This window comes from Lolium perenne, chromosome 7 (assembly GCF_019359855.2).
Source record: "Lolium perenne isolate Kyuss_39 chromosome 7, Kyuss_2.0, whole genome shotgun sequence".
Classification (NCBI taxonomy): Eukaryota; Viridiplantae; Streptophyta; class Magnoliopsida; order Poales; family Poaceae; genus Lolium; species Lolium perenne.
Window position 1 is genome coordinate 30,477,761 of NC_067250.2, and position 72,089 is coordinate 30,549,849.

General features: G+C 44.5%; 1 protein-coding gene across 1 annotated transcript; it reads left to right on the top strand.

Moving 5' to 3' along the window:
• The first annotated feature begins 14,690 nt into the window (after window positions 1–14,690).
• On the top strand, window positions 14,691–58,039 carry LOC139833550 (uncharacterized). The gene is made up of 4 exons (XM_071823851.1): window positions 14,691–15,659; window positions 15,761–16,080; window positions 16,165–16,402; window positions 57,818–58,039. The coding sequence occupies exons 1-4, from the start codon at window positions 14,730–14,732 to the stop codon at window positions 58,037–58,039; spliced, it is 1,710 nt and encodes a 569-aa protein (XP_071679952.1). The 5' UTR covers window positions 14,691–14,729.
• Window positions 58,040–72,089: the final 14,050 nt, after the last annotated feature.

Genomic DNA, 72,089 nt, shown 5'->3' on the forward strand with positions numbered 1-72,089 from the left:
CATCGACTACATGACACTTCACCTTTATGGGCCTAGGGGAATGCATCTTGTACTCGTTTGCCAATTGCGGAGTTGCCGGAGTGACAGAAACCTGAGCCCCCGTTGGTATATCGATGCAAGAGGGATAGCAGGATCTCAGAGTTTAAGGCTGTGGTTAGATTTATCTTAATTACTTTCTTGTAGTTGCGGATGCTTGCAAGGGGTATAATCACAAGTATGTATTAGTCCTAGGAAGGGCGGTACATTAGCATAGGTTCACCCACACAACACTTATCAAAACAATGAAGATTAATTAGCCGTATGTAGCGAAAGCACTAGACTAAAATCCCGTGTGTCCTCGAGAATGTTTGGTCATTATAAGTAAACAAACCGGCTTGTCCTTTGTGCTAAAAAGGATTGGGCCACTCGCTGCAATTATTACTCTCGCACTTTACTTACTCGTACTTTATTCATCTGTTACATCAAAACTCCCTGAATACTTGTTTGTGAGCATTTACAGTGAATCCTTCATCGAAACTGCTTGTCAACACCTTCTGCTCCTCATTGGGATCGACATTCTTACTTATCGAAGATACTACGATACACCCCCTATACTTGTGGGTCATCAAGACTATTTTCTGGCGCCGTTGCCGGGGAGTGAAGCGCTATTGGTAAGTGGAATTGGTAAGGGAAACTTCTACTGTTTATGCTGATTTTATTTCTGCCTGCTGCTATAATTCATTATGGAGAGATCTTCTCTTGAGTTTTTATTTGGGAAATCTACTACTACTGCAAATGTAGTGGATGAGGCGCCAGGTGAGGAAGAAATACCATACAAAATACCTATGAAAATTATTGAACGTGTAGTGGGTAACCGTTATACAGGGGATGGAACTGTCCACCCTGGAGATCATTTACTGTTCTTACATGAATTATGCGGTTTATTCAAGTGTGCAGGTATTGCTATGGATGAAGTGAGGAAGAAACTATTCTCTATATCGCTGTCTGGTAAAGCGGCGCATTGGTATATATTACTGGATAATGGGGATTCTCTTGAATGGAATGATATTGTGCCCCGGTTTTATTCTAAGTTATATCCTCCAAGTGAAATTCACAAAGATCGGAATCGCATATATAATTTTTGGCCTCATGATGGAGAGAGTATTGCCCAAGCGTGGGGGAGATTGAAGTCTTTAATGCTCAAATGCCCCATTCATGAGCTTCCTGGTAATGTTATTATTGATAATTTCTATGCAAGACTTTCTTTTGAAGACAAGACCTTGCTGGATACTTCTTGTTCTGGATCATTCACGCGCAACAAGGAAGAGTTTAAAAGGGACCTTCTTAATCGGATCCAGGAGAATACCGAAGGATGGGAGAACAACAAAGATAGAGAATCAGGTATAAATTATGATTATAAATGCATTGAAGCTTTTATGGATACTGATAAATTTCGTAATATGAGTGCTACTTATGGTCTTGATTCTCAAGTTGCTGCAAATCTTTATAAAGCTTTTGCTTCTCATTATGAATTGCCTAAGAAGAACTTTGATAAGTATCATGAACCGTATAAAGATAAAATTGATTCATCTATAAATAAATGTGTTGTAGTTGAAACTGTTGATCATGTTATTCCTGAAGCTTATATTGAAAAAACTCCTTTCCCTGCTAAAATGAAGGAGTACTCTGTTATAAATAGTGCGGTTCATAAAAGTGAAAAGAAACCTATAGAACCTGAAGAACAAATAAAAGTTGAACCTGCTGTTGCAATAGTTAAAGATCTTGTGACTGAAAATGTGGAGGATGGTCATATTATTTTCTGTGAAGATGCCTCTAATATTGTTTCACATCCTAATAAGTCCAAGCAAGCTAGTGTTCCTATGCTATCTATTAGAATTGGTGATCATTGTTATTATGGTTTATGTGATATTGGTGCAAGTATTAGTGCTATTCCTTATGAGCTTTACACGGAGATTATGCACGAAATTGGTTCTTGTGAACTTGAAGATATTGATGTGGTTATTCGGCTGGCTATTAGAGAAACTATCTCTCCAATTGGTATTGTTCGAGATGTGGAAGTTCTATGTGGTAAGATTAAATATCCTGCTGACTTTTTGGTACTTGGTTCTGCTGCTAGTAAATATTGTCCTATCATTTTTGGTAGGCCTTTTCTAAATACTTGTGGAGCTATTATAGATTGCAAGAAAGAGAAAATTTTGACTAAATTTTCTGGTGAATCTTATGAATTTAACTTCTCTAAATTTGCCAAAACTCCTTATAAAATTGATTCACGTAATAATGATTTTAAAGTTGAACAGTGTGCATCTATTGCTCTTGCACCTGATAATCCTTTGCAGCAACATTTGGAGAATAGTGAGAGTGAAGTTTTTAGGGAAGAAAGATATGAGCTTGATGAAATTTTCCTTCGTCAACCTATTCTTAAGCATGATTTACCGGTGGAAGATCTCGGTACAACACCACCACCAAAGGAAGATCCTGTCTTTGATTTAAAACCATTGCCTGATAATCTTAAATATGCTCATATTGATGATAAGAAAATATATCCTGTTATTATTAGTTCTAAGCTTTCAGAGTTTGAAGAAGAAAGGTTATTGGAAATACTGAAGAAACACCGAGGTGCTATTGGCTACACTCTTGATGACTTGAAGGGGATTTCTCCCTCTATTTGCCAACACGCCATTAATATGGAAGATGATGCGAAGCCTGTTGTTGAACCTCAACGTCGTCTAATTCCTAAGATGAAGGATGTGGTAAGAAATGAGGTATTAAGACTCCTTGAAGCTGGTATTATATATCCTATTGCTGATAGTAGATGGGTTAGTCCTGTGCATTGTGTTCCTAAGAAAGGAGGAATGACTGTTGTGCCTAATGATAATGATGAGCTCATACCTCAAAGAGTAGTTGTAGGGTATAGAATGTGCATTGATTATCGAAAAGTTAATAAAGTTACTAAGAAAGATCATTACCCTTTGCCTTTTATTGATCAAATGTTAGAAAGGTTATCTAAAAATACTCATTTTTTGCTTTCTTGATGGTTATTCTGGGTTTTCACAAATTGCTGTTAAAACTAAGGATCAAGAGAAAACCACTTTCACTTGTCCCTATATGGAACTTATGCTTATAGACGTATGCCTTTTGGTTTATGTAATGCTCCTTCTACTTTTCAAAGATGCATGTCTGCTATTTTTCATGGCTTTTGTGAGAGTATTGTAGAGGTATTCATGGACGATTTTTCCGTTTATGGGAATTCTTTTGATACTTGCTTGCGGAACCTTGATAAAGTTTTGCAGAGATGTGAAGAAACTAACCTTATTCTTAATTGGGAGAAATGCCACTTTATGGTTAATGAAGGAATTGTATTGGGACATAAAATTTCCGAGAGAGGTATTGAAGTTGATAGAGCTAAAGTTGAAGCAATTGAGAAGATGCCCTATCCCAGGGATGTTAAAGGTATTCGTAGTGTTCTTGGTCATGCTGGGTTTTATAGGAGGTTTATTAAAGACTTCTCCAAGATTTCAAAGCCTCTTACTAATCTTCTTCAAAAAGATGTACCTTTTGTTTTTTATGATGATTGTAAGGAAGCTTTTGAAACTCTAAAGAGAGCCTTAACAACTGCTCCTATAGTTGAACCTCCTGATTGAAACTTACCTTTTGAAATTATGTGTGATGCTAGTGATTTTGCTGTAGGCGCTGTTCTTGGACAGCGAGTAAATAAAAAATTGAATGTTATTCATTATGCTAGTAAAACTCTTGATATTGCTCAAAGAAATTATGCTACTACTGAAAAAGAATTGTTAGCCGTAGTCTTTGCTTGTGATAAGTTTAGATCCTATATTGTTGATTCAAAAGTTACTATTCATACTGATCACGCTGCAATCAGATACCTTATGCAAAAGAAAGATGCTAAGCCAAGGCTTATTAGATGGGTACTTCTGTTGCAAGAATTTGATTTACATATTGTAGATAGGAAAGGTGTTGATAATCCTGTTGCTGATAATTTGTCTAGATTGGAAAATATTGCTTATGATCCTATTCCTGTTAATGATAGTTTTCCAAATGAACAATTGGCTGTAATAAAGGTGAGCTCGTGAGATAGCCCTTGGTATGCTGATTATGCTAACTTTATTGTTTCCAAGTACTTGCCTCCAACCTTTTCAGCTCAGCAAAGGAGGAAATTCTTTTATGACTTGAGGCATTATTTTTGGGATGACCCACACTTATATAAAGAAGGAGTGGATGGTATTCTGCGAAGATGTGTTCCCGAATATGAACAGCAAGAGATACTAAGTAAATGTCATGGTAGTGCTTATGGAGGACATCACGCCGGAGATAGAACCGCGCAAAAGGTTCTACAATCAGGTTTTTATTGGCCGACTCTTTTCAAAGATGCAAGGAAGTTTATTTTATCTTGTGATGAAGGTCAAAGGGTTGGTAATATCTCCAGACGCAATGAAATGCCTATGAATTATACTCTTGTTATTGAACCATTCGATTGTTGGGGATTTGACTTCATGGGACCTTTTCCCTCTTCGGAAGGTAACACTCATATACTTGTTGCTGTTGATTATGTTACTAAATGGGTGGAAGCCATACCTACAAAAAGTGCTGATGGTGAGACTTCTTTAAGAATGCTTTTAGATATTATTTTTCCTCGATTTGGAGTTCCTAGATATATTATGACTGATGGAGGTTCTCATTTTATTCATGGTGGTTTTAGAAAAACTCTTGCTAAATATGGTATTAATCATAGAATTGCTTCCGCTTATCATCCTCAAACTAGTGGGCAAGTAGAACTATAAAATAGAGAAATTAAATCTATCTTGCAAAAGACTGTTAATAAAACTAGAAAGAATTGGGCTAGTAAATTGAAGGATGCACTATGGGCTTATAGAACTACTTATAAAAATCCCATGGGAATGTCACCTTATAAAATGGTTTATGGAAAAGCTTGTCATTTACCTTTAGAACTAGAGCACAAAGCTTATTGGGCTGTTAGAGAATTAAATAAAGATCCTAAACTTGCCGGTAATAAGAGGTTGTTGCAATTGAGTTCTCTAGATGAATGGAGAAGTGAAGCTTATGAAAATGCTAAGCTCTTTAAAGAGAAAGTTAAGAAATGGCATGATAGAAGGATTATCAAAAGAGAATTTAATATTGGGGATAAAGTCCTATTGTATCGGTCTCGTCTCAGATTCTTTGCAGGGAAATTACTCTCGAAATGGGAAGGACCATATGTTGTTGAGGAGGTGTATCGTTCAGGAGCAATTAAAATTAGCTCTCTCCAAGGCAATGCCACGCAAGTGGTGAATGGACAAAGACTCAAGCATTATATCTCAGGTGATTCTTATAATGTAGATGTTGATATTATTCGAGTGGAAACACCGGAGGCTTTCATCAAAGGTCAAATCGACAGTCCACCAGAACTCGACTTTGAATAGGTAACAGTACATGTAATAAAAAGTTCGCGATTTACTTTCCGAACAATATTTTTGCTGTTTTTGGAAAAAATGAAAAATTACGAGATCGAAACGGAGTGGAGGAGACGCACGAGGGCGTGCCCCCATAGGCTGGCGCGGGCCCCAGCCAGGCTGCGCCGCCCTATGAGCTGGCCGCCTCGTCGCCTCTTTCCGACTCTGGTTCGACCTGGTACTTTCCTTATGACATAAAAATTCCTGCTATATAATCCCCCGGACCCCTGGAGGTCCGTATATCGTTTTCTCGACGTGTTTTGTTTCGAGTTGTTTCTGCCAGGATCTATTTTCAATCTAGAAGCACCATGGCCTCCAACAACAAGGGCAAGGGGCTTTCGGAAGAAGAAGTGAAAAGGGTGTCGTCAAAACAAGAGCAACAAGCCGTTGGGAGTAAGCAAATCTTGGTGGGATCTGTTGACACTCGACGTTCTTTTTCTCATAACTTGCAGGGACCCTTACCACCTGCTCTTAGCCTCGACTCTTTCCCTGTGTTGGAAGAAGCTCTACGAATTACCGATGAGTTTTGTGATCAATATCGGGCTCTGAGGAGAGAAGTGGAGATACTCCAGGAGGAGAATTACCGACTCCGTAGAATGCTGGAATATTACTCGATTCCCATCACAAGGTCGTCATCCCCAACTTCAGATAACAATGAATCTCTTCGAGTCTTAGTGCAGAATTGCCAAGCTGAGAAGCTGAAGCTGAAGGAGATCTGTAAGAAGCGCGGGAGGAGTTCATCACCGCCATCGCCGAAAGTGTAATTCATCATCGGTATTGGCATCCCCTTGGTTTGTTCCAAGCTTGGGGGAGTGCCGCGGTATCACATCATCACTATCTTTTACTTTTTACTATCAAGTAGTGTCATATCATGAGTAGGGAAGTTATCATATAAGATGGGTTGCAGTGTGGAAGTATCTCTCCTTTAGTTGGTTGTCTATGTATCCCTTGGTGTGAGTTATCGTTATGGAATATTAATGAGAAGTCTTATCATTTACATATTGCACATCTTATTTTAGTTTGCAATCTCTATTATATGATTGATCTTGTTATTAGTATTGGTATCACTTTGGGAGCATTGAATAAATCTATTTGGTTTTGGCAAACTTAGCATTGGTCAATAGCAACAACACTTTGAGGTTTAAGTAGAAAAGAGAAATACATGTAGTTGTTTCATTGTCTTCCTTTCTTGTTAGCTCATAGCTTATTATTCTGAAGTTAAAATTGTTTGTGCTTACAAGAAAGATGCATGATTGTTTATATCACATGTATATTTGTTTGTCTCCCTCGACTCTTATGCTTGCTAATTAACCTTGCTAGCCAAAGACTTGTACTGAGAGGGAATGCTTCTCGTGCATCCAAACCTCAACTCAAACCTATGCCATTTGTGTCCACCATATCTACCTATTACATGGTATTTCCTGCCATTCCAAGTAAATACTTCATGTGCTACCTTTAAATAATTCAAAATTTACTATCTCTTATTTGTGTCAATGTTTTATAGCTCATGAGGAAGTATGTGGTGTTTTATCTTTCAATCTTGTTGGGCAACTTTCACCAATGGACTAGTGGCTTCATCCACCTATCCAATAATTTTGCAAAAAAAGCTGGCAATGGGATTCCCAGTCCCAAATTAATTAACCTAAATAGACACTCCTCCATGGTATGTGATTGTTGGACGGCACCCGAAGGATTCGGTTAGCCATGGCTTGAGAAAGCTAAGGAGGGGAGGAGTGTCATCATAATAAAACTAAAATAAATAGGCACTCCTTCATGGTATGAGATTGTTGGCAGGCACCCGAGGATTCGGTTAGCCATGGTTTGTGAAAGCAAGGTTGGAAGGAGTGCCAAACCAAAGTAAAACTTTATGGGAGCCGCTCTTCGAGAGTTTGTCTGGCAAGAGGGTTAGAGTACCCGCTACCAGTCGTTGACAACAACAAACACCTCTCAAACTGTTACTTTTATTCTCTTTATATGATTTCAAAACTGAAAAAGCTCTAGCACATGATTTAATCCCTGCTTCCCTCTGCGAAGGGCATGTCTTTTACTTTATGTTAAGTCAGTAAACCTACTCCCCTCCATCTTAAGCAAGCATTTGAGTTGTTGTGATCAAACCATCTATATTGTGATTTACTTCATCATGTCTTTTACTCTTCCTTGTTTAGTATAAGTTTTATCTGAATGAATATAGCTTTGAAAGTTATCAATGATCATGAGGAGATTATTATGATTGAGTATGCAAGTTGGGCCATATAAACTTTAACATGAGAGCGCTGCTCGGTAAGATAAATATAACCTGTTAATAGTTCTCTGACCAAGAACAAAGTTTGCCATCACCAATTATGATTTCTTATGCACCTTCATTTGTGATTACCTTATACTTGTTTCAAGTTGAATTATATGAGGAAGATGTTTACTAGAATGTCTTGTGTGAATGAATATGATGCTTCTTGTCCGTATTTGATTTATCGACTCTTCACTCTATAAACATGTGGTCCTGTTTACCGAGTTCAGTTTCGCTTGGGGACAAGCGAAGTCTAAGCTTGGGGGGAGTTGATACGTCCAATTTGCATCACTATTTTATATCATAATTTGTTGTTATTCATTGATATATTTCATATTTGGAGATAATACTTATGTTATTTCATCTATTTTGCATGTTTCATGATTATTGGAGGATCGCGCACCGGAGCCAGGATTCTGCTGGAAAAAGCGCCGTCAGAATGCAATATTTCGGAAGATCAACAGTTGACGGAAATTATACGAAAAATCCTATTTTTCCAGAAGACGAAGTGAGCCAGAAGGGGGAGCCGAGGGGACCCGAGGTGGGCCCACCCCATAGGCCGGCGCGGCCCAAGGCCTGGCCGCGCCGCCCTGTGAGGAGGGGGGCCACAGCCCCCTCTCGCATCCTTTTCTTCGCGTACGCCTTCGTCCCGAAAACCTAAGCTCTAGAGGTACATCGCGAGGAGTCACAGCCGCCTCTGCGGGGCGGAGAACACCAGAGAGAAAAGAGCTCTCCGGCAGGCTGAGATCCGCCGGGGAAATTCCCTCCCGGAGGGGGAAATCGACGCCATCGTCATCGTCATCGAGCTGGACATCATCTCCATCACCATCATCATCATCATCTTCATCATCATCACCGCCGTCTCCACCGCTGCACATCGCCACCGCTGTAGCAATTTGGGTTTGATCTTGATTGTTTGATAGGGGAAACTCTCCCGGTATTGATTTCTACTAGTTATTGATGCTATTGAGTGAAACCGTTGAACCAAGGTTTATGTTCAGATTGTTATTCATTATCATATCACCTCTGATCATGTTCCATATGATGTCTCGTGAGTAGTTCGTTTAGTTCTTGAGGACATGGGTGAAGTCTAAATGCTAGTAGTGAAGTATGGTTGAGTAATATTCAATGTTATGATATTTAAGTTGTGGTGTTATTCTTCTAGTGGTGTCGTGTGAACGTCGACTACACGACACTTCACCTTTATGGGCCTAGGGGAATGCATCTTGTACTCGTTTGCCAATTGCGGGGTTGCCGGAGTGAAAGAAACCTGAGCCCCCGTTGGTATATCGATGCAAGAGGGATAGCAGGATCTCAGAGTTTAAGGCTGTGGTTAGATTTATCTTAATTACTTTCTTGTAGTTGCGGATGCTTGCAAGGGGTATAATCACAAGTATGTATTAGTCCTAGGAAGGGCGGTACATTAGCATAGGTTCACCCACACAACACTTATCAAAACAATGAAGATTAATTAGCCGTATGTAGCGAAAGCACTAGACTAAAATCCCGCGTGTCCTCGAGAACGTTTGGTTGTTATAAGTAAACAAACCGGCTTGTCCTTTGTGCTAAAAAGGATTGGGCCACTCGCTGCAATTATTACTCTCGCACTTTACTTACTCGTACTTTATTCATCTGTTACATCAAAACTCCCTGAATACTTGTTTGTGAGCATTTATAGTGAATCCTTCATCGAAACTACTTGTCAACACCTTCTGCTCCTCGTTGGGATCGACATTCTTACTTATCGAAGATACTACGATACACCCCCTATACTTGTGGGTCATCATTTATCATCCGAACCCCTTCCAGTATTAAGTTGCAAACAACAGACAATTGCATTAAGTATGGTGCGTAATGTAATCAACAAATACATCCTTAGACATAGCATTGATGTTTTATCCCTAGTGGCAACAGCACATCCACAACCTTAGAACTTTCTGTCACTGTCCCAGATTTAATGGAGGCATGAACCCACTATCGAGCATAAATACTCCCTCTTGGAGTTACAAGTAACGACTTGGCCAGAGCCTCTACAAATAACGAAGAGCATGCAAGATCATAAACAACACATAGATGATAGATTGATAATCAACATAACATAGCATTCAATATTCATCGGATCCCAACAAACGCAACATGTAGCATTACAAATAGATGATCTTGATCATGTTAGGCAGCTCACAAGATCCGACAATGATAGCACAATGAGGAGAAGACAACCATCTAGCTACTGCTATGGACCCATAGTCCAGGGGTGGATTACTCACACATCACTCCGGAGGCGACCATGGCGGTGAAGAGTCCTCCGGGAGATGATTCCCCTCTCCGGCAGGGTGCCGGAGGTGATCTCCTGAATCCCCCGAGATGGGATTGGCGGTGGCGGCGTCTCTAGAAGGTTTTCCGTATCGTGGCTCTCGGTACTGGACTTATTATCGACGAAGGCTTATGTAGGCGGAAGGGTAGGTCAGGGGGCGCCACGAGGGGCCCACACGCTAGGGCCGCGCGGCCCAAGCCTTGGCCGCGCCGCCCTACTGTGGCGTCGCCTCGTCGCCCCACTTCGTTTCCCTTTCGGACTTCTGGAAGCTTCGTGGAAAAATAAGATCCTGGGCGTTGATTTCGTCCAATTCCGAGAATATTTCCTTACTAGGATTTCTGAAACCAAAAAACAGCAGAAAACAACAACTGGATCTTCGGCATCTCGTTAATAGGTTAGTGCCGGAAAATGCATAAATATGACATAAAGTATGTATAAAACTTGTGTGTATCATCATAAAACAAGCATGGAACATAAGAAATTATCGATACGTTGGAGACGTATCAGCCATCACCAATTATGATTTCCTATGTACCTTTATTTGTGATTTCCTTCTACTTGTTTCAAGTTGAATTATATGAGGAAGTTGTTCAGTAGAATGCTTTGTGTGAATTAATTTGATGCTTCTTGTCCGCATTTTATTTATCGACTCTTCACTCCATAAACATGTGGTCTTGTTTACTGAGTTAAGTTTCGCTTGGGGACAAGCGAAGTCTAAGCTTGGGGGGGGGGGTTGATACATCCATTTTGCATCACTATTTGATATCATAATTTACTGTTATTCATTGATATATTTCATATTTAGAGGTGATACTTATGTTATTTCATCTATTTTGCATGTTTCATGATTATTGGAGAGTCCTCCACCGGATCAGGATTCTGCTGGAAAAAGCACCGTCAGAATACAATATTTCTGGAGATCAACAATTGACGGAAATTACACCGAAGATCTTATTTTCCCAGAATAATGAGCCAGCCAAAAGGAGGAGCCGAGGAGGGCCGCCATGGCCCCCCATAGGCCGGCACGGGCCCTGCCCTGGCCGCGCCGCCTTGTGGGGAGGGGGCCCATAGCCCCTCTCGGCCTCCTCTCTTTCGTGTACTTCATCTACCCGAAAACCTAAGGTGCTGAGAATAATCGCGAGGAGACACAGCCGCCTCTGCGGGGCGGAAAACACCAGAGAGAAAAGAGCTCTCCGGCAGGCTGAAATCCGCCGGGGAAATTCCCTCCCGGAGGGGGAAATCGACGCCATCGTCACCGTCATCGAGCTGTACTTCATTGGGATCATCATCACCATCATCTCCACCACCATCACCGTCATCTCCACCGCTGCACCTCGTCACCGCTGTAACATCTAGGGTTGAATCTTGATTGTTTGATAGGGGAAACTCTCCCGGTATTGATTACTCTTTGTTATTGATGCTATTGAGTGAAACCATTGAACCAAGGTTTATGTTCAGATTGTTTTTCATCATCATATCACCTCTGATCATGTTCCATATGATGTCTCGTGAGTAGCTCGTTTAGTTCTTGAGGACATGGGTGAAGTCTAAATGTTAGTAGTGAACTATGTTGGGTAATATTCAATGGTTTGATATTTAAGTTGTGGTGTTATTCTTCTAGTGGTGTCATGTGAACGTCGACTACATGATACTTCACCTTTATGGGCCTAGGGGAATACATCTTGTATTCGTTTGCTAATTGTGGGGTTACCGGAGTGACAGCAACCTGAACCCCCGTTGGTATATCGATGCAGGAGGGATAGCAGGATCTCAGAGTTTAAGGCCGTGGTTAGATTTATCTTAATTACTTTCTTGTATTTGCGGATGCTTGGAAGGGGTATAATCACAAGTATGTATTAGTCCTAGGAAGGGCGGTGCATTAGCATAGGTTCACCCACACAACACTTATCAAAACAATGAAGATTAATCAACTATATGAAGCGAAAGCACTAGACTAAATCCCCGTGTGTCCTCAAGAACGTTTGGTCATTATAAGCAAACAAACCGGCTTGTCCTTTGTGCTAAAAAGGATTGGGCCACTCGCTGCAATTATTACTCTCGCACTTTACTTACATGTACTTTATTCATCTGCTATATAAAAACCCCCTGAATACTTGTCTGTGAGCATTTACAGTGAATCCTTCATCGAAACTGCTTGTCAACACCTTATGCTCCTCGTTGGGTTCGACACTCTTATTTATCGAAAGTACTACGATACACCCCCTATACTTGTTGGTCATCAAGAAGGCGATGAAGCTGGTCGAGTACGTCCTTGCACGAAGGTCCGAACTCGAGACGGAGAAGTAGCCCTAGAAGACGTCGGGGGGAGAAGCAAACAGGTGAGGCGACTACGAACTAGCTCTCGCCACAATCTCCCGACCTCTGTCTGTCATCGGTGAGTGGTTGAATGGGGTCAAAGCCACCTGAGCAACCGGCACCGCTGTGCCACCAGAAGTGTGCGTAGGAGGGTGTCCATCGACATCCATATTAGCTGCCTCCAGTGCAGCGTCCGCTGTACTATCATCAAACCTCTCCTCCTCAAAGCCGTAGGAGCCATCATCATCACCTCCATCCTTCCAGAAAAAAGGACGAAACCGAGGGTCTGGCTTGTATCCAACCGCCTCTCGCCAAAAACGAAACCTGTAGCCATTAAGATGTAACAGAGCAACCACCTCCAAGCAACCTTTATCTTTCTCCAGAGCTGTTGGGTCACGCATAGCCACAAGAACACGAACAATCCCCAGGCTCCATAGGGAATACGAATCTACATCAAGAGTAGAACCAATAAGAGAGCCCACAATCCAGAGACCTAGAAAGTGTCGCACAGAATCAGGTACGCCGTCGACATGCACCCAAATCGGCTCCATAACAAACTCTGGAATTACATTCTGATGCGTGACAAGGTATCAACTTGTCAATGCCTATGGATTGTAGGCTAGGGTTTAGTTGGAAGTAGAGGGTAAGTAGATCTCGAAGGTTTCAGCCGGAAAGTACTCGACGAATATGAAAACTAGGGTTTGCAGACAATGATTCGATTGATTCTTCGTCCCTCGACTCCCCCTTTATATAGGAGGTGGAGCCGAGGGATTCGTGCTATACAAGTTCTACGTAGTCCGGGACGGTTTCTAACTCATCCCGCCAGATTACAAACAACACTTCCTATTACAACTCTATCTTTCCTTAGTAAATCTTGGACTCCCGAATCTTCTTATTCTTCGGGTATTGGGCCTCCAGTAAACCCCGGGTACCATCTTCGGCAGGCCCATTTGGGATGCCTATGTCAGTAGCCCCCGAGATTTTGCTTGAATCGTAGAATCAGGGAAAATCTCCACTGTTTATTTTTATTCGGAAGCTTTAACTTTTTTATACTTCTTCACATAAAATTCTATATTGTACAGGGATAATGGTAGTTGGGGCTAGTTCATCTGACGGATCAGGTACTAGTTAACTGCTCTAGTGGCAATCCGCAAAAACCTACTTCAAAATCACGTCCCTGGACATGATCTCGGGATACTGGTGTAAACTTCGACAGGTGCCGCTTAAGGTCTTACCATTCTGTCGAGTCCCAGTCGAATTTATCGGGTACCTAACGCGTCCGTTAGGATTTTTCTTCGTATCTGTTGATACGGATAAAAGTAGCAGAGCGCAGTCTTTGGCGATGCCACGCCCAGCAGAACGGATCTGGGGTCTTACCTTCGCAAATTTGCGGCATTCAGAAATTGATCGCAACTTCGGCGTTCTGAGAATATATTGTCGAGTGCTTTTCCGGCTGTTGGAATGGCACATTTTATCGAGTCAAATATGACTTATACTGCTCTCCCGATGGGAGTATATGTAGAGTTAATTATAACTCGAAATATACTCTCTTGCTTTTCTATTTTTCCTTTGTTAATTTCATCGGGCACGCGAACAGCGTTCCCGATGGGAGTAGCCCCCGAGGCTACAGCCAAGAACTTGTGCTTGGTTGTAGGCTCAACATTTTAATCCACCTTGTCACTATATTTTCATTATTTCCCAATACGATTTCTTTCTTCTTGTCTCTCTCTTTTTTTTTATCTCTCGGGTGCGCGAACAGCGCTCCCGATGGGAGTAGCCCCCGAGGCTACAGCCAAGAACTTGTGCTTGGTTGTAGGCTCCCGCAATTTCTATATTGCCATAGTCGAAATTTTACTTTTTGTCGAAGTAGCCCCCGAGCATTTGGGGAAAAACTTGTTTTTGATCAAAGGCTCCCGAAGTATTGAATAATTCTTCCTGTCGCCAATCTTTTTTAACCTTTCTCGTCGACATGCTTCCCTTAACCAAATTTACTTCATCCTTCTCGAATAGTCGTGATCTTTCTGCCCTGTGGGTCCATTGCTTCCACCATGTTGACACGTCGTGCAAGTGGGGGACACACGTCCTCCGCTTTTTCTGGCGCACGTACAGTAACGCCTATCTCAGTAAAAATACCTTTTTACCCTTGTATCTAGAAGATCTATTCTCACCACACGATCTCTTCATCCAACGGCACACTGCTTCACCCGATTCTTATATAAACCTTTCTTCAACCTCCGTTCATCCCCTCGCTTGCGCCGCTCACCTGTTCCTCTTCGCAAAACTTCTCCTGCGCCCGATCTCTCTCTGATTTTCCGCACTCACACACATTGCTCTGTCATTGCCATTGATGCCACCGCGCGCGCGTCTGACTCGCCACAGCACTCCGGAATCCAAGATGGCCGCCGAGGATCTTGAGTGGGAGAGATCCAAAATCTCCAACCAAGACACCAACATGCTGAAGAGGCTTGGCCTCATGAAGAAGGAGGACGCCATCCGCTTCCCTAGCGAAGAAAGCTACCCCAAGCCTCCAATGGAGTATCGGGTTAGTTTTGTTGATCATCTCATCCGCGGCCTCTCGACCCCAATCCACGATTTCCTCCGCGGTCTTCTTTTTGTTTATGGGATTCAATTGCACCAATTGACTCCCAATTCCATCCTTCACATTTCTATTTTCATCACACTTTGCGAATGCTTCCTCGGAATCCCTCCCAATTGGGCTCTGTGGAAACGCATCTTCTGCCTCCGCCGCAATGGCTCCCACAACGTCACTTATAACATAGGTGGCGTTGTTATCTGTGTTCGCACTGATGTCGACTATTTCGACGTCAAATTTCCTGATTCTGTCCAAGGATGGCGCAAAAAGTGGCTCTACATTCACGAAGAAAGCGCCAACTCCGTTGAGCACAACATAGTTCCTTTCGACGGAAGTGCCAAAATTCAGCGCCGCCGCTCCTGGGATGCCGAAGCTTCCGAGGAAGAGAAAAAGGCGACAGAGGCGCTCATGTCTCGTATTCGCCAGCTTCAAAATACTCGAGGCAAAGAGCTTTCTGGTGTTCAAATCACTGCCTATTTCCTTAGGATTAGAGTGCAGCCTCTCCAGGCTCGCAAAAATCCCCTTTGGACATATTCTGGTAAAAATGACGCCAACAGAATCTCCGGTGATCTTTCCACCAAGGACTTGGAGAAGTTGATTCGAAGACTTTCTCGCCTGGGTAAAGACCCAATTCCTTCCTCTTGTCGCGTGGAACCGTACAGCGCCGCCAATCCACTCCCCGAGGTATTTTGTCTTGCCGAGTTTTTACCTTATTTTGCACTTTCTCTGCACCTCATTATATTGTCATCTCTTTTAATTTTCCTTCTGGTCACTATTTTTTACAGAACCATCCTACCATGACTTCCCTTCCTCCTCTTCCGGAGGGTGGAGAAGTCGAAGAACAGGCCATCGTTGCCGAAGATACTCAAGGTTCTGCTATTCGTGAAAGTGAAGTCGCGGGTTCTCACAAATCTGCGGCTTCTCATGAAAAAGAAGTTGAGTCTGAAGCCAGTGAATCGACGCAATCCCTTCCTCCTGCTGTTTCTCCCAAGAACAAAAGGAAAAGGACTGATGTTGAAGATTCTGGCACCTCTAAGGCTGAAGAAGTTGTTCCTTCTCATCCGAAGGCAACTTACGATCTTTATGCTGAATCCCTCATCAGCTCGTAAGTCGTCTTTATTTCTCTATTTTTGTACTCGAAATATTTAGCTTGTCTTGCTTTTTATGCTGCCGATTTTTTGATTATTAGCGATGACGAGGAAGAAGTTCCAACTACTGACGTGGCTCCTCGGACAAGCACGTCACGTACTGTACTTGCCTCAGACACGCTAGTTGAAGGAGAAGAAACCTCGCCTCCTCAACAAAACGTCGTCACCACTACTCCGCCATCAAGCCCCCTTGCTCCTTCACCAAAAAGGGCAAGGGTTGAAAAGATTATTGAACCTGCCCCTCAGTTGGGCAGTTCGTCGACTCTGCTCCTAGATGATGTAAGCTTGTCGACATCTATATTTTCCTTATTTTGTTTTTTCACACCTTCTCTCTTTTTCATGCCGATGTTTTTCTTTCTGTGTTCACGCTGAACAGCCTATGATCAAGGATCTTCTCCGCATCGGTTCCCAATTTGTTGGGTACCGTGAATATGCTAATAGAGCCGAAGGTAACGACTTTTGTACTTGCTGTTTTTCCTTGATTTTTTACTCTTGGTGCTTGTCGCGATTTTTGATCTTTCTCCTCTCTTTTTTCATATCTCGACAGAGAAACTTGCAGAGGCTAACGAACGCGCCGACGCACTTTCTCGAAAACTTGAGCAAAGTGAGGCGGCTCGCAAGAAAGCGGACCTCGCTGCTAGCAAAGCCAAGACCGAAGCTGATGAAGCCAAGGCGAAAGCTGCTGGTGTCGAGGAACTGCAGAAAAAGCTTAAGGATGCTACAGCTGCTTTAGATGAGCACAAAGCTGCGCAAGCTTCTCGCGAAGAAGGAATCCTCAAGCGCCTGAAGACTCAGAGTCGCCGTACTTTCGGTAATTTTACTGCTCCCTTTTATTTTAGGAGAATCTTTGTTTCTTGTCTTTTCACTAATACTTTGTTTCCTTGACAGTCCAAACAAACCAGGATTTTGACCTGACGAATCCTGTCGATGATCCGGTCCTTGACGCACTTTCTTATCTGGAGCTTCATGGGTCCGAGATTCGTGAAGGTGTATCGAATGCTAATGCAGTATTGTCGGCATTGTTCCCCTACTTCTTCCCGAAGAAGGAGGAGCCTGCGACTTTCCTCAACCTTGCCAAGATGTTCAATACACCGGAAGACCTTGGACTGAAGATGCGCCAAGAGAATATGAAGGTTGCCGTTGAAAACACTGTCGCCTTGGTTGCTGACAGTCGACAAACTATCGACTGGATGAAAGTTGGCGACACCGAGCAAATAGAACAATCAAGGTGGAAGTCGCTGATCAAGGCGGCCAAGCCCAACACGAAGAAGATCTTGGCCTATCTCGGGATTAAGCCAGCGTCGACTCCTAGCTCGTCAAGGCCGGAGGTCTAGTTGCATGCCTCTGTTTTTCTTTGTTTCTTTTGCTTTTGTCGCCAAAGTAGTCGTTTAGCGACACGTATTTCCTTAGCTCCACTGTAATGCCCTTGTAATTATTCCAAGAGATTAATGAAAAATTCTACCTTTGCTTGTCGTTTGATTTTATCCTGTTTATATTTCAGTTGATATTTGATAACTATACTCCAACTTCCGCTCCTTCCAATGTGTCGCCTTCTTCTTCTCACGCGAGGAGAACTTTTGCTGATACTGCACCTGTCGACGATACCTTGTCGCAAGAACTGGACGAACTTCGACAGCAGCTTCAGTATGCAAAGAAGCAAACACTTGTGATGATGGAACAATCTCGCAAGTCATCTGAAGCCGAAAAAGTTGCTCTCCAGCAAGCTCGCGAGGCCGTGGCTGCCAAGGAGTTTGCTGCTTCCGAGGCTGAAAAGGCGACTACTCGAGAAAATTTCATGCTCGAATTAATGAATGAAGCCAGTGCAGATATGTCGGGTATGCCTGTTTCATCCTGTGATATCTTTCATCTTCATGCTATTGTCTCTTAAAGGTTTCCACTTCTTTGTTCTGATAGGTGCCTTTACTGATGCTGCTGCCGAGGAAGAGAGAGTAAGTGCTAGGACAAACCTCCTTGTTAATCTTTCCCTGGATCATGGTTCTTTGTTTTGGGCTACCCCGGAGAGGACCCGCCAAATTGTCAGATTTCAAGATCGCACCTCTCAAACTCGCGATTTCCTTGACTTCTGTACCAAGACCTTGTCCATGGTTTACAACTCCATGTTTCCTCGGAACGTCCAACCAAAAACTCTTCCTGAATTGATGGAAAGGTTTAAGGATGCTCGCAGTATCCATGATTTTGTCAGAGCTCAACTAGTAGCTGGCGCCAGATTTGCTCTTATCATGCTCCAGATCTGCCACTCGAAACTTGACCTTACCCAGGTTGTCGAGAAGGTTCACCAAAAGGTAAAACGTCGGAGAGTTGGTGTTGACAGGATTAACACGAAGGTTACGCCCATAGCCGAAGAAATGATTGAGGACCTGCTTCGGATGGATGCCGACTTTTTTGCCGATGGCCATTATGCCGATTTTCTTGGTGCTGCTCCTGAGGAAAACAGAGTTACTCTTGATGACATACTGAATCAAGACTAGTTATTTTTTTCTTCTTGTAGATATTTCTTCTTTGTAATCCATGACTATATTGTAAAGCAATCATTATATTTCTCTGTTTGTCTAGCCCCCGAGTGTTTCGGTGACTCTTTATTATATTTGTATATTTGCGAGGTTTTAAACCAAGGCATATATATACTTAAGGTGAATATGAGCCCCCGAGCTTTTTACTGAGTACTATTTTGTATTTTTATTGACTCACGAGGTATTTGAATACCAAGGCAAGGTTTTTCTTTTGTCGATGAACTATATTGAAATTCGTCGGAGCAAAGATTTTGGTCATGTCGATAAAGAAGAAAAGTTATATTGTCACTATCTTTATTATATTGCAGCACCGCGAGCCCGCCTCATTAAAAACCTTCTCCGGCCCCACTCGGTGCCCCGAAAAAGGAAAAGAGTGCGTCTGAAAACTCGCGGGCGTTTCAGTACATTGAAGTTTTACAAGGACTATATTTCGACTCTAGGCGTAGAACCGCCTAAGTTGCGCCACGTTCCAGGGGTTTGGCTCCTCCACCCCTGTCTTCTTGTCCTTTATCCTATATGCTCCTCCTCCGATTACTTCCGTGACGATGTAAGGGCCAAGCCATGGTGACTCGAGTTTTTCATGACTTTTTTGCGTGAGCCGAAGAACTAGGTCGCCCACCTGAAAAGATCTTGGCCGCAAACGTCGACTGTGGTAATTCTTCAAGTCCTGTTGATATTTGGTTACCCGAGATAATACTTCATCTCGAGCTTCATCAAGTGCGTCGACGTCGTCCTCTAGCGCTCTTCTCGATGTTTCTTCATCATATTCAGCGACACGTGGAGAGTTGTGCTCTATCTCGATTGGTAGTACTGCTTCTGCTCCATGAACCAGAAAAAACGGAGTTTCCTGCGTTGCTGTGTTTGGTGTTGTTCGGATGCTCCACAACACGCTTGGTAGTTCTTCTGGCCAGGTATGTCGAGCTTTTTCCAGTGGTCCTAACAAGCGCTTCTTGATGCCATTGCAGATGATACCATTGGCTTTCTCGACTTGCCCATTGGTTTGAGGATGTGCAAGCGACGCAAAGTTCAGCTTGATACCCACCTCTTCGCAATAATCTTTGAATTCATGGGATGTGAAGTTACTGCCGTTGTACGTGACGATGCTATGATGCACTCCAAATCTGAAGACGAGGCCTTTTACGAATTTTCTGCGGATGCTCCATCTCAGTGAATTTATCGGCTTCGCTTCTATCCATTTTGTAAACTTGTCGATGACTACTAGCATGTACTCCTTTCCTCCTGGCCAGGATTTGTGTAACTTACCCACCATATCAAGTCCCCATTGAGCAAAGGGCCATGACAATGGTATTGGTGCTAGCTCTGCTGCTAGAGAGTGAGGTTTTGCGGCAAACCTTTGACACGCGTCGCAAGTTCTTACTATGTCCTTGGCGTCCTCGATTGCTGTCAACCAGTAGAATCCTGCTCGAAAAACTTTGGCTGCGATAGCTCGACTACTTGCGTGGTGGCCACATATTCCCTCGTGTACATCCTTCAGAATTATTCTTCCTTCCTCTGGTGTGACGCACCTTTGCAAGACGCCTGAAATACTTCGCTTATACAATTCTCCCTTGACCACCGTGAAAGCTTTGGAGCGTCGAATTACTCGCCTTGCCTCAACTGGATCGTCGGGTATTTCTTTCCTCAGGATGTATGATATGTACGGCTGCATCCACGGTATCTGTATCACCATGACCAGGTCCTGATCTTCTTCTTCGTACTCTTGCTTTTCCTTGGTAGCCCCCGAGGGTTTCTTCTCCTTCTTTTTTGATTTTGTCGACTTAGTGGATCTCTCTGTTATTTCTTCCTAGAATACACCTGGCGGGACTGCAAGGCATTGCGACCCGATGTTTGCAAGAACATCGGCTTCGTCGTTGCTCAATCTGCTAATATGGTTTACTTCGCATCCATCGAACAACTTCTCGAGTTCGTTGTATACCTCCTTGTATGCCATCATGCTATCATTGACTGCATCACATTGGTTCATAACTTGCTGTGCCACCAGCTGTGAGTCGCCAAAGATTTTTAGTCGAGTTGCTCCGCAGGCTTTCGCCATCTTCATTCCATGTATGAGAGCCTCATATTCTGCTTCATTGTTAGATGCGTTAGGGAACGTCATCCGGAGGATGTACTTCAACTTGTCGCCTTCAGGTGATATGAGTACTACCCCTGCGCCAGCTCCTTCCAGTCTTTTGGACCCGTCGAAGTTCATGGTCCAAGTTCTCGATAAATCTGGAGGTCCTGTATTTTGCAACTCCATCCACTCTGCGATGAAGTCCGGCAGTATTTGCGATTTTATTGCTTTTCTTTTTTCATACGTGATGTCCCTAGGGGAAAGTTCTATTCCCCAAAGGGAGACACGACCCGTAGCTTCTGGGTTGTTCAGTATATTTGACAAGGGAGCTTCATTGACCACTATGATCGGATGTGCCGAAAAATAGTGGCGCAATTTTCGTGCTGTCGTGAATACTCCATATGCTATCTTTTGGTACTGCGGATACCTTTGTTTAGATGGCGATAAAACTTCGCTGATGAAGTATACTGGCCTCTGCACGCCGTGGAGTTTTCCTTCTTCTTCCCTTTCGACAACTAGCACCGTGCTCACCACTTGGGGTGTGGCTGCGATATATAGCAGGAGGGGTTCCCTTTCTTTTGGTGCCACCAGAATTGGCGGTGTCGAAATTGTGCGCTTCAAATCCTCGAAAGCTCTGTCGGCTTCTTCGTTCCACTGAAATTTATCTCCTTGTTTTATCAAAGCGTAGAACGGTAGTGCCTTTTCTCCCAGCCTAGCGACGAATCTACTCAAAGCTGCGACTCGCCCCGTTAGCTGTTGTATCTCCTTCAACTTTGTTGGCTTCCTCATTGTTACGATAGCCTGTATTTTGTCGGGATTTGCTTCAATCCCTCTTGCTGATACTAGAAACCCCAAAAGTTCTCCTGCTGGGACGCCAAAGGAACACTTCGTCGGGTTCAGTTTGAGGCAGAACTTATCAAGGTTGTCGAAGGTTTCCTTGAGATCCTCGATCAGTGTTGCCCCCTTTTTTGATGTTATAACGACATCATCAATGTATACTTGCACGTTCTTCCCAATCTGTGTCGCCAAACACTTCTGCATCATCCTTTGATATGTTGCTCCCGCATTTTTTAGACCAAAGGGCATTGTTCTGTAGCAAAACACGCCGTAAGGTGTAATAAACGCGGTCTTTACTTCATCATCTTCTTTCAATCTGATCTGGTTATAACCAGAATATGCATCCAGGAAGGAAAGACGTTCACATCCAGCCGTGGAGTCGATAATTTGATCGATCCTCGGGAGGGGAAAGTGATCCTTTGGACAATGTTTATTGACACACGTAAAGTCGACGCACATGCGAAGGACCTTAGTGTTTTTCTTCGGCACCAGCACAGGATTTGCTACCCATGTGGCTTCTGTGAATATCTCTTTGATAAAACCAGCTTCTTGTAGTCGATTAATTTCTGACAGCATGGCTTTGCGGTTTGGTTCTGAAAAACGTCGCAAAGGTTGTTTGATTGGTCTCGCTAGTGGATCCAAGTTTAGGTGGTGCTCGGCAAGTTCCCTGGGTACTCCTGGCATGTCAGCTGGACACCATGCGAAGATTTTCCAGTGCTCACAGAGGAACTCGACGAGCGCGCTTTCCTATGCGATATCCATGTCGTTTGCGATAGATGTCGTCTTTTTTGGGTCTGTCGGGTGAATCTGCACTTCTTTTGAATTTTTCTCGGTACTGAAAGTTGATTCTTTGTTTGGCCTTCCAACGTCTGGCAGTACGTCGTAATCAGTCATGCTTTTTGACGCCAAGTACTCAGCTTGCATCCCGAAGGTTTCTGACAACCGGTGGAAATCCTTGTCGCACTTATCGGCTAAGGCAAAGCTTCCTTTAACTGTGATTGGTCCCTTTGGTCCAGGCAACCTCCACAACAAGTATGTATAGTGTGGCACTGCCATAAATCTAGCATATGCTGGTCGTCCCAACAGAGCGTGATATTGCGACGGAAAATCCACGACTTCAAACTCGAGCCTCTCGATTCTATAATTTTCTCGGGTCCCAAACTGAACGTCGAGATTGATCTTTCCCAATGGATAACTTGGTTTCTCCGGTGTGATGCCGTGGAACCTTGTGTCTGTTGGTTTCAAGTTTGATAAGGATATGTTCATCTTTCTCAATGTATCTGCATACATAAGGTTTAAGCTGCTGCCGCTGTCTATGAACACTCGAGAGACATCAAATCCCGCGATAACTGCTGGCAGAATAAGTGCTGACTGTCCTGGTCGAGGAACTTGCTGCGGATGATCTGCTATTGTGAAGCCGATATCTTGTCCTGACCAATTAAGGTACTCAACTGTTGGTGGAGGCATTTTCTCTGCCATAAACACCTGTCGTGAGATTACTTTCTGAGCTCTATTGGACGGCCTTCCCTTTTGAATCATCAACACTGCTCCATTAGGATTAGGATCAACATAAGGTGGTGGTGCAGGTGCTGCCGCTATTCTGAGCTGATGCCGATTGTCGTCTGTAATCGCGGGAGGAGGCGGCAAGTGAATCTCGCTTCTGGGTTCTCGAGGATTTCTCTGTGCTGCCCGCGCATTAGCGTTCTCTGCATACCGCAACATTGCTTGAAAATTTCGACAATCCTTCTGCAAGTGCCCTGACTGTCTTTTTCCGTTGCTGTCGAGGAAAAAATGCATCTGGCACGGTCCGTTCATCATCTCTTCAGGGGACACGAAAGGTCTTGGGAACCTAGGCCCGCTATTTTGCCTGTTGCGTGAATCATCCCTGTTATCACCTCGCTGCTCACTGCTTCTCTGGTAATCATCTCTGTTGCTTCCTCCTGTGTTTGTCCGAAAACCTGCCGAAATTTGTCCTGGAGCGTCGTAGTTCTGGTACGTCCGAGGAAATCTTCGCCTCGGTTGATAGTTTCGACCGCGGTCCTCCTCTGGCGACCTGTGTCGTTTGTTGTGGACGGCGTCTTCTCCATCTGGCCATTTATTTGCTATCTCCATTAACGCGGATATTGTCTTTGGATTGGTCCTTCCCAAGTCTTCGACGAAATCTCCACGCCTGACTCCTGCGACAAACGCATCTATTGCTCTCTCGTCAGATATATTTTCTGCTGAGTTTTTAATGATATTCCACCTCTGGATGTACTTCCTCATTGGCTCATCTGGCTTCTGTCGACACGCTCTCAACTCCTCTAACGACGCGGGTTTTTTGCACGTGGATCTAAAGTTCTTGACGAACACATCCTCGAAACTTTCCCAGCTGTCGATGGATCCTGGAGCGAGTTTCTTTATCCAAGATCGTGCGGCTCCACTCAAATGCACCTGGATACTTTGCATGGCTGTTGCCCTAGTTCCTCCTGTGAGCTTCACCGTCTCCAGATAGTCGACTAGCCAATCCTCTGGATCTTGAAGGCCGTCGAACTTCTTGAAATTATCGGGTAACTTGAATCCTGAGGGGACTCGAGTTTTCCGGACTCTCCTCGTAAAGCATGGCAAGCCACACATATCTTCGTCGGTCAATTCCGGAGATTGCCGATGATCCCTTCTGCTTTGCCGCGCTCTGTCGACTCTTGCCTGTGCTGCTGTGTCTCTTGCTCCACTTGGCCCTTCAGGTGTTGCCGCTGTTGCTGCTGCAGGTCGTGGACTATTTTGCCTTGCCACTCCTTCGGGAGGCGTTGATACAAACGCTGTCCCCATAGCTCCAACTCCTGCTACCGCCATATTGTACAATGTTTCCCTTGGATCACCTGGAGGTGGTTTAGACGCAAGGATAAAAGCATGCGTCGCCATATACCCAACCTCTGGTGTCTTAGGGATGATGTTTCCTCTTGTATCTATCGACATGAAGGACATGTCGAGGTTCTGGACCAAGTGCTCTCTTTCTGCTTCGGGTATGTGTTGCAGCCTTGATCTTGCTCTGGTCCGCGCCTCCCGGTGGCTATCACCCGTAGTTCTAGATTGTCGACTTAGATCTGCCCTTCTCCTGCTGGATGCAGAAGCTGCCTCCTTTCTCCTGTTCAACTCAGCTGTCTGTTTTTCCAATTCCCTGGCAGCTCGTGCGAGCCTATATTGATATGCTTGCAATTCTTCTGGTGTGGCTGTGGTAGCCATTGGTTCTGTGCCGTTCATAGCTCTCGCGGCTCTGTCCCACGCTGCTTGTGAAAGTTGGACTCTATCTCGCGGCTCTGGCCCGACGTATTTGTTGCCCAGGCCTTGTCGCAGATTGGAGGGATCGACGTATGGATTTCCCAAACTGTCGAAAGCCTCAGATGTCTCCTCATGATCTTCAATGGCGTAAATCTGATGATACTTTGTACTCAGATCTACGTTGGGTTTGGTGACATCATCATTGAGATTGATGAAGACCTTGCCCACTGTGAGAGATTTGTCGATGAAGTCGTAACTGTCGACATCGCTTGAGCCATCGCTTATATATGAGTCCGCAGATGATTCAAACGACATGTCGTTGAAGATCTTGGCGAGTTTCTCTCTTGCTCTGGTGCTGACGTAGCGTGTCGCCGAGGTTTCTTCTTCTCCTGACTCGGTTGACGATGCATAGTTTGAAAAATCTGAATCGATCACCGACGATCCCGACGAAATCGGAATCTCGACACGATACGATCCTTCCTTCTCGACGCGAAAGTGAAACCTCCCGAACGTCATCTCCATGGGCTCCGCCAGATACGCATATGCATCCAAACGGGAGGGTGGGTGAGGGACAAAATCGACAAGACCAGCAGCGATCTGTTTACCTCGATCCATTGTGTTGCTTGCGGTTGACGATGTCGAAGATCTTGAGCGTGCCATCGAGATCAGCTCCTTACGCCTCTAGTTCCCACAGACGGCGCCAATTGACAAGGTATCAACTTGTCAATGCCTATGGATTGTAGGCTAGGGTTTAGTTGGAAGTAGAGGGTAAGTAGATCTCGAAGGTTTCAGCCGGAAAGTACTCGACGAATATGAAAACTAGGGTTTGCAGACAATGATTCGATTGATTCTTCGTCCCTCGACTCCCCCTTTATATAGGAGGTGGAGCCGAGGGATTCGTGCTATACAAGTTTACAGAGTCCGGGACGGTTTCTAACTCATCCCGCCAGATTACAAACAACACTTCCTATTACAACTCTATCTTTCCTTAGTAAATCTTGGACTCCCGAATCTTCTTATTCTTCGGGTATTGGGCCTCCAGTAAACCCCGGGTACCATCTTCGGCAGGCCCATTTGGGATGCCTATGTCAATGCGCCCAAGAAGAAACAAGAGCCTGCGCATTAATTTTGGGCATACTCATCTGCATACCGTCGATCCTCGACAAATCCTCAGCTGTAGGAATCCCAATAAGAAAAGCATTAACACCATGAGGGATAGCCTCCCACTTCCACGTGGGATTTCCAGGACACATGCGGGCCATAAGATTCTGAATAGTCACCGCTGTGACATACCCCTCCCCTGACACCAGCAACAAAGCTGTAGGTGCTCCAGAATATAACAACTGAGGCTTATAAACTGAGTCCAGGAGTTGAAGGTCAAGTGTGACATCATTACCGCAACCGACAAAAAACCTCGAGGGCCTCGGAAACTTTAGAATTGGGCACCGAATGGTCAGATGTGCCCCAGAATCACAAACCAAGCAGTAATGAATGACCTTACAATCCTTAGTAGCATGGGTATTCACTGCGCATTTCCAACAGCGTCCCACCTTTTTTTTTCTTCACCACCGGTGACATAGGCATCCCCAATGGGCCTGCCGAAGATGGTACTCGGGGTTTGATGAAGGTCCACGAGTCAAAGAATATGAAGCCCGGAAGCCCAATTAGTATTAAGGAAAGATAGAATTGTATTAGGAATATCAACTTGTAATTATTACGGGACGAGTCAGAAACCCTCCCGGACTCTGTAACTTGTGTACTACGAATCCCTCGGCTCCGCCTCCTATATAAGGGGGAGTCGAGGGACAAAGAAAGGATCGGCTTATTGTTTCACGCAACCCTAGTTTCTTAATCGTCGAGTACTTTTCGGCTGAAACCCTCGAGATCTACTTGCCCTCTACTTCCAACTAAACCCTAGCCTGCAACTTGTAGGTATTGATAAGTTAATCCCTTGTCAATTGGCGCCGTCAGTGGGAATTAGAGGCGATAAGGAGCTGATCTCGATGGCACGTTCAAGATCGTCGACTTCTTCAGTAGCAAGCAACGAGATGGATAGAGGTAAACAGATCGAAACTGATCTAGTCGATTTTGTTCCTCACCCGCCCTCCCGTTTGGATGCATATGCATATCTGAAGGATCGTATCGTCTCAAAATTCTGATCTCGTCGGGATTATCGGAGATCGATTCCGATTTTTTGAACTCCACGTCATCGACTGAGACAGGAGACAAGGAGATTTTGCCGCCACGCTTCATCAACACTATGACAAGTGAAAAACTCGCCAAGATCTTCAGCGACATGTCCTTCAAGTCATCTGCGGACTCCGATATAAGCGATGACTTGAGCAACATCGACAGCTTCAACTTCATCGACATATCCACTATTGTTGGAGAGGTCTTCACCAATCTATATGATGGTGTCACCAATCCAGACAAAGTTCAAAACTCAAAATACCATCAAATCTATGCAATTGGAGAAAAAAGTCGTCCACAGGAGGAGACATCAGAGAACTTCGACGATGCGGGAAATCCATACGTCGATCCCGCAGATCTCACACGTGGTTTGGGGACCAAATATATCGGGCCTGGAACACGAGAGATGGTGCAATTTCCGCAGGCAGTATGGGACAGAGTTGCAAGAGCCATGGACGGCACAGAGCCAATGACCATAGCGGTGACACCTGAAGAGTCACAAGCTTACCAATAGACTTGCTCGTACTAGACGAGAACTTGAAAAACAGAGAATTGAGCTAGACAGGAGGCAAGCCGCGGCTTCCGTGTCAAGCAGGCGGAGGGCGGACTTGAGTCGACAGTCAGGTACTTCGGGAGAAAGTCACAGAGCAGCTCGAAACAGAGCAAGATCTCGACTGCAGAACATACCTGAGGCTGAAAGGGAGAATCTAGTTCAAAACCTCGACATGTCCTTCATGTCCATAGACACAAGGGGGAACATTATTCCCAAAACGCCGGAAGCTGGGTACATGGCAACACAAGCTTTTATACTCGCGTCCAGGCCACCTCCTGGAGACCCAAGGGAACCATTGTACAACATGGCCATGGTAGGAGTTGGAGTGATGGGCACAACATTTGCAGGAACGTCTCCCAAAGGATCAGCAAGGCAAAATAGTCCACGACCTACGGCAGCAGTGCAAGATCCTGCAAGAACGAGTGGCGCAAGAGATGCAGCTACTCAGGCAAGGGTTGACAGAGCGCGACAAGAGAGAAGGGAACGCAGGCACTCACCAAAGGTCAATGAAGAAGATATGTGTGGGCTCCCGTGTTTCACAAGACGAGTCCGTAAAACTCGAGTTCCATGAGGATTTAAACTACCCGATAACTACAAAAAATTCGACGGCTTGCAAGATCCTGAGGATTGGTTAGTTGATTATCTCGAGACGGTAAAGTTGATGGGCGGAACTAGAGCAATAGCGGTGCAGAGCATTCAAGTACATCTGAGTGGAGCCGCACGATCATGGATTAAGAAGCTGCCTCCAGGTTCCATCGACAACTGGGACAGTTTTGAGGATGTATTCGTCAAGAATTTCCGATCCACCTGCAAAAAACCCGCATCACTAGAGGAGTTGAGGTCGTGTAGATAAAAGCATGATGAATCAATGAGAAAGTACATCCAGAGGTGGAACATCATTAAAAACTCGGCAGAGAACATATCTGACGAGAGAGCAATAGATGCGTTAATTTGTGGCTGGAATTCGACGAGGAGATTTTGTCGAAGACTTGGGGAGAACCAACCCAAAGACAGTATCAGCATTAATGGAGATAGCAAATATGTGGGCAGATGGAGAAGATGCTGGTCAGAACAAACGGCATAGGTCGCCTGAAGAGGACCGCAGTCGAAATTTTCAAAATAGGCGACGATTTCCTCGGCAATCCTCAAATTACAATGCCCCTAGCCAGATATCGGCTGGTTTCTGAGGAAACAATGGAGGAAACAATCGAGATAATCACCAGAGGAGCGGCGAGCAGCGCAGCGATTACAAAGATGATTCCAAACAAACTAGTGGACCAAGGTTTCAGAGACCATACGTCTCACCTGAGGACCTCCTAAACGGACTATGCCAAATGCACTTTTATCTCGATGTCAATGGAAGAAGGCAGTCTGGACATCTACAGAAGGACTGTCGAAATTTTCAAGCAATGCTGAAGTTTGCAGGGCAGGCAAATACGCAGGCAATGAACAGAAACCCCCAAGGGCCAAGGAGTGAGATCCACCTTCCACCTCCTCCCGCAATCACAGATGAAAATCGACACCAGTTACAAATAGCGGCAGCTCCAAACCCACCTCCATATGTCGACACCAATGACGCGGTTTCAATGATTCAAAAAGCCAGGCCATCCAACAGAGCTCAGAAAGTAATTTCGCGACAAGTGTTCATGGCAGAAAAGATGCCCCCACCAACAGTCGAGTACTTAGATTGGTCGGGGCAGGACATTGGCTTCACCATAGTAGACCACCCACAGCAAGTTCCTCGACCAGGGCAATCAGCATTGATTTTGCCAGCAGTGATCGCAGGATTCGACGTTTCACGAGTATTTATAGATGGAGGCAGCAGTTTAAATCTTATGTATGCGGATACATTGAGGAAGATGAACATCTCCTTAGCAAATTTAAAACCAACTGACACACGCTTCCATGGTATCACACCAGACAAGCCGAGTTATCCGCTGGGAAAGATCAATCTCGACGTTCAGTTTGGAACCCGAGAAAATTACAGGATCGAAAGGCTGGAATTTGAGGTTGTCGACTTCCCATCACAATACCACGCCTTGTTGGGACGGCCAGCGTACGCCAGGTTTATGGCGGTACCACATTACACATACTTATTGTGGAGGATCCCTGGACCCAAGGGACCAATTACAGTAAAAGGCAGTTTTGCGCTAGCTGATAAGTGCGACAGGGACTTTCATCGACTGTTGGAAACCTTCGGGATGCAAGCAGAGTATATGGAATCAAGGCTCACAACTGACTATGATGTGTTGCCAGACGTGGGGAGGCCACTCAAGGAACCAACCTTTAGCACCACCAAGAATTCTAAGGAAGTATAGATCCATCCGACAGATCCCAAGAAGACGACATCCATTGCAGCAAATATGGATCTCGCATAGGAAAGCGCGCTCGTCGAGTTCCTCTGTGAGCGCTGGGAAATCTTCGCATGGTGTCCAGCTGACATGCTAGGAGTACCCAGGGAACTTGCCGAGCACCACCTTAACTTGGATCCAGTGGCGAGGCCAATAAAACAACCTTTGCGGCGTTTTTTGGAACCAAACCGCAAGGCCATGCTATCTGAAATCAATAGACTAAGAGGGCTGGCTTCATCAAAGAACTACATACAGAGGCCACATGGGTAGCTAACCTTTACTGGTCCCGAAGAAAAACACAAAAGTCCTTCGCATGTGCGTCGACTTCACGTGTCTCAATAAACACTGTCCAAAGGATCAGTTTCCCCTCCCAAGGATCGATCAAATTATCAAGTCCACGGCAGGATGTGAACATCTTTCCTTCTTGGATGCATATTCTGGTTATAACCAGATCAGATTAAAAGAAGATGACGAGGTCAAAACAGCTTTTATAACGCCTTATGGTGTGTTCTGTTACAAAACAATGCCTTTTGGTTTGAAAAACACGGGAGCAACATACCAGCGGATGATGCAGAAGTGTCTTGCAACACAGGTTGGCAAAAACGTACAAGTATACATCGACGATGTCGTCATAACAACAAATAAGGGGATAACTCTAATCGAGGACCTGAAGGAAACTTTCGACAACCTTGATAAGTTCTGCTCAAGTTGAACCCGACAAAGTGCTCCTTTGGCGTTCCTGCGGGAGAACTTCTCGGTTTCTTAGTCTCAGCAAGAGGAATTGAAGCTAATCTAGAGAAAATTCAAGCCATCTTAACGATGCAGAAGCCAACAAAACTGAAAGAGATACAACAGCTAACTGGGCGAGTCGCAGCCTTAAGCAGGTTCGTCGCAAGGCTAGGAGAAAAGGCGTTGCCATTCTATGCTCTAATCAAACAAGGCGACAAATTTCAATGGAACGAAGAAGCCGACAGAGCTTTCGAGGATCTCAAGCGCACAATCTGGACACCACCAATCCTGGTGGCACCTAGGGAGAAGGAGCCTCTCCTATTATATATAGCGGCCACGCCTCAGGTGGTCAGCACAGTACTAGTGGTCGAAAGAGAAGAAGAAGGAAAACTCCATGGAGTGCAGCGGCCGATATTCTTCGTCAGCGAAGTTTTATCGCCTTCAAAACAGAGGTACCCGCAGTATCAGAAATTGGCATAGGGAGTATTCACAACTGCAAGAAAGTTACGACACTATTTCTCGGCACACCCGATAATAGTGGTCAATGAAGCGCCTTTATCCAACATATTAAACAATCCAGAAGCCACCGGTCGTGTCTCCCTTTGGGGAATAGAACTTCCCCTCGGGACATCACATACGAGAAGAGAAAAGCAATAAAGTCGCAGATTCTACCAGACTTCATCGCAGAGTGGATGGAGCTACAAAACACGGGACCTCCAGATTTGTCGAGAACCTGTACTATGAACTTCGACGGGTCCAAGAGATTAGAAGGAGCAGGAGCAGGCATGATACTAATATCACCCCAAGGCGACAAGTTGAAATATGTGTTGCGAATGACGTTTCCAAACGCATCCAATAATGAAGCAGAGTATGAAGCACTCATACACGGGATGAAGATGGCAAAAGCTTGTGGAGCAACTCGACTAAAAATCTTTGGCGACTCGCAGTTGGTGGCCCAACAAGTGATGAATCAATGCGACACAGCCAATGATAGCATGATAGCATATAAAGAGGTATACAACGAGCTCGAGAGGTTGTTCGACAGATGCGAAGTAAATCATATCAGCAGGCTCAGCAACGATGAAGCCGATGTTCTCGCAAACATCGGGTCGCAATGCCTCGCGATTCCACCTGGCGTGTTTTGGGAGGAGATAGCCGAGAGATCTACCAAGCCGAAGAAACCACAGAAGAAGGAGAAGGATGAGAAACCCTCGGAGGCTAAAATAGCATCACTGGAAGAAGAAGAGGAACTAGACGTAGTGATGATGGTACAAATTCCTTGGATGCAAGAATACATAGCATACATCTTAAGAAAGGAAATACCCGACGATCCAGTTGAAGCAAGGCGAGTTATCAGACGATCTAAAGCCTTTACTGTGGTCAAAGGGGAGTTATACAAACGAAGTATTTCGAGAGTATTACAAAGGTGCGTCACACCCGAAGAAGGAAGGCTAATTTTGAAGGATGTACACGAAGGAGTATGCGGACACCACGCAAGCAGTCGAGCTATAGCAGCCAAGGTTTTCAGAGCAGGGTTTTATTGGCTAACAACAATTGAGGATGCTAAGGACATAGTACGCACTTGTGATGCGTGCCAAAGGTTTACCGCAAAACCACACTCCCCAGCAGCAGAGTTGATGCCAATACCATTATCATGGCCCTTTGCTCAATGGGGCCTCGATATGGTGGGAAAATTGCACAAGGCCTCGCCAGGAGGATACGAGTATATGCTCGTAGCTGTCGATAAGTTCACAAAATGGATAGAAGCAAAACCGATAAATTCACCAGATGCAGCATCTGCAATTAAGTTCATGAAAAGCATCGTCTTTCGGTTTGGAGTTCCTCATAGCATATTCACAGACAACGGCATCAATTTCACATCCAAGGAATTCAAAGCTTATTGTGCAGAGGTAGGCATCAAACTACACTTTGCATCAGTTGCGCATCCGCAAACCAATGGCCAAGTCGAGAAAGCAAACGGTATCATATGCAACGGCATCAAGAAACGTCTGCTCACACCATTGGAAAAAGCTAGACACACATGGCCAGAAGAGTCGCCCAGTGTTTTACGGAGTATCCGAACAACACCAAATACAGCGACAAAGGAAACACCGTTTTTTCTGGTTCACGGAGCTGAGGCAGTACTGGCAATAGAAATAGAGCACGATTCTCCGAGAGTGGCGGAATATGACGAAGAAACTTCACGAAAGACATTAGAGGACGATGTCAACGCACTCGACGAAGCTCGAGACGAAGTACTATCAGGAGTTACCAAGTACCAGCAAGATCTGAAAAATTACCATAGTCGACATTTGCGACCAAGATCCTTCCAAGTGGGCGACTTAGTTCTTCGGCTCATGCAAACTAGCCATGAGAAACTCGAGTCGCCGTGGGTTGGCCCATATATTGTCACAGAAGTAATTGAGGGAGGAGCGTACAGGAACGTGGCGCAACTTAGGCGTTTTTACGCTTGAAGTCGAAATATAGTCCTCTCTGTAAACATACAATGTACTGAAACGCCCGCGAGTTTTCAGACGCACTCTTTTCCTTTCAGGGCACTGATACGTCCAAAACGTATCTACTTTCCCGAACACTTTTGCTATTGTTTTGCCTCTAATTTGTGCACTTTGGATGCAACTAACACGGACTAACGCTGTTTTCAGCAGAACTGCTCTGGTGTCTCGTTTTTGTGCAGAAATCCAACTTTCGGGAAAATCCTCGGAATTTATGCAGAAGGCCCTATTTTCCCAGAATAATGACGGAGCCAGAAGGACAATTAAGGTGGAGGCCCGAGGGCCCCACACCATAGGGCGGCGCGGCCCAGGGGGGCCCGCGCGGCCCTGTGGTGTGGCCCCCTCGGCCGGCCTCCAACGCCCTCCTTCGGACTATTTATCGGCCTCGACCTAAAAACGCACGGGGAGAAGTCGAAGTCGCAAAAAACCCTCCAGAACGCCGCCACATCGCGAAACTCCGTCGCGGGAGCCAGAAGTCTCCGTTCTGGCACTCCGCCGGGACGGGGAATTGGAGGAGATCATCGCCATCATCACCGCCAACGCCTCTACATCAACCAGCCATGTTTCCCCCATCCATGTGTGAGTAATTCCCCCGCTGTAGGCCGAAGGGGATGGTAGGGATTGGATGAGATTGGTCATGTAATAGCATAAGATTGTTAGGGCATAGTGCCTAGTGTCCGTAATTGGTACTTTGATGATATTGTTGCAACTTGTTATGCTTAATGCTTGTCACTAGGGCCCGAGTGCCATGATCTCAGATCTGAACATGTTATTGTTTCATCATGATATTCATTGTTTATTGATCTTACCTATAAGTTGTATACACATGTCGCTGTCCGGAACCGATGGCCCCGAAGTGACAGAAATCGGGACAACCGGAGGGAATGGTAGCGATGTGAGGATCACATGTGTTCACGGAGTGTTAATGCTTTGCTCCGGTACTCTATTAAAAGGAGTACCTTAATATCCAGTAGTTTCCCTTGAGGCCCGGCTGCCACCGGCTGGTAGGACAAAAGATGTTGTGCAAGTTTCTCATTGCGAGCACGCACGACTATATATGGAACACATGCCTATTGATTGCTTTGTACTTGGACACCGTTTTATTATTATCTGCAAATGCCCTGCTATGATTGTTACATGAGTTTCTCTCATCCATGCAACGCCCGTCATCCGTCCCCGTGCCTACAGTATTTTAATCCTGTTGTTTACTAAAATCACTACTGCTGTCTCTGTTACTCTGCTGTTGTTATTTCACTACTGCTACTGCTATAAAACTGTTACTACTGATAAACCCTTGCGAGCAAGTCTGTTTCCAGGTGCAGCTGAATTGACAACTCCGCTGTTAAGGCTTCCAAGTGTTCTTTGTCTCCCCTTGTGTCGAATCAATAAATTGGGTTTTACTTCCCTCGAAGACTGTTGCGATCCCCTATACTTGTGGGTCATCAGGCACCGAGTGGGGCTGAAAGGTTTTTAATGAGGCGGGCTCGCGGTGCTGCAATATAGTAAAAGATATTGGTGATATACATCTTTTTCGTCGACAGGCTCGGGGGCTCATAACCCGCGGCAACAACATATATATGAACTCCCGCAAATTAGTAATTCACCATGGCGTAAAAATAGCTCGAGCACCGGCCAACAAAAGGCTCGGGGGCTTTGCAATATAGATTCTATTTACAATATACATAACTTTATCATCAAGAAAAAATCGACAAGGATAAGTAAACTTTCAGTTATCACCTAGTATATTATCTATGTTTACCCTTTCATTGTTTGCAGCGCCAGTTCTATGTTCAGCATAGCTACCTCTCACGAAGAATTCGGCATCTAGCCGAAGTAGTTCATCCATCATCTCTTCTGCTATGGGGGTTACAACATCGTTGATCTTGTCGATGTTCCTCCTCCTCCTCGTCAGTTTGGCCTGGCACTTGGAGACAATTTGAGTCATGTCTAATTTCGGGTAGCAGACTTGAAGCATAATCATGGAAAATCTTGCTCCAGCAGACAGTTGGGCCCGCACAAATTCATGGATTCGAGGGGCATCCCGAAACTTATCCATCAGAGCAGGAAGAGTTTCTGGCGTTTGGTTGCGTGGAAACATGGTGTTATAAATTAAAGACAATTTCCTCGTGTTATAAACATGCTCCAGGGCAAGCTTGAGAAGCACATTGGATCGAGCTGCAGTATCCAAAAAAGAACCTATTTTCAGCGGAAGCATTAGAGAGGAAGAACAGACGGTAAAAAAACATAATATGACCAAGTTCAAAGGAGTGTACCCGTCATATCCAAGCTGGAGTCATTCATCAGTTGAAGCATATAATTTTCCTGGGAAGTAGCTTCAGCAACCGCAGTCTCCTTCAACACTAGGGCTTCTCGAGCTTGTTGAACTGTCTCCTGATCCTAAATTTGCCACATCTCCTATAAACATTAAGGATAAAGATTATGATTTTTCTCTTGATCTATCTCATATAGCTATTGTTGAGAAAACACCCTTTTGTGGTACTGAAAAAGAAAGTGCTGTTGAACACATGACTGAGTTATCTACTCTAAGTAGCTTGTTTTCTGATGATGTCAAGATGCGTACTTACTTTGTTGCTAAAATCTTTCCATTCTCATTAAAGGATGACGCTAAAACTTGGTATAATAATTTGCCACCTAATTCTATTAAAAGTCCGAAAGAATTGCTTGATGTTTTCTTCCGCAAATACTTTCCTGCTAGTGCTCAACATATTGCTTTGCAGAGAATTTATAATTTTGACCAGGGAGATGAAGAGAAATTGCCTGAGGCTTGGGCGAGATTTTGCTCTCTTATTAGAGCTCGGCCTGATCATGATTTGGAAAAGCATGATTTACTTGATATATTTTATAGCGGACTAACCATTGAGTCTAGGGCATACCTGGATAGTTGTGCTGGTTGTGTTTTCAGGAAAAGAACTCCAGACGACGCTGAAGAATTATTGGCTAAAATAAGCCAGAATCATGATGATTGGACTACGCCTGAACCAACTCCAACGCCAATATTGAAGAAGAGGGGTTTAATTAAATTGAATGATGAAGATATGAGGGAAGCCAAGAAGTCTCTCAAGGAGAAAGGTATTAAATCTGAAGATGTGAAGAATCTACCTCCTATAGAAGATATATGTGAGATAATTCCCCCTTCATCCATGATTGAGGTAAACTCCCTTCAACGCTTTACTAGGGAAGATATTCCGTATTCGAAACCTCCTGCACAATTCTTAGATGAGTTTGATAATTATATTGTTAAGCAAGAAAATTTTAATATGAGAGTAGAGAATCATTTAATGGAAAATTCTCGAGCTATTAGTGAATTGCATGATATTGTGGAGAGAACCTCCAATGATGTTAAGATGCTTGTTAAGCATTTTCATATGATTCAAACTCAAATTGATCAACTCACTAAAGTGCAAAATGACTTGTTAGGGAATAATTCTAAAGAGAAACATGCTTATGAAGTAACAACTAGAGGTGGTGTCTCTACCCAGGATCCTCTATATCCTGAAGGGCATCCCAAAAGAATTGAACAAGATTCTCAACACATTGAACCTAGTGCTCATTCTAAGAAGAAAAAGAAGAAGAAACATAAAAATGTTGTAGAATCCTCTGAACCTGTTAATGATCCTAATAGTATTTCTATTTCTGATGCTGAAACTGAAAGTGGTAATGAACATGATAAAGATAATGATAATAATGATGCTCCTGATAAAGAAGAGGTTGAAGAAGAACCTGAAAAGCATGCTAAAAATAAAAAGTACACTAAAGAAGATTTTATTGCTGAGAAACATGGTAATGAAAGAGAACCTTGGGTGCAAAAGCAAATGCCTTTTCCTGCTAAGAAAGTGAAATCAAAGGAAGAAGAACACTATAATAAATTTTGTGATTGGATGAAACCTTTATTCTTGCAAATCCCTTTGACTGATGCTATTAAATTGCCTCCTTATTCAAAGTATATGAAAGATATTGTTACTAACAAAAGGAAAATCCCCAATGAGGAAATTTCCACTATGCTTGCTAATTACTCTTTCAATGGCAAAGTTCCAAAGAAGTTGGGCGACCCAGGTATACCTACTATTCCTTGTTCTATTAAGAATAATTATGTTAAAACTGCTCTATGTGACTTGGGAGCCGGTGTTAGTGTTATGCCTTTTTCTCTTTATAAGAGACTTTACTTAGATAAGTTGATACCTACTGATATATCTTTGCAAATGGCTGATAAATCTACCGCTATTCCTGTTGGTATATGTGAGGATGTTCCTGTTCAAGTTACTACTAACTGCTTGATATTAACTGATTTTGTTGTGTTGGAAATGCCTGAAGATGATAATATGTCTATTATTCTTGGGAGACCTTTTCTTAACACCGCAGGGGCTGTTATTGATTGCAATAAAGGAAAGGTTACTTTCAATGTTGATGATAGGGAGCATACCGTTTATTTTCCCAAGAGGATTGAGAAAGCGTGTGGAGTTAATACTATTTCTAATGTGAGAACTATCAAAGTGGGAACTATTGATTGTCCTATATATGAGCCTAAGGAAGAATATCAAACTCTTGTGATTGGATCCATATCAATACAATTCAAGGTAACATGATTGATTTGAGGTTTATTTCTTCTTATGCTATGTAAAATTTATTTGGTGACAAGACTTGATCAACCTTGTTAACAAATACCTTTTATATGCATAGAGGAGGTAAACAACATCTCTTTCTTCCTCCACTTGCTCTAGTTGCTGTAGCATTTTTAATTTGCAAAGTCCCTTAGTTATTTGAAGATTTCAAAATTTTTCCTCGCCAGTAATAATAAACTAAATACCCAGAAATGTGCATTTTTCAAAGTTTTCAAAAATTCACAAAAATTATACCGTTGGTCCTATTTTTCGGCGAGGCACCTGGGAGCACCAGAGGATGACCTGTGGGGCACCAGAGGGCGCCAAACCACAGGCCGGCGCGGCCAAGGAGGTGGCCGCGCCACCATGTGGTGTGGGCCCCTCTTTGCCCCACTTTGCCATCTCTTCCTCCCAGTACCTTCTCTCTCCCGAAAAAACTCGTACCAAGTTCCTCTCTCTCGCGTTTTTGCTCCAGAGCTCCAGATTTCTTGATCTCTTTGCTCAGCCCAGATTTCCTGCTGAAATTTGGCACATTTGCTCCTTGGTATGTGACTCCTCCACCCATCCAAGTAGAATTTTGTTTGGTTGAGTATATCTTGAATATTTTGCTGCTGTAGGTAACATGTTTAGTGAGCTTGCATGCCTGTTCTAAGTGGTGGAAACTAGTTTTGATGCATGATTAGTACTCTAGCAAGTTCCTATGGTAGTTTCCCTCAATTATATGTCACCAAATCAAATTTTTATATTGTTTGTTGAAATTTCAGAAAATGGAGTGGAATAGATATCACTTGAACCAGCAAGAATTGGAAGTCCAACAAGTTATGAGAGTCAATCGTGAAGAGGGAGTATACCCCACTTACTACCCGTGTGCGGATTTTATGAGAAGCGCGGGAATACTTGAAGATGTTCAAAGTCTAATTTCTCGTGCAGGGCTGAGTGACTTTGTTGAAGGAGAGCCAAGACAATATGTAAAATTAACTATGTCTTTTGTGCAGGACTTCAAGTTCAATTGGTCGCGATCTAACCCCACGGTCCAGTATAAAATTTACAATAAAGCTGTCAACTTGCCATTTAGTGCTTTTTGTGCAGCAATTAGAGTACCGCAATGGGGGTCATGCGAGAAGATAAGGGGATCGCCGCAAGAACTCTTGGACCTCTTCAAGATGATTTGTGATGGAAGGAGTTTCTCAGGGGATAATGGTAAAATCACTAGTATTCAGCTCCCGGCTATCCGCTACTTTGCCTATTTTATTACCAAATGCGTTCTTGCTAAAAAGATTGGTGGTAAACTTTCTATCCCGGATTTAGCTTTTCTAGCTGCAGCACTGCAAAATAGTAAGACTTATAATTTGGGGGCATTGATAGCTTATAGACTTGCTACTAACCGTGAGAAAGGTGGAATTTGTGGAGGTCTCATTGCCTCTCGTTTACTAGCTTTTCATAATGTAGAACCTCATCATTTTGATATTCCATTCCCCATAGAAAAACTTGACATAGCCTCTATGATTAAACATGAATTTGTTTCAGATTCCTCCAACTTGGGTAACCTGTTTTACAAGATGACATTTTATAAGAAAGTCTGGAGAATAACTAAGAAAACTGAGAAACTAGTAAGATTGCCTGCGCCTGTTTTGTCTAACCTTGATTCCAGGGGAGATTGGTCGGTCACAGAAGGTGCACTGGATGCACACATAGAGAGAGGAGGTCAACATGCAAGAGACGACACGGAGGTCGAGGAGCACCTCGACTCATCATCCAATGCAGCAAGTTCCTCGCATCAACATGGTGGATATGCGGAGCCTCCACGCTTTTCTTCTGCACAGGAACTTTACTATGACTACTCCTTGGACTACCCACCGGCGAGGAACAACGACCCTCGTTGGGGTTGAACTCTACTTAGGCCAAAAGCCTAAGCTTGGGGGGAGGTATACCGGCATCACTCATTCTTTGCATATTATGGTTGCTGGATACTTGTACATACTTGTTTTGTTCGTTTGAGTGGTTTTCTAATGAGAGGAAGATGATATTTGGGGAAGTGCTGCCTGAAAACAGATTCTGAAATGTTACCGTAAAAATTCTCAAAAATAGCCAGAGCGTCATTTTGAGCTGCCGATTTTTGTGCAGGTTCCCCAGGTTGTTATCTAACTTTCATTAGTTGAACACTTTTCGAGCTGAGCAACGTAAGATTTTTTTAAAAAATCGATTTCTGTACTGCTGTCAGGTTTTGGCAGATTTCTGTCATCCTGCTTTTCTGTGTTTCTTTTAGTTTGCTATTTCTTGTTTTCGCTTTGTTTCTTCCCCAAAACACAAAAAGACCAAAAATATTTCTGTTGTTTCTCTTCACCATTTGTTTGCTTTGGTTTCTTGCATTTGTTTCACTTTATTTGCTATTGCTAGTTTGCTATAAGAAAACCCAAAAAGATTTTGCTTTGTTTGTTTGTTTCCTTTTGTTCTTGTTTCTAATTCGAAAACACCAAAAATATTTGCTGTTCTTCTTTGGTTTGTAAAGTTCATCTTGAGTTCAATGGTCTTCGGTGGCTGGAGCGTGGTTTTCATTTCATATTATCCAAGCTACACAAGTGAAAAGGCAATATTGACGATCTACGACAATATGATTGTGGTGAGAGGCTGGTATGAACTCTATTTGTTTTCATTTTTGTACATATACTCATCCATGTGAGCATGCTTAGTTGGTTCATGTGAGGTATATGTTATTTGAGAAAGTCTAGTAGTTTATGATCTCTCATGTTTAGCTCCAATCTATTAATATGAGTAGCATGTCATGGATGTTTGCTTGCATTGTTTTATTCATAAGTAAGTATGGCATTGTGGTATCCTCCTCTGAATAATTCATCTATATCGACTTGGCACATGCTCACGCATGCATATGACTGAACAAAAAGTCAATTAAGCCTCGATGATCTATATTGCTTCAGAGTTCTTGTATCACTTTTTATGCCTCCGTTAATTTATTTTGCCGCAAGCATGATTATGACAGTTACTGCTCTCTTGATTTGTCGCTCCCTAGTCTATTGCTAGCCTTCACTTGTACTGAGCGGGAACGCTGCTCGTGCTTCCAAACACATGAAAACCAAGTTATTCTAGAGTGTCCACCATAAATACCTATGCATGGCATTTCAAACCATTCCAAGTAAATTCTCATGCGCTACCTTTAAAACCTTCAAAATGCTTCTCAATTTGTGTTTATGTTTCATAGCTCATGAGGAAGTATGTGGTGTTTAGCTTTCAACCTTGTCATTTATTTGACGGACTCTCATATGGACTAGTGGCACATCCGCTTATCCAATAATTTTGCAAAAAGAGCTGGCAATGGGATTCCCAGTCCCGAATTAATTAACTTAAATAGACACTCCTCCATGGTTTGTGATTGTTGGACGGCACCCGAAGGATTCGGTTAGCCATGGCTTGTGTAAGCAAAGGTTGGGGGGAGTGTCATCATCATAATAAAAATAAAGTAAAAAGGCACTCCTTCATGGTATGAGATTGTTGGCAGGCACCCGAGGATTCGGTTAGCCATGGTTTGTGAAAGAAAGGTTGGAAGGAGTGCCACATAAATATGCAATAATTCATGGGAGCCGCTCTTGGAAGTCCGGTTGGCGAGGTAGTTGGTGTACCCATTACCATTCGTTGACAACAACAAACACCTCTCAAAATAATTTTACTCCTGTCTTTATAAAAATGAAAAGCTCTAGCGCATGTTAATCCCTGCTTCCCTCTGCGAAGGGTCAATCTTTTACTTTTATGTTGTGTCTCCATTATTTCTTTGAGCACTATCTTGAGAGCACAACTGTCATTCTTAGTATAATATGCTTGTCTCAATATATGATTGATTGTGGTATAACTTTGATGCATTTATCTTTTGACAATCACTACTTCTAGTCTTTCTATGAACTCTAGAGGTGCCCGGGCATTTATGTTTTGCCAATCAAATACAGGCAAGCGAGATACCACTTTATCATACTCTCTTATGAACATTGCAATCCTGCTTATATACATGATTCATGATGCTTATTATTAAATGTTGGTACCTCTCCATGATTGACATAGCTGTTAGATGATCTTATTTGCATATATCTCATTATGAATTGCTTAAGTATTAGCCATAGCATGAGAATATATACATCATATGAGCAAATGTGTTTGTGAAAGTTCTTTTATCGCTCAGTTGTTAACTGAATTGCTTGAGGACAAGCAATAAGCTAAGCTTGGGGGGAGTTGATACGTCCAAAACGTATCTACTTTCCCGAACACTTTTGCTATTGTTTTGCCTCTAATTTGTGCACTTTGGATGCAACTAACACGGACTAACGCTGTTTTCAGCAGAACTGCTCTGGTGTCTCATTTTTGTGCAGAAATCCAACTTTCGGGAAAATCCTCAGAATTTATGCAGACGGCCCTATTTTCCCAGAATAATGACGGAGCCAGAAGGACAATTAAGGTGGAGGCCCGAGGGCCCCACACCATAGGGCGGCGCGGCCCATGGGGGGCCCGCGCGGCCCTGTGGTGTGGCCCCCTCGGCCGGCCTCCAACGCCCTCCTTCGGACTATTTATCGGCCTCGACCTAAAAACGCACGGGGAGAAGTCAAAGTCGCAAAAAACCCTCCAGAACGCCGCCACATCGCGAAACTCCGTCGCGGGAGCCAGAAGTCTCCGTTCTGGCACTCCGCCGGGACGGGGAATTGGAGGAGATCATCGCCATCATCACCGCCAACGCCTCTACATCAACCAGCCATGTTTCCCCCATCCATGTGTGAGTAATTCCCCCGCTGTAGGCTGAAGGGGATGTTAGGGATTGGATGAGATTGGTCATGTAATAGCATAAGATTGTTAGGGCATAGTGCCTAGTGTCCGTAATTGGTACTTTGATGATATTGTTGCAACTTGTTATGCTTAATGCTTGTCACTAGGGCCCGAGTGCCATGATCTCAGATCTGAACATGTTATTGTTTCATCATGATATTCATTGTTTATTGATCTTACCTATAAGTTGTATACACATGTCGCTGTCCGGAACCGATGGCCCCGAAGTGACAGAAATCGGGACAACCGGAGGGAATGGTAGCGATGTGAGGATCACATGTTTTCACGGAGTGTTAATGCTTTGCTCTGGTACTCTATTAAAAGGAGTACCTTAATATCCAGTAGTTTCCCTTGAGGCCCGGCTGCCACCGGCTGGTAGGACAAAAGATGTTGTGCAAGTTTCTCATTGCGAGCACGCACGACTATATATGGAACACATGCCTATTGATTGCTTTGTACTTGGACACCGTTTTATTATTATCTGCAAATGCCCTGCTATGATTGTTACATGAGTTTCTCTCATCCATGCAACGCCCGTCATCCGTCCCCGTGCCTACAGTATTTTAATCCTGCTGTTTACTAAAATCACTACTGCTGTCTCTGTTACTCTGCTGTTGTTATTTCACTACTGCTACTGCTATAAAACTGTTACTACTGATAAACCCTTGCGAGCAAGTCTGTTTCCAGGTGCAGCTGAATTGACAACTCCGCTGTTAAGGCTTCCAAGTGTTCTTTGTCTCCCCTTGTGTCGAATCAATAAATTGGGTTTTACTTCCCTCGAAGACTGTTGCGATCCCCTATACTTGTGGGTCATCAGGCACCGAGTGGGGCTGAAAGGTTTTTAATGAGACGGGCTCGCGGTGCTGCAATATAGTAAAAGATATTGGTGATATACATCTTTTTCGTCGACAGGCTCGGGGGCTCATAACCCGCGGCAACAACATATATATGAACTCCCGCAAATTAGTAATTCACCATGGCGTAAAAATAGCTCGAGCACCGGCCAACAAAAGGCTCGGGGGCTTTGCAATATAGATTCTATTTACAATATACATAACCTTATCATCAAGAAAAAATCGACAAGGATAAGTAAACTTTCAGTTATCACCTAGTATATTATCTATGTTTACCCTTTCATTGTTTGCAGCGCCAGTTCTATGTTCAGCATAGCTACCTCTCACGAAGAATTCGGCATCTAGCCGAAGTAGTTCATCCATCATCTCTTCTGCTATGGGGGTTACAACATCGTTGATCTTGTCGATGTTCCTCCTCCTCCTCGTCAGTTTGGCCTGGCACTTGGAGACAATTTGAGTCATGTCTAATTTCGGGTAGCAGACTTGAAGCATAATCATGGAAAATCTTGCTCCAGCAGACAGTTGGGCCCGCACAAATTCATGGATTCGAGGGGCATCCCGAAACTTATCCATCAGAGCAGGAAGAGTTTCTGGCGTTTGGTTGCGCGGAAACATGGTGTTATAAATTAAAGACAATTTCCTCGTGTTATAAACATGCTCCAGGGCAAGCTTGAGAAGCACATTGGATCGAGCTGCAGTATCCAAAAAAGAACCTATTTTCAGCGGAAGCATTAGAGAGGAAGAACAGACGGTAAAAAAACATAATATGACCAAGTTCAAAGGAGTGTACCCGTCATATCCAAGCTGGAGTCATTCATCAGTTGAAGCATATAATTTTCCTGGGAAGTAGCTTCAGCAACCGCAGTCTCCTTCAACGCTAGGGCTTCTCGAGCTTGTTGAACAGTAAGTTTTTCCCTTCCAGACGATCTTCGAGACTGTTCCATTATCAAGAGAGCTTGCTTTGTCATCGACTGCAGTTGTTTTCGGAGATCGTCCAAGTCTTCGTTTTGTGAAGCACTCGAAGAACCTCCAATAAACTCGACAGCGGAGGACCTTTTCGAGTAGGACGCAGCGGGTAAAGCATCCGAGGAATGAGGCACCACGGTATAATTGTCAAAAATCAACTGGAGAGAAATACTTCGATATCAATAATTCGGCAACATAGCTTTTCATTGATGGGATCAGATATTTACATAGCTATTACAAAAGAGGGTTCCTAGTGAACTAATGGGGCAGTTGTCGCCAAAGCTACTACGGCGACATCATCAAAAGAGAAACAAAACAAAAACAGAGACAGGATGGTCTACTTGACCTCTGGCTTCGATGAACTAGGGGCAGGAGTCGGTTTGCATCTGAGGAAGGAGAGGATCTTCTTCGAGTTCGGCTTGGCAGCCTTAATCAAAGACTGCCATCTCTTCGTCTCCATCTTCTTCGTATCACCAACCTTCGCCCAGTCGATGTCTTGTTGGCTGTCAGCAACCAAGGCGATGGTGCCTTCAACGCCAATCTTCAAGCTTTCTTGCCAAAGACCCAGCCCAAGGTCTTCTTGGGAGTTGAAGCACTTGGCCAGGGCAGTAAAAGTCTTGGGCTCTTCTTTCTTCGCGAACAAGTAGGGAAAAAGCCGTGACAGACCTGATCTAGCGTCAGCAAGGCCCTGGCGTGCCTCATCTCCATGAATTTCAAGGAGGGAGAGCGCGTCGAGAAGGCGATCACCTTCAGGATTTTTGAGATCATAATCTTGCTGCGTCTTCCCTGATGAGGCAAAATACAGCTTGTCAAAAAGCGTGCCAAGAAAAGCATGGTTACCCGAAGAAATGAAAACGGTCAGAGTACTTACTAACAAAATGTCGGCTCTGTGACTCCAAACGAGTGATGATCTCTTTTTCACGAGCAGACTGCTGAGCTATGTTTTCTCTTAAAAAAAATTCCGCGTCATGAAGTCTTTTTCGAAGATCTTCGACAACGGCGGCATCTGATTCAGCTTTCTTGCGAGCTTTTTCGCTTTGCTCTAACTTAAGAGCAAGAGCGTTAGCGCGTTTGTTAGCTTCCGCAAGAGTATCTAGCAAAGCAAAGGACAGCAAATGTCACGACAAAATAATGAAGGAGAACCTATTCAATGGAAAGAGGCAAGAAAAGAATACCTTCAAGACTCTTAGCATGGTCACGGTACCTGATAAATTGGGTACCAAGACGGATAAATTCCTTCATCAAAGGCTGAAAGGGAAAACGGAGGAAGAGAAATCAATATAGGAAGCAAAAGCTCGATAGCAAAAACAAAAATCAAGGGAGAGTTGAAAGTGCTAAAAAGTTCGCAACATAAATAAAAGGAGGACTTACATCATCCATCGAAGCAGTCGCAGAACCACCAATCAACAGAGTAGACTCTTTGACCGGCTCAACCCTAGATCTCTTTGGCGAAGAGGCACGGGGGCTTGCAACTGGAGTCGGATGCTCTATATGTTGCTGAGGAGGCGAGGTTTCATCCGCGTCAGGATGAGCTTCGGAAATAACTAAAGTACGAGACGTGCTCGTTTGAGCAGTCACGTCAATAGGAGGATCTTCCTCCTTGTCGCCACTATAATAATAAGCGACAATATAAGAAACAACACATGCAAAATATCGGGTGCAAAAATAAAAAAGTGACAGAAACTTACGAGCTGACAAGGGCATCATGATAAGGGTTGAAAGTTGTCCCCTCTTCGTCGGGAATAGCTTCTTCGGCAGGAGGTTCGCCGGCTTTGGCGGTGCCGGAGTCGGCGACTTCATCCCTTTTTCTTTTGTTCCTTGGAGAAACAGCTCAGGGGAGGGAGTGTGTCGACTCGGTAGCCTCAGATTTTACTTCTCTTTCAGAGGAAGCCATGGATTTTTGAGAACCCGCAACTTCACTCTCAGGGCGAGAAGTACCCTGGTGTTCGTCGGCAATGACAGTTCGTTCTTCGACTTCTCCGCCTTCAGGAAGAGGGGGAAGAGAAGATAAAACTTGGTGTTTCTGCAAGAAGACAAAATATATCGACAATAAGTTACACTAGGAAGTCAGCAAAAAATAAGGCGACACAACGGTTATAATAGCAGTCGACAAAATAGCAGTAAAGACAAGGGTAATTTACCTTGGGGAGGGCGTTGGTGCCGCTATACGGCTCCACGCGATAGGTAGATGGAACAGTGTATTTTTTGCTAAGCGAGGAGATCCTTCGGACAAGCTTCTCCAAGTCCTTTACTTCGAGGTCTTTGGAGAGCCGGTCGGCATCTTCCTCGCCAGAATACATCCAAAGGGGGTTCTTGCGAGCCTGCAGGGGCTGAACCCTAATCCTAAGGAAATATGCTGTAATTTGGATACCCGATAGTTCCTTGCCGCGGGTATTTTGAAGTTCGTCAATACGGGACATTAGCGCCTCTGTCGCCGTTTTCTCTTCTTCGGTGGCCTCCGCGTCCCAGGATCGGCGGCGAAGAATTTCGGTACCTCCGTCGAAAGGAGCAATGTTGTACTCCACCGAGTCGGGGCATTCTTCGCGAACATACAACCATCTTTTGTGCCACCCTTGGACGGAGTCGGGGAATTTGACGTCAAAATATTCGACATCAGGGCGAACACAAATAACAACACCACCTATGTTGTAGGTGATGTTGTGGGAGCCATTGCGGCGGAGGCAGAAGATGTGTTTCCACAGAGCCCAATTAGGATGGACTCCGAGGAAGCACTCACAAAGAGTGATGAAAATAAAGACATGGAAGATGGAATTGGGAGTCAGCTGATGAAGCTGCAAACCATAGACAAAGAGCAGACCGCGGAGAAAATCATGGATGGGGGCAGAGAGGCCGCGGATGAGATGGTCAACGAAACTAACCCGATATTGGATTGGAGGCGTCGGGTAGCTTTCTTCACTGGGGAAGCGCAGCGCGTTTTTCTTCTTCATCAACCCAAGCTTCTTCATCAGGTTGATGTCCTAATTGGAGATCTTGGATCTTTCCCACTCCAGATCTTGCGTCGCCATCTTGGATTCCGGAGTGCTGTGCCTGGTGAGTCTGGTGCGTGGTGGCATTAATAATGGCGAAAACAAGAGTGAGAGTTTGGCTGTGCTCAGGAACAATTGGGTGCAGTAGGAGATTTTTTGGAGAAGGGAGCAGAGATGCGGCGCAGCGAAAGGACGAACGGAGGAAGAAGAAGACTTTTTATTGGGAATTTGAGAATCGACGCACCGTTGGATGGAATAGTTGTGAGATGGATGCTTTACACGTGGTTAAGGGGTAAATGCGTATTTTAACTGTGAAGAAACGGAACAGACGCTACAGTGCGCGTGCCAGAAAAAGCGGAGGACGTGTGTCCCCCACTTGCACGACGTGTCAAGTTGCAGTGGGTTTTGGGCCCGCAGGTCAGAGAGAGGACAGTGCTCGCGTCTTCCCGATACAGTGGTCGTGGCTATCGTCAGCACTGATGTCACCTTACCAAGTGAAAAAATCGGCTTTGAGGTTAAGGAAATTGGCGACAGTAAAAGACTATTGACAATCTCACGAGCCTTTGATCAAATACAAGTTTTTGATCAAATGCTCGGGGGCTACTTTTGAAAAGGAAGATTTCGGGTATGGAAAAATAGAAATGGCGAGAGCCTATGATCAAATGCAAGCATTTGTCCATAGCCTCGGGGGCTACTACCATCGGGAGTGCTGGTCGCGCACCGGTAAAGATAGAAGAACTCATCAACATGACAATATAGAGACAAAAGATATTGAAATGATGAGCCTACAACCAAGTACAAGTCCTTGGTTGTAGCCTCGAGGGCTACTCCCATCGGGAACACTGTTCGTGTGCCCGATGACATTATAAAAAGTATAATAAGCATATTTCGAGTTATACAAATAACTCTCCATATACTCCCATCTGGAAGATAAGATAAGTCATCCGTTGACTCAATAGAATGAGCTATTCCAACAGCCGAAAAAGCACTCGACAATATATTCTCAGAGCGCCAAAGCCGCGAATAATCTCTAAATGCCGCAAAACTCTGCGAAGGTAAGACCCCAGATCCGTTCTGAGCGACGTAGCACCGTCTCTGGCGTCGGTTTGCTACTTTTTTCCGTATCAACAAATACGAAGAAAAATCCTAACAGACGCGTTAGGTACCCGATAAAACATGACTGAGACTCGACAAATGGTAAGACCTTAAGCGAAGCATGTCGAGTTAAAACCAGTATCCCGAGATCATGTCCAGGGACGTGATCTTGAAGTAGGTTTTTGCGGATTGCCACTAGAGCAGTTAACTAGTACCTGATCCATCAGATGAACTAGCCCCAATTACCATTATCCATGTACAATATTGATACGTCTCCAACGTATCGATAATTTCTTATGTTCCATGCTACTTTTATGATGATACTCACATGCTTTATACATACTTTATGTCATATTTATGCATTTTCCGGCACTAACCTATTAACGAGATGCCGAAGAGCCAGTTGCTGTTTTCTGCTGTTTTTGGTTTCAGAAATCCTAGTAAGGTAATATTCTCGGAATTGGACGAAATCAACGCCCAGGATCTTATTTTTCCACGAAGCTTCCAGAAGTCCGGAGAGGAAACGAAGTGGGGCGACGAGGCGGCGACACGCCAGGGTGGCGCGGCCTACCTCCTGGCCGCGTGATACGTCTCCGACGTATCGATAATTTCTTGTGTTCCATGCCACATTATTGATGATATCTACATGTTTTATGCACACTTTATGTCATATTCGTGCATTTTCTGGAACTAACCTATTAACAAGATGCCGAAGTGCCGATTCTTTGTTTTCTGCTGTTTTTAGTTTCAGAAATCCTAGTAACGAAATATTCTCGGAATTGGACGAAATCAACGCCCAGGGTCCTATTTTGCCACGAAGCTTCCAGAAGACCGAAGAGGAGACGAAGTGGGGCCACGAGGTGGCCACACCCTAGGGCGGCGCGGCCCAAGCCCTGGCCGCGCCGACCTGTAGTGTGGGGCCCTCGTGTGGCCCCCTGACCTGCCCTTCCGCCTACTTAAAGCCTCCATCGCGAAACCCCCAGTACCGAGAGCCACGATATGGAAAACCTTCCAGAGACGCCGCCGCCGCCAATCCCATCTCGGGGGATTCAGGAGATCGCCTCCGGCACCCTGCCGGAGAGGGGAATCATCTCCCGGAGGACTCTACGCCGCCATGGTCGCCTCCGGAGTGATGTGTGAGTAGTCTACCCCTGGACTATGGGTCCATAGCAGTAGCTAGATGGTTGTCTTCTCCCCATTGTGCTTAATTATCGGGTCTTGTGAGCTGCCGAACATGATCAAGATCATCTATCTGTAATTCTATATGTTGTGTTTGTTGGGATCCGATGAATAGAGAATACTTGTTATGTTGATTATCAATTTATATCTATGTGTTGTTTATGATCTTGCATGCTCTCCGTTACTAGTAGATGCTCTGGCCAAGTAGATGCTTGTAACTCCAAGAGGGAGTATTTATGCTCGATAGTGGGTTCATGTCTCCGTGAATCTGGGGAAGTGACAGAAATCTCTAAGATTATGGATGTGCTGTTGCCACTAGGGATAAAACATTGGTGCTATGTTCGAGGATGTAGTTACTGATTACATTACGCGCAATACTTAATGCAATTGTCTGTTGTTAGCAACTTAATACTGGAGGGGGTTCGGATGATAACCTGAAGGTGGACTTTTTAGGCATAGATGCATGCTGGATAGCGGTCTATGTACTTTGTCGTAATGCCCAATTAAATCTCACTATACTCATCATAATATGTATGTGCATGGTCATGCCCTCTTTATTTGTCAATTGCCCAACTGTAATTTGTTCACCCAACATGCTGTTTATCTTATGGGAGAGACACCTCTAGTGAACTGTGGACCCCGGTCCAATTCTCTATACTGAAATACAATCTACTGCAATACTTGTTTTACTGTTTTCTGCAAACAATCATCTTCCACACAATACGGTTAATCCTTTGTTACAGCAAGCCGGTGAGATTGACAACCTCACTGTTTCGTTGGGGCAAAGTACTTTGGTTGTGTTGTGCAGGTTCCACGTTGGCGCCGGAATCTCTGGTGTTGCACCGCACTACATCCCGCCGCCATCAACCTTCAACGTGCTTCTTGACTCCTACTGGTTCGATTAAACCTTGGTTTCTTACTGAGGGAAACTTGCCGCTGTGCGCATCACACCTTCCTCTTGGGGTTCCCAACGGACGTGTCAACTACACGCATCAAGCAAATTTCTGGCGCCGTTGCCGGGGAGATCAAGACACGCTGCAAGGGGAGTCTCCACTTCCCAATCTCTTTACTTTGTTTTTGTCTTGCTTTATTTTATTTACTACTTTGTTTGTTGCATTATATCAAAACACAAAAAAATTAGTTGCTACCTTTACTTTATTTACTGTCTTGCACTCTATATCAAAAACACAAAAAAATTAGTTACTTGCATTTACTTTACTTGATTCATCATGTTTCCTTTTAATTTTACCACGAAAGACATACCGGTAGGACGTGGGTCTATAATTGGGAGAAATAATATAGAAGAATTTTTCAATCATGTCAGTACCGTTGAAGATTTTGAAGATAGACACTTGGTAGAACTTGCTCCTACTTATGAAATTGCCGCTGCTGCTTTAGTTCGTATGATGGAAAATAATTTGTTAATCTCAATCCTATAATCCAACACATGTTTCTTACACTCGGTGATATGGAAGAAGGGGAAAAGAAAGACTTTGTTTTAGAAACCCTTCTTAGAGAATTTGGTGGTATAGCAAGAGAGGCTAGAAAGGTCTTTGCTAAATATAATATGCTTGGTTCTTATACCAATTTTGTTAGTCTCCTTGAAAAGATGGATATGGATAGAATAAAGTACACTAATAATATTAATGATGGTGGGGAGATCAAAGCACCAATACCATGTAAGCTCCTAGCAATGAATGAAGCGTTAGAAAATAACTATGCTTGGCTTGTTCCTGAAAATTTGTTTGATGAGAGTAGCAAGCCCAAGACTAATGAAAAGGGAGCCGCTGAAACTTATGTATCCAATATACTATGCATGGTTGAGAAAACTCCAAACCCCGCTGAAAATTCACCGTCTCTCGATAATACTTGATTTACACTTTCTGCGCCTAGCTGAAAGGCGTTAAAGAAAAGCGCTTATAGGAGACAACCCATGTTTTTACTACAGTACTTTGTTTTTATTTTGTGTCTTGGAAGTTGTTTACTACTGTAGCAACCTCTCCTTATCTTAGTTTAGTGTTTTGTTGTGCCAAGTAAAGTCGTTGATAGTAAAGTTCATACTAGATTTGGATTACTGCGCAGAAACAGATTTCTTTGCTGTCACGAATCTGGGCTGTTTTCTCTGTAGGTAACTCAGAAAATTATGCCAATTTACGTGAGTGATCCTCAGATATGTACGCAACTTTCATTCAATTTGAGCATTTTCATTTGAGCAAGTCTGGTGCCTCGATAAAATTCGTCAATACGAACTGTTCTGTTTTGACAGATTCTGCCTTTTATTTCGCATTGCCTCTTTTGCTATGTTGGATGAATTTCTTTGATCCATTAATGTCCAGTAGCTTTATGACATGTCCAGAAGTGTTAAGAATGATTGTGTCACCTCTGAACATGTTAATTTTTATTGTCCACTAACCCTCTAATGAGTTGTTTCGAGTTTGGTGTGGAGGAAGTTTTCAAGGATCAAGAGAGGAGTATGATGCAATATGATCAAGGAGAGTGAAAGCTCTAAGCTTGGGGATGCCCCGGTGGTTCACCCCTGCATATTCTAAGAAGACTCAAGCGTCTAAGCTTGGGGATGCCCAAGGCATCCCCTTCTTCATCGACAACATTATCAGGTTCCTCCCCTGAAACTATATTTTTATTCCATCACATCTTATGTGCTTTTCTTGGAGCGTCGGTTTGTTTTTGTTTTTTGTTTTGTTTGAATAAAATGGATCCTAGCATTCACTTTGTGGGAGAGAGACACGCTCCGCTGTAGCATATGGACAAGTATGTCCTTAGGCTTTACTCATAGTATTCATGGCGAAGTTTCTTCTTCGTTAAATTGTTATATGGTTGGAATTGGAAAATGCTACATGTAGTAATTCTAAAATGTCTTGGATAATGTGATACTTGGCAATTGTTGTGCTCATGTTTAAGCTCTTGCATCATATGCTTTGCACCCATTAATGAAGAAATACATAGAGCATGCTAAAATTTGGTTTGCATATTTGGTCTCTCTAAAGTTTAGATAATTTCTAGTATTGAGTTTGAACAACAAGGAAGACGGTGTAGAGTCTTATAATGTTTACAATATGTCTTTTATGTGAGTTTTGCTGCACCGGTTCATCCTTGTGTTTGTTTCAAATAACCTTGCTAGCCTAAACCTTGTATCGAGAGGGAATACTTCTCATGCATCCAAAATCCTTGAGCCAACCACTATGCCATTTGTGTCCACCATACCTACCTACTACATGGTATTTCTCCGCCATTCCAAAGTATATTGCTTGAGTGCTACCTTTAAAATTCCATCATTCACCTTTGCAATATATAGCTCATGGGACAAATAGCTTAAAAACTATTGTGGTATTGAATATGTACTTATGCACTTTATCTCTTATTAAGTTGCTTGTTGTGCGATAACCATGTTTCTGGGGACGCCATCAACTATTCTTTGTTGAATATCATGTGAGTTGCTATGCATGTCCGTCTTGTCTGAAGTAAGAGAGATCTACCACCTTAATGGTTGGAGCATACATATTGTTAGAGAAGAACATTGGGCCGCTAACTAAAGCCATGATTCATGGTGGAAGTTTCAGTTTTGGACATATATCCTCAATCTCATATGAGAATAATAATTGTTGCCACATGCTTATGCATTAAAGAGGAGTCCATTATCTGTTGTCCATGTTGTCCCGGTATGGATGTCTAAGTTGAGAATAATCAATAGCGAGAAATCAGATGCGAGCTTTCTCCTTAGACCTTTGTACAGGCGGCATGGAGGTACCCCATTGTGACACTTGGTTAAAACATGTGTATTGCGATGATCCGGTAGTCCAAGCTAATTAGGACAAGGTGCGGGCACTATTAGTATACTATGCATGAGGCTTGCAACTTGTAAGATATAATTTACATAACTCATATGCTTTATTACTACCGTTGACAAAATTGTTTCATGTTTTCAAAATAAAAGCTCTAGCACAAATATAGCAATCGATGCTTTCCTCTTTGAAGGACCATTCTTTTACTTTTATTGTTGAGTCAGTTCACCTATTTCTCTCCACCTCGAGAAGCAAACACTTGTGTGAACTGTGCATTGATTCCTACATACTTGCATATTGCACTTATTATATTACTCTATGTTGACAATATCCATGAGATATACATGTTACAAGTTGAAAGCAACCGCTGAAACTTAATCTTCCTTTGTGTTGCTTCAATACCTTTACTTTGAATTACTGCTTTATGAGTTAACTCTTATGCAAGACTTATTGATGCTTGTCTTGAAGTACTATTCATGAAAAGTCTTTGCTATATGATTCACTTGTTTACTCATGTCATATACATTGTTTTGATCGCTGCATTCACTACATATGCTTTACAAATAGTATGATCAAGGTTATAATGGCATGTCACTCCAGAAATTATCTTTGTTATCGTTTTACCTGCTCGAGACAAGCAGAACTAAGCTTGGGGATGCTGATACGTCTCCGACGTATCGATAATTTCTTGTGTTCCATGCCACATTATTGATGATATCTACATGTTTTATGCACACTTTATGTCATATTCGTGCATTTTCTGGAACTAACCTATTAACAAGATGCCGAAGTGCCAGTTGCTGTTTCTGCTGTTTTTGGTTTCAGAAATCCTAGTAACGAAATATTCTCGGAATTGGACGAAATCAACGCCCAGGGTCCTATTTTGCCACGAAGCTTCCAGAAGACCGAAGAGGAGACGAAGTGGGGCCACGAGGTGGCCACACCCTAGGGCGGCGCGGGGCCGCGCCGACCTGTAGTGTGGGGCCCTCGTGTGGCCCCCTGACCTGCCCTTCCGCCTACTTAAAGCCTCCGTCGCGAAACCCCCAGTACCGAGAGCCACGATACGGAAAACCTTCCAGAGACGCCACCGCCGCCAATCCCATCTTGGGGGATTCAGGAGATCGCCTCCGGCACCCTGCCGGAGAGGGGAATCATCTCCCGGAGGACTCTACGCCGCCATGGTCGCCTCCGGAGTGATGTGTGAGTAGTCTACCCCTGGACTATGGGTCCATAGCAGTAGCTAGATGGTTGTCTTCTCCCCATTGTGCTTAATTGTCGGGTCTTGTGAGCTGCCGAACATGATCAAGATCATCTATCTGTAATTCTATATGTTGTGTTTGTTGGGATCCGATGAATAGAGAATACTTGTTATGTTGATTATCAATTTATATCTATGTGTTGTTTATGATCTTGCATGCTCTCCGTTACTAGTAGATGCTCTGGCCAAGTAGATGCTTGTAACTCCAAGAGGGAGTATTTATGCTCGATAGTGGGTTCATGTCTCCGTGAATCTGGGGAAGTGACAGAAATCTCTAAGATTATGGATGTGCTGTTGCCACTAGGGATAAAACATTGGTGCTATGTTCGAGGATGTAGTTACTGATTACATTACGCGCAATACTTAATGCAATTGTCTGTTGTTAGCAACTTAATACTGGAGGGGGTTCGGATGATAACCTGAAGGTGGACTTTTTAGGCATAGATGCATGCTGGATAGCGGTCTATGTACTTTGTCGTAATGCCCAATTAAATCTCACTATACTCATCATAATATGTATGTGCATGGTCATGCCCTCTTTATTTGTCAATTGCCCAACTGTAATTTGTTCACCAAACATGCTGTTTATCTTATGGGAGAGACACCTCTAGTGAACTGTGGACCCCGGTCCAATTCTCTATACTGAAATACAATCTACTGCAATACTTGTTTTACTGTTTTCTGCAAACAATCATCTTCCACACAATACGGTTAATCCTTTGTTACAGCAAGCCGGTGAGATTGACAACCTCACTGTTTCGTTGGGGCAAAGTACTTTGGTTGTGTTGTGCAGGTTCCACGTTGGCGCCGGAATCTCTGGTGTTGCGCCGCACTACATCCCGCCGCCATCAACCTTCAACGTGCTTCTTGACTCCTACTGGTTCGATTAAACCTTGGTTTCTTACTGAGGGAAACTTGCCGCTGTGCGTATCACACCTTCCTCTTGGGGTTCCCAACGGACGTGTCAACTACACGCATCACCGCGCGGCCTTGTTGTGTGGGCCCCTCGTGGCGCCCCCTGACCTACCCTTCCGCCTACTTAAGCCTTCGTCGATAATAACTCCAGTACCGAGAGCCACGATATGGAAAACCTTCCAGAGACGCCGCCGCCGCCAATCCCATCTCGGGGGATTCAGGAGATCGCCTCCGGCACCCTGCCGGAGAGGGGAATCATCTCCCGGAGGACTCTTCACCGCCATGGTCGCCTCCGGAGTGATGTGTGAGTAGTTCACCCCTGGACTATGGGTCCATAGCAGTAGCTAGATGGTCGTCTTCTCCTAATTGTGCTATCATTGTTGGATCTTGTGAGCTGCCTAAAATGATCAAGATCATCTATCTGTAATGCTACATGTTGCGTTTGTTGGGATCTGATGAATAGTGAATGCTATGTTATGTTTATTATCAATCTATTATCTATGTGTTGTTTATGATCTTGCATGCTCTCCGTTGCTAGTAGAGGCTCTGGCCAAGTTTTTGCTTGTAACTCCAAGATGGAGTATTTATGCTCGATAGTGGGTTCATGCCTCCATTAAATCTGGGACAGTGACAGAAAGTTCTAAGGTTGTGGATGTGTTGTTGCCACTAGGGATAAAACATCAATGCTATGTCTAAGGATATATTTGTTGATTACATTACGCACCATACTTAATGCAATTGTCTGTTGTTTGCAACTTAATACTGGAGGGGGTTCGGATGATAACCTGAAGGTGGACTTTTTAGTCATAGATGCATGCTGGATAGCGGTCTATGTACTTTGTCGTAATGCCCAATTAAATCTCACAATACTCATCATAACATGTATGTGCATGGTCATGCCCTCTTTATTTGTCAATTGCCCAACTGTAATTTGTTCACCCAACATGCTATTTATCTTACGGGAGAGACACCTCTAGTGAACTGTGGACCCCGGTCCATTCTTTTACATTGAATACAATCAACTGCAATACTCGTTCTACTGTTTTCCGCAAACATCATCATCCACACTATACATCTAATCCTTTGTTACAGCAAGCCGGTGAGATTGACAACCTCACTGTCACGATTGGGCAAAGTAATTTGGTTGTGTTGTGCAGGTTCCACGTTGGCGCCGGAATCCCTGGTGTTGCGCCACACTACACTCCGCCGCCATCAACCTTCAACGTGCTTCTTGGCTCCTACTGGTTCGATAAACCTTGGTTTCTTACTGAGGGAAAACTTTCCACTGTACGCATCACACCTTCCTCTTGGGGTTCCCAACGGATGCGTGATGTACGCGTATCAAATATATAAACGTCTATCTAAAGATATATGATGGTTTGAAAGGTCGTTTAATTATTATAAAGTTGGAGATTTTCCCTAATTCTTCGATTCAAGCAAAATCTCGGGGGCTACTGACATAGGCATCCCCAATGGGCCTGCCGAAGATGGTACCCGGGGTTTGATGAAGGTCCACGAGTCAAAGAATATGAAGCCCGGAAGCCCAATTAGTATTAAGGAAAGATAGAATTGTATTAGGAATATCAACTTGTAATTATTACGGGACGGGTTAGAAACCCTCCCGGACTCTGTAACTTGTGTACTACGAATCCCTCGGCTCCGCCTCCTATATAAGGGGGAGTCGAGGGACAAAGAAAGGATCGGCTTATTGTTTCACGCAACCCTAGTTTCTTAATCGTCGAGTATTTTTCGGCTGAAACCCTCGAGGTCTACTTGCCATCTACTTCCAACTAAACCCTATCCTGTAACTTGTAGGCATTGATAAGTTAATCCCTTGTCAACCGGTGCATCAGGAACAGGAACAACCGCTGCCGCCTGCACAAGTATCAGAATAGGCTCAGAAGTTGCCACCATAGTCGGCTGTCCCATTGGCATTGTCTCGGCCTGCCCCATACCCGGCGCTGGAGCGGCAACCCCCCGGGACCCAACCCCACAGAGTTAGAACTCTTCTTCTTCCTTCTTTTCTTCAACTGTCCCGGCTACAACTGTAGCTATTGATTTGGTACCTGCTGCAACGATGGCTAAACCAAGTTTTGCTGCGGCTGAGGATACTGATAATGGCCCTGATACTGTTGGTACTATTGTTGCAGCATGAATTGCATCTGAGGAACCGACATGCAGATCGGAGGACAGTACCCAACTGATGGCCTCGGCGCTGACACTACGGGCGGTGGCATTGGCACACCCGCTGGCCAACATTGGAAGCCAGGAGGCCCCATGTATTGGCCTGAGCTTGCCGCCGCCACACCCGCCGGAGGAGCCGACCCAGGCGCTGTCGGTGCCATCCCCAGTGCAGCTAGCGGCGCCCAGGGTGGCACTGACGGAGTGACGGGCGAGGAGGCCCGGCTATCCCAGCCGTGGAGCTGCTCCCAGCCACCACCTCGGCGAAGGAGCGTTGCGCGTGACCTCCCCTGGAAGACGTTGATGGGATCAACGAAGCAGGGTCGTGGGCGGAGGCGCGAGGACGAGAAGCGGAGGCGGCGTGATCGATTCGGTCGTGAGGCGTGTATGATCGTATGCACGCAACCGGTCGCGACGTTGGAAAAGGGTACCGTCGAGCGGCAAGTTGGATGCCCATCAGCGCACGACCGAAACCGGTCCACCTTGCCTGGGGCCCAGGTCCAGGACCCGAAGATCCCGCCTCGGCTCCCGCCTCGCCCGTTCCGAATCGGGGTCGGATGTCCGCCGTGGTCACCATCGCCGGCGTCATGGACCTCCCGGCCGTCAGCCTGTCTTCCCCTGGCTCGGACCCTCCACGGCCAGCCGATACCACCTTGGCCTTGACGAGGAAATCGGCGAGGATCGCCGGCAGCGTGATCCTCTTGGGAGGGAGAGGCCCCTTCCACGCCTTCAGCTTCAACGGCGGCCTGGGCAAACGAAACCCCGACGGCGAGGAAGACGCTGGCCTTCCTCCACCCAACGGTGTCTCCGTCCTATTCGGAGATGAAGATCACGCGCGCTGTACACTCGGCGAGACCGCCACCGCCTTCCTCTCCTATGACCTAGACTCCGCCGAAGGGAACCCTATCTTGGACCAGAACTCTTCCAACCGCTCGCCGTCGCCCTGGCCGTCGACGTTACCGAGAGGCAACACACGCTGCTCGTCTTCCAGACCGCGCCATGCAACGTCTTCTGCCACCGAGATCTCCTCTTCGTCCTCATACACCTCGCTGAGGAGCTCGAAGCGCGATCCCGATCCAGGGGAACCCACCACCAGCGCGAGCACCGGGCCGATCGGCGGTAAAACCAGCCGCCGCTAGGGTCTACGCGCCGGCGTGTCCCACGCCGTCACGGTCGCCTCACTCATCGCCTCATTTAGATCCGCCCCCTCTCCTCTCGTAACTGGTGCATGTTTATGTGGGCCTATCCCACATTTTATAATAGTGAAATAAGATCCCATTATTTGACTATCCATAATAGTGCGGAAAGAAAGCCCGGAGGAAGAGTGGCCTTGAGTTTCTCGCGTTCTGGCTTCAGCTTGTGATTTTCCTTCTAATTGAGAGTTTACAAGTAAAAAGATAGGTGCCCATGCGTGTTGTTTTGCTATGGAAGTTTTGAGAGTCTGTTTTGTTAGGTGAGACACCGCCTTAGAGCATCACTAGCAAAGCCCTTAAAAGAGCCAAATCCTTATAATAACCATTTTTTACGGGTTGTGAACGAAAAATGACGTGCCCCAAAATCTCTAAACCCCTAGAAAGTTAGAGGCCCGACTCCTAGTTGGCTCCTCAGCCCTCACTTGTGAGAGCATCATTAGCAGAGCCCTTAAAAGGGCAACTCTTAAAACCAGTTTACATGTCGAGACAAATTCATTTTGAGGGCTGAAAACAGTGGGTGCAGATCAGTGCCCTCAAACCCAACCTGTATAGCTTGGGGTGTGAACTTATCTCTCAAGGAGAAACACTGTCGCAATCTAGGTGCGAGCTACAAAGTGTTATTCCTCCATGCATATATGGTCTCGGATATGTTTTCTTTCGATACTAGCAATGCCGCGAGTTAGCGCATGGTGGTGTTAAAATTATACTTTCCACTGTGTATTTTTTCTGATCAAGTTAAGTTGGTTCTAGTCTCCAATCAGAGGGAAACCAGTACCGGTTTCCCCCAAAGAATCTAGTACGGGGTATTTAATTTAGGATTCGCATCTAAAATTATGAAACAATATCATTTGGCAATTGTTTACAATTCTTATGACCAAGTATCAATCGGTTTGGAGTTAAAACGACTGCTATTACATTTTCAAGTATTTAGGATAATTCATATGAATGAATTTATATTAGTTATTTGTGACATGGCATCTTTGGTGCCTTACGCTCTTACGATGGATGTCACTCGAGCACAACTCTTAGTTTCTGAACTTTTTATTTTCTTAAAATTTACTTTTGCCACTTTAGCTGTGGCGTTTTACCAAAGGGGTTACCATTCTTTTCACAGTTTTCCAGAAATGTAATACAAGTACTTCAGTTTAAAAGGACGTCGTCCGTAAACGTAAGTAGGGTTGTGCTTCCATAGACCCCTCAAATCTCAAAACAGTATAACCGTCCGAAGAGGTATCGTGGTATCATTTAATCTTAGCCACCTATGCTTAATTCGGAACATGTATTCTTTAATTTCAGTCGGTTTTTTGACGAAGATATCTCTTCGGTGATTTACACTGTTTTGAAATTTGGGGTCTATAGAAGCATAAGCCAAGTAAGTAAGTACAGCTTGAGAACTGTTTTTGTAATGTAAGTTGGAAATTAGTTAGCTCATTCAGAAATCCAATAATTTGTCGTCACAGCTGGGATCCAGATACAGGAGTAGCTGGAATGTGCCCACGCAGTCAGACCCAGCAGACTAGGCTAGCCTGCCCAGCTGAATAACGACGGGCTCCCTGCTCCACGTACGCAGCTATCTGTGTGGATCGTCAGATACATTATCAGTGCGCCACCCAAGTTTCCAAACACGGCAGCCATGTCGCCTCGGAGGCTCGGAGCCGGCAGGACCAGTCGACATTAGGACGGGGCGATGTAAACGGAAGCTGAGTAATCGTTTGCGTTCGCCGTGATCGAATATGTGTTTAGGCCCTGCTCTAGCGGGCCGACGCAAGATGATCGGGCTGTCCGCGATGACGCAAACTTGATCTAAATATGCGTCAGGTTTGCGTCTTCGCGGCGACCGCGGACCGTCCTCCTTTTTTTACCCGGTCCCGTAAGTTAGGGACAGCGAAAGCGAGCGATTCGATTTGCTTCTTTTTCCCATTCTTTACTGCCCTAGTGCAACGTCAACACCCCAACCCCACCCGCCGCCGTCCCGCCGCAGCGCCGCAGTACTCGCCGTCGGCTCAGTTCTCGCCGCGCGGGAGAGCAGGATCGTAGTCGGGGTAGGCTCCAGCGCGCACCTGTCGCCTATTTTTGGGCCAAACGTTGCCGGTTGCGCCGCTCGACCTCGCCGCCCACGACCTGTTCGATCAATTACGCCAGTATGTTTCTTACTCCTGTTTTCGGCGCTATTATACACGGCCATTGATCCGCAGTTCGTACCCACGCAGATGGACATGTGGCAGATGCTGAACAAGTTCTGCGCGGAGGTCGTTGACTCCTCTTCCGACGAGGAGTCTGATTAGTCCACGTAGACATTGGCAACTACTGTGGCCTCCATGATCCACGAGTTCAATTCAAACCAGGGGCCGGTGCACCGGGGCTCTGTCAAGGGCCGGTCAAAAAACCTGTCGCGCAACAGAGTGGAAGGGCACCTCCGGCTCCACAGGGACTACTTCCACCTCACCGATCCGGTGTTCAAGGAAAAAATGTTCCGGCGCCGGTACAGGATGTCAAGGAAAAAAGTGTCCGTCACCCGGCAAGAACATGGTCGCTGAAGACCATGCATGAGGTGATGACATGCTGTGTGATCATGCACAACATGATCATTGAGATCGAGCGACCTGATGGCCGTAATGAGAACCACTGGGAATTTCAAGGTGAGCTGGTTGCGCCACTCCCTGGGGTTTTATCTTGGAAGGACTATCTGCATATGAATGTAGAAGTCACTGACGAGACCGTGTGCAAACGACTGCAGACGGATCTGATTGAGCATCAGTGGATTTTGGCTGGCCATGAAGACAATGCCTAGAGGAAAACCATCTTATTTTCATTTAGACTTTTTAATATTTGGATATAATAACAATGACTTTGTTGAAAATCTTTATTTTGTTGAAACATCCTAATTCATGCTGATGATGAGGAAATGCGTCGGGCCGCTGGAGGCACCCAGGTGCAAACGGACGCGCGGACAAAAACGGTTTTTTTCGCCCGTTGCGCGGCGGAAACAGACGCACGCGGACAATATAGACGTCCGACTTGCGTCACGCTGTTGGAGATGCTCTTTTTTTTTTTTGAGAAAACATGCGCTTTATTGATTAAACCACATCAATACAAAGAGTTTCTCGGAATAGAATGAAAAACTCTAGAATTTAAAACAGAACCACAAGATTTAGCTAGAATATGTGCCGCCTCGTTCAGAGCTTGCTTCACGTGGCTGAAAGACGCCGACGAGAAGCCATTCACCAAGTGTTTGATATCAGCCACTAGAATACCAACAGAGGATCGATCAATTTTGATTCGCTGGATCAGTGATAAGCAGTCCGAAGCAAACAAAACCATGTCGAAACCTTCCTCGCGAGCCAGAGAGATAGCACGCCCAAGAGCAAGCGCCTACGCATATTCTGGAACTGCATATCCCTCCAGGTGCTGGCAACATGCCACAAGAAAATCACCACGGTGATTACGGATTAAAACACCCGCACCCATACTCCTTGTAGCCTCAAAGAGAGCAGCATCAGAGTTGACCAAAACCATTCCCGGCGGCGGTGGAGTCCATCTTGAAGTAGATAAATCGGTCTCACACCTTTTCTTTTGAACTTGTTTAGTTAAATTTCCTCTGACCAAGTCAATGTAGGCTAGAATTTTGCCCTTTAGTACTACGACCATACGCATATATCACCTTGTCACTTGGCGGTATAGGCTCCCAAAGTTATTGCTCGCATGCGCAGTCAGCTAGAGTCCTTTGCAAATTGGTTTGCCACTTGACACGATGGATGGGATTCATTGGCCACGTATACTATCCGTTTTGCCATGATCCATCCATGGTACGTACGTACTTGCTCTCGTTACTCTCTCCCTGTATACGCGCTCGTGGCCAAGTAAATGGCGGCAAGATTGGGCGTAGATTGCACGGTGTCTGCTGCATCCATGCCCGATGCCCATGAGCACGACGCTCGTCCTGCTGCCGCCATGAATGACCATCGCCGTGCAGAGTTTGCCGGGGTCGGGCGGGGGCCGCCATTGCCATTTCTCGCTATCGGTAGATCATTGTGTGACGTCGCATCACACATTCACACATGTGTACAACAGCTTCATATCGACCGGCGATATATGCATGGGTCACAGGGCGATTAATTAGTTTCAGGGTAAGCATGTGGTTTCGTCGGCTACAGTTCAACTACCATTGCTATTTTACAAGTGTAAAAATGAGCATCGACAAAAATTCACAGCTATATATTTTTACCAACGATGTAACTTTATTAATTATGCAAAATAATACTGTATGACATCCATATTGAGCAGATGTTTTTCCTGGGCAAACGTTTTTGGACCAACCAAAAATTGCCATGTGGCAACTTATTTTTACCTTAATTTGATACCAGTTGGCATCCACAGTCCGCTAAAAAATTGGACGGCTGCTGCTCTTTTTATAATTTTCCCAACAAATAAGAATATCACTATGCATAAAAAAATCTACAATGCAAATGTTCCCTTAATGGTCTTAGTCTATCTTTGGGGCTAGAGGGGATGCAAGATACATGGATCTAGGGAGCAGGGCAGCTCCGCAAAGAAGAGAGGAGGAATGGGATGTAGCAGGTTAACTAGAAACCTCGGCTATGGCATTGGCACTCCCACGAGACGGAAAAGATGGCGGTGGATGGCCTATCATGATTGAGAGGCGCTAATGCCCTGTCGCGCATTCGTTAGCAAAGTGTAGGTTAATTACATCTGGGATCGGTTGATTCAGGATTGCACTGAATTTGGGAGACTAGCTAAGAGTCACCAGTCCGGTCTCTACTAGTGTTTAAATTTTTCTTTGTATTAAGTTTTTCTGATGTATGAGGTCCAACACATGTCTTTATCGGCAAGCACTCATATTATGTAAGCTTCATGGACGATTTAAGTAAATTTATTTGGATCTAGTTGCCCAAGAAACGTTTTGATGTTTATCAAGGTTTTCTCAATTTCCAAGCCCATGTTGAGCGTAAATTTAGTAGGAAAATAATTACTACACAAATAAATTGGGATGGTGAGTATGAAACACTCAATGGGTTGTTTAAAAAAGTTGGTATTACTATCACGTTTTTTGTCCACATTCTAATCAACAAAATAGCTCTACTTAGCGCAAATATCGTTATATTCATCTTTCTCATTTGCCTCCTAGCAAGGTGATCAATTTTGATAATCTACGTCCATGCAACAAATGAAAGCCTGCTTTTTGCGGTACTCATTATGTGTTTTTGGGCTATAGTCCCCATCACAAGGGATTTACATGTCTACAGAATTTCACCGGTCATGTTTATATCTCTAAAGATGTTGTATTGGATGAAAATTTCTTTTCGCTTGCCTCTCTACGCCCAAATGCTAGCTGAATACTTATGACACCAATCTACGTCGATACCAATTCGTTGGGACTCTAAGTGTAAAGTGATGTAGCAAGCATAGGTTTACATCAAATATCAAATTCTAGGGATAATAGTAGAATTACACACTTCTTTCCTCTTCAAATAATCTAAAAACACAGATAGTGTGTCTCTATGCCCAAACTCTACCAAGTGGTTGTCAAGTACAAGATTTCATATTAGAATTGAAAACAAATATATAAACTGTAGTAAATAAAGTATATATGTAACAATCAAAGTAAACTAAATGCAATATGAAAGGTAAACTAAATGCTATTTAAAAGTAAAGTGGTATAGTGAATAATGATGTAAACTTCATGAAAGAACTAAATGCAAGTATGATAATGCTTTTGTATTTTCAGATTTATTAAGCGCTGAAAGTAAAATGTGTTTCTTATGATTAAAAATGATAGGGTTCACTTGTCTACCCTCTTATACACAAGGTGGAATCAAAATAGTTTTAAAGAAGGTATAATATTGATGTAACTTTATTATGTGTTTGATAAGTATCTATATGAGCATCGCGTCCTATGGCTGAGATACTGCAATAATCCCACTAATACTTCCCTAGTAAGAGAAAAATCCACAAACCATATTTAAGATAATCAGAGTATTGCTTTTGCTTCTACAATATGATATTGAATATCAGATATATGCTACCTAAAAAGAGATGAGATCATCACTGATGGTCACTTGGTGATAGTAACACATGCATTCATTTATCCCTAGAGAGGTAACAAAAAGGTAAAAACCATAGTAGGACCCAAACTTTGTGGTAAATGTCCAGTTCCATACTACCATGTTACTCCAAATCATGCATACGTTCCCCCTCTCATGCATTATCATACTAGTTGGATACAAATTTGTAATATAGAACATGGTACATAATATACATCTACTCATACATCAAACACAAACTGAAAATTGCAATCTAAGGTACCAATCTCATGAAAACCAAAGATCACCCGCAAAGGGGTTATATATAGATGGTCGCAATCATGAGGGCAGATCGCGTGACTCTAGAACATTGATAGCAAGAGATAGATATATAGATCAATCTACTTCCACAAACCCATAGTCAGGGGGTGGACTACTCCATCTTGATCATGGAGACCAAGGAGATTTTTATTTGAGAGGTTGGAGATGCGAGCCGGCGGAGCTCCGGTGGAGTTTCCCCCTCGAATCTTCGCTGGTCCAGCCTCCATTTCATGTTTGTGTTTCTGGTTCGCCCTGCATCGATTGCAAATATAGTTGTATATATAGGATTTTTTCCGGTCAAGATGACTCGAGGGCGCAAACATTGACGGCATTAGAGCCACGAGGGTGAAATAGGCTACAGTGACGTGGCAAGGGTATCAGGCGCGGCACCCGGATTATCTTGGCCCTCTGGCTAGCCCAGGTGATGTCCAGGTGCTCCATGACTTCATTTTCCATAAAATAGTGCACAGAAAAGTTCCAGGCCCTTTTGAGTTCGTGATGGTCCCTGAAAGTCAAAAATACGAAAATGAGTGTTTTTCTGCCCAACAGGGTTATAATACAATCAAAATGGATCTGTTAGGGACATTTACGAAATCATCTAAATCATGAGTATAAACACTTATATGAATTAATTATGATGGAATATGGCACAATAAGCTTTAAAGAACATAGATGCATCATAAAGGTGGTAACTAAATGGGCTTTGTAGTTTGGTGTCAATAGATACAAAATACAGAATTCATGATCATTTCTACTCAATCTGTAATGGTTCATTAGTAAAATAAATGTCAACAATCATTCTTCATGTGAAGTAAACTAAACATAAACTTCAAATATGCATAATAATAACGACATCTTGCATAAGATTAAATGAAGTACTATGGACAATTAAGAAAACTTGTATGCCAGATATAAATGATTCATAAGAAAGCTTATGAATTGATAATTGTTCCTAATATTTGGTCTTAGAATAGATCTTATATATATGATTTGACTCACAAGCAAGTAGAAATTCCCTTCGTAGAGGGAAACATAGATTAATGTTGGATAATTAGGCACAATTTCCATGATTAATTCCAGAATATAAAACATGATGGCAGCAACTACTAACATGTGAAACTCAAACATACTAGATGCATTAATCAACATGAGTAGCAGCAGCGCAAACGGTAAAGCATCCATCGCTAAATAGATCGCGATATGTCGCACGTACCGATCTGGTGGAGGTGGCGGTGGAGGTGTAGCAGATGATGTCACAGCAGTAACATTGTTGACGACGGGGACGACGGGTCGAAGTAGACGGCGTTGAAGACGACGGTAGGCAGCACCGCCCGACTTGGACGGAAGGCGACCCGTGATGAAGAGCTTGAGCAGTCGAGCAGAGCGCTTCCCAAAAACCTAATTCGCCCTCTCCGTACAGGATCGCAAGGACGAGCGGTTCCGGAGACCTGCTCTCCCGTTCGCCGATGCACGTCGGCGCGCGGGATGGAGTAGGCTACGATGGTGCAAAAGGTAAGGAAAGTCTCGGCTCAAGGCTCAATCCACTCACCACGAGCGCGGCGCACGCATCGGGACGTGTCGTGTCGTGTCGTGTCGTGTCGTGTCGAGTCGAGTCGAGACGAGCGAGCGCGGAGGAGGAGGAGGAGCGCGCGCGTGTAGCACTCCTATTCTCACTCACTTACTAGTGGTGGAACAACCCACCTTATAAGGTGGTCTAACTTCCTCCCAACTTTCCATGTGGGACTAAACTTCCCACCTCTTGCCACTCCCTAGTGAGCTGCCACCAATTTGGGCTCAAACTCACAAGGCTGCCACTATGTGGCTTTGAGATTTATAGGAAAATCTGAAATCTAGTATGGGCCACTAAGTGTGGGCCCAATATTTCAACAATCCCCCACCAGATCTCAAATTCCCATTTAGAGATTTACCAATACTCACTGCTTGTTTATATACCAGTGTTTCAGCGGAGACTGTTAAGTTGAACTTCCGCCTAGAACCTTAAGCTACATCCATTCACACTTGAACAATGGACTAAGCCTTGAATTGCAAGTTTTGCGTGAACATGGTTTCACTCAAAGTCATGACCAGTACATGGCTGCCAGTAGTCTACCCCGCGGGTGAAGCATATGCGTCATACTTCGTGGTCTCTTCATGAGTTTACTAGAGATCACCCAAATCTCATAGATTGCGACGTTTAACAATCGGACTCATATAGGTGTGTTATTTTAAGAATACTCTGTAGGACAGCATCTTTGCTATAATAGCCAACATAAACACATTAAGGCTTGTTGCCAACCTGCCTTACAGCAATTGAGAGTTGTGCATCTTCACATAGAGAGGGTTACATAATACTCTCCTCAATTAAACCACTAGTTTGTTCTTCCCAGGTCCTAATTCACGGGATCTCCGATCACAAAGGTTTGGTTACCACTATGGTGTAACATCAATGGGTCTCAAACCCATCTCCCTCGATGCACTTTCTATCACATTACGTGATAGTCCCTTTGTAAAGGGATCTGTCAGGTTTTTGTCTGTTTGAATATATGTAACAGTTATTACTCCGGAGTTTCGCAATTTCCTGACAGACTTCAAACGTCTCTTGACGTGTCTTGATGACTTCGCGTTATCCTTAGAATTGTTCACTTTGACAATTACAGTTTGATTGTCACAATTCAAAAGGATTGCCGGTACAGGTTTTTCTGAAGGAGATATGCCCTAGAGGCAATAATAAAGTGGTTATTATTTATATCTTTATGTTTATGATAAATGTTTATATATCATGCTAGAATTGTATTAACCGAAACATTAGTACTTGTGTGATATGTAGACAAACAAGAAGTCCCTAGTATGCCTCTTAAACTAGCTTGTTGATTAATGGATGATTAGTTTCATAATCATGAACATTGGATGTTATTAATAACAAGGTTATATCATTATATGAATGATGTAATGGACACACCCAATTAAGCGTAGCATAAGATCTCGTCATTAAGTTATTTGCTATAAGCTTTCGATACATAGTTACCTAGTCCTTATGACCATGAGATCATGTAAATCACTTATACCGGAAAGGTACTTTGATTACACCAAACACCACTGCGTAAATGGGTGGCTATAAAGGTGGGATTAAGTATCCGGAAAGTATGAGTTGAGGCATATGGATCAACAGTGGGATTTGTCCATCCCGATGACGGATAGATATACTCTGGGCCCTCTCGGTGGAATGTCGTCTAATGTCTTGCAAGCATATGAATGAGTTCATAAGAGACCACATACCACGGTACGAGTAAAGAGTACTTGTCAGGAGACGAGGTTGAACAAGGTATAGAGTGATACCGAAGATCAAACCTCGGACAAGTAAAATATCGCGAGACAAAGGGAATTGGTATTATATGTAAATGGTTCATTCGATCACTAAAGTCATCGTTGAATATGTGGGAGCCATTATGGATCTCCAGATCCCGCTATTGGTTATTGGTCGGAGTGAGTACTCAACCATGTCCGCATAGTTCACGAACCGTAGGGTGACACACTTAAAGTTGGATGTTGAAATGGTAGTACTTGAATATGGAATGGAGTTCGAATATTTGTTCGGAGTCCCGGATGAGATCCCGGACATCACGAGGAGTTCCGGAATGGTCCGGAGAATAAGATTCATATATAGGATGTCATTTTATGTGAATTAAAATGTCGCGGAAGGTTCTATGGAAGGTTCTAGAAGGTTCTAGAAAAGTCCGGAAGAAACCACCAAGGAAGGTGGAGTCCACATGGGACTCCACCTCCATGGCCGGCCAAGCCTAGGTGGGGAGGAGTCCCAAGTGGACTCCCCCTTAGGGGGCCGGCCAACCCCCCCACATGGGAGGTGGAACTCCCACCTTTGGTGGGAGTCCTAGTTGGGCTAGGTTTCCCCCTCTTATGGAAGGTTTTTGGTTTGGGTCTTATTCGAAGACTTGGACACCAACACTTGGGGATCAACCTATATAATGAGGGGCCAAGGGAGGGGGCCGGCCACCCCAAGACCACAAGCTGGCCGCCCCCCTTGAAGTGGCCGGCCACCCCCTCCCAAACCCTAGCCGCCCCCCTCTCCTCCATATAGCCCGCGTAGCTTAGCGAAGCTCCGCCGGACTTCTCCACCGCCACCGACACCACGCCGTCGTGCTGTCGGATTCAAGAGGAGCTACTACTTCCGCTGCCCGCTGGAACGGGAGGTGGACGTCGTCTTCATCAACAACCGAACGTGTGACCGAGTACGGAGGTGCTGCCCGTTCGTGGTGCCGGAACCGATCGTGATCAAGATCTTCTACGCGCTTTTGCAAGCGGCAAGTGATCGTCTACCGCAGCAACAAGAGCCTCATCTTGTAGGCTTTGGAATCTCTTCAAGGGTGAGACTCGATACCCCCTCGTTGCTACCGTCTTCTAGATTGCATCTTGGCTTGGATTGCGTGTTCGCCGTAGGAAATTTTTTGTTTTCTATGCAACGTTATCCTACAGTGGTATCAGAGCCGTGTCTATGCATAGATGGTTGCACGAGTAGAACACAATGGTTTGTGGGCGTTGATGCTCTTGTTATCTTTAGTTTGAGTACTTTGCATCTTTGTGGCATAGTGGGATGAAGCGGCTCGGACTAACTTTACATGACCGCGTTCATGAGACTTGTTCCTCGTTCGACATGCAACTTGTATTGCATAAGAGGCTTTGCGGGTGTCTGTCTCTCCTACTATAGTAAAGATTCAATTTACTCTTCTATTTGAAAACATTAGTATCAACGTTGTGGTTCATGTTCGTAGGTAGATTAGATCTCTCTCGAAAACCCTAAACCACGTAAAATATGCAAACCAAATTAGAGACGTCTAACTTGTTTTTGCAGTGTTTGGTGATGTGATATGGCCATAATGTGATGATGAATATGTATGAGATGATCATTATTGTATTGTGGCAACCGGCTGTTGCCTGCCAAAACCCACCGGCGGGCAGCGGCCTATCAACACAGTAGAGCCGGGAAGAGCCTAGAGCTGCGGCTGGCTGAGACCCCTCCGAGCGACGGCCCGCAATGCTCTTCTGGTCACACGCGGCGATGCGAAGTGCAAGGGCGTGCCACCTGACCTATACCTGGTCAGGAAGGTGATGGGGATGCCTCGCTTAGTTCCTGCATGGCATACACGTAAACATTAAATACGAGCCTCGATCGGCTCTCAGGTTATCCTGTGAATCGGCTCAAAGAGCCGATCCACCCATGATTCGTACGGGGTGCACGAATACTTGGTGATCCTGCTTGATCAAGATATAGCTAATGAGATCTACGACGATTTAGGGTTTTCACCGCATAATCGGATCATCCTACTCCAGGTTGGGCCTCGCGGCCACGCACGGTGCTCATAAGCCGATCCTAAACAAGGCCTAAAAACCAACATGGCGTTGATCCTCGGAACATCCTGTTTAGGACTTGCGAACGCCACCCTACGTGCCGCTGGATCCTCCCCCCCTTTGTAAGGCCTAACTATTGCAGATATTAAACTAATCCTTGCAGAACAAGGAGCAATCGTAACGGATCAGATCTACTAGATGATGAACAAGCAGGGTGCCACCCCCACACCTGAGATAGGCGTGAGGGCGGCTAGACATGCAGGGGTTGCACTACGTAAGCATGTTATACGAAGAACTATGCTAACCCTAACACATCTATGATAACTACGTTGCTCGCCATCAAAGACGCTTCAGTACGAGCAACGCATGAACAACGTGGAGCTTGTGCTGCCTAGATCGCAAGATGCGATCTAGGCAGCATGTCGCTTACCTGATTGAAACCCTCGAGATGAAGGAGTTGGCGATGCGCCGAGATTGGTTTGTTTTGGGTTGAACGTGAGTTGTTGTTTATTCCATAAACCCTAGATACATATTTATAGTCCAGCGGACTTTCTAATGTGGGCGTGCACCAAACCGTGCACGAGTAAGATTCTAACTTCTAAACTAAGATGCGATCTAATATTTTACAGATACACGGGCAATTAAGCCCAACTCGGTATAAAAGGCCGATCTTCGTGTTCTCTCCAAAAATAACCTTCAGGCTTATCTTGATCGTGGCCCACCTCCAACTTGGTCAAATTCTGGTGATAACACATGCCCCCCTGGTTTTGGAATTGGTAATTCCAAAATCACTCCGTCGGGTCATGTCGTGGCAGAACTGTTGCAGTATCCTTCATCATGATGTCCTGCCTTCTCAACTTCTCCGCGTGATCTGGCAGTTTTTTTTTTTAGGCACCACTTCCTCGGAAACTGCTGTGGCATTGAATTTCCACTATATCCCCTTTTATTTAACCGCCATGAACAGTTCTCCTCTGCATCTCCTCCGCATTAGCACTCCAAAAGCCCTCCTGCCACCATGTCTTCTTCCTCCTCTGCTCCATCGGATCCTTCCAGCCAGTCCTCCACATCCCGTGAGCCGACGCCGGAGTACAACCCGGCAGAGGTCCACGCGACGAACACCCGCCGCGCCATTGCGGCCGGGGAGGAGTCAGACCACGACTTCTCCATCTGGTCCGAGGACGACCAATCCTCGACGGATGGGGAGAGCGACCTCCGCTTCCTCGCCGTTGGGGAAACGGAAAAGGAGAGCGACGACGACAGCTTCTCCTGCGACTTCACCTCTTCCGGGGAGGAGAAGCAGGAAGAGGAGGAGGAGGACGACGACGAGAGCTCCTCCGAC

Excerpts from the sequence above, each read along its gene's own strand:
- LOC139833550 (XM_071823851.1), top strand. The coding sequence starts at position 14,730 with ATGCCACCGCGCGCGCGTCTGACTCGCCACAGCACTCCGGAATCCAAG. Across the intron at positions 15,660-15,760 it reads CCGCCAATCCACTCCCCGAG|AACCATCCTACCATGACTTC; the intron begins GTATTTTGTCTT and ends TATTTTTTACAG. Across the intron at positions 16,081-16,164 it reads GCTGAATCCCTCATCAGCTC|CGATGACGAGGAAGAAGTTC; the intron begins GTAAGTCGTCTT and ends TTTGATTATTAG.